The sequence below is a fragment of the Diceros bicornis genome, chromosome 16 (assembly GCF_020826845.1).
Source record: "Diceros bicornis minor isolate mBicDic1 chromosome 16, mDicBic1.mat.cur, whole genome shotgun sequence".
Taxonomy (NCBI): Eukaryota; Metazoa; Chordata; class Mammalia; order Perissodactyla; family Rhinocerotidae; genus Diceros; species Diceros bicornis.
The window spans coordinates 2,792,929-2,864,564 of NC_080755.1; the positions used below are offsets into that span (position 1 = coordinate 2,792,929).

At 46.9% G+C, this 71,636-nt stretch overlaps 2 protein-coding genes across 9 annotated transcripts; both read right to left on the minus strand.

The window, feature by feature from the left end:
• Positions 1 to 19,125: 19,125 nt before the first annotated feature.
• On the minus strand, positions 19,126 to 48,165 carry LOC131415222 (ral guanine nucleotide dissociation stimulator-like 3). 8 transcript variants are annotated; one of them, XM_058556641.1, is made up of 7 exons: positions 48,077 to 48,165; positions 32,929 to 33,048; positions 24,073 to 24,175; positions 23,016 to 23,144; positions 21,665 to 21,736; positions 20,399 to 20,580; positions 19,562 to 19,857 (listed from the first exon to the last, which is right to left on the minus strand). In XM_058556641.1, the coding sequence occupies exons 4-7, from the start codon at positions 23,049 to 23,051 to the stop codon at positions 19,827 to 19,829; spliced, it is 321 nt and encodes a 106-aa protein (XP_058412624.1). In that variant the 5' UTR covers positions 23,052 to 23,144; positions 24,073 to 24,175; positions 32,929 to 33,048; positions 48,077 to 48,165; the 3' UTR covers positions 19,562 to 19,826. The 8 variants fall into 8 exon arrangements, 6 of the variants coding, with proteins under 6 accessions (XP_058412624.1, XP_058412625.1, XP_058412622.1 ...); XM_058556642.1 differs by lacking the exon at positions 48,077 to 48,165 and adding an exon at positions 47,999 to 48,015 and having other exon boundaries at positions 23,016 to 23,140; XM_058556639.1 differs by lacking the exon at positions 48,077 to 48,165 and adding an exon at positions 47,999 to 48,015.
• Positions 24,421 to 25,648, minus strand: LOC131415224 (ral-GDS-related protein-like). The gene is made up of 2 exons (XM_058556644.1): positions 25,535 to 25,648; positions 24,421 to 24,765 (listed from the first exon to the last, which is right to left on the minus strand). The coding sequence occupies exons 1-2, from the start codon at positions 25,583 to 25,585 to the stop codon at positions 24,514 to 24,516; spliced, it is 303 nt and encodes a 100-aa protein (XP_058412627.1). The 5' UTR covers positions 25,586 to 25,648; the 3' UTR covers positions 24,421 to 24,513.
• Positions 48,166 to 71,636: the final 23,471 nt, after the last annotated feature.

Genomic DNA, 71,636 nt, shown 5'->3' on the forward strand with positions numbered 1-71,636 from the left:
GTTCTAGACAAAGCAATTAGGCAAGAAAAAGAAAGAAATAGCATCCAAATTGGAAAGGAAGAAGTAATATTATATTTGTTTACAAATATTATCTTATATGTTGAAACCCCTAAAAATTCCAGAAAAAAATTTTTAGAACTAATAAATTCTGCAGAGTAGTGGGACACAAAATCAACATGCAAAAATTAGTTGTTCTTCTATACATTAATAATAAGTAATCTGAAAAAGAAATCTAGAGACATTACATTTTTATTTACAATATCATCAAAAAGAATAAAATACTTAAGACTCAACTTATTCAAAGAGGTAAAAGTTCCAATGATGTTTTTTGCAAAAATATAAAAATATGTCCTAAAATGCATATGGACCCTCAAGGGACCCTGAATAGCCAAAACAATCTAGAAGAAGAAGAACAAAGTTAGAGAACTCATACTTCCTGATTTCAAAACTTACTACAAAGTAATCAAAACAGTGTGGTACTGGCATAAATACACACAATATACTAATGAAATAGTATAGAGAGCCCAGAAATAAACCTTTGCTTATACAGTCAAATGATTTTTGACAAGGGTGCAAAGACCATTCATTGGAGAAAGGATAAGTTTTTCAACAAATGGTGCTGGGAAAACTGGATACCCACATGCAAAAGAATGAGGTTGGATGCTTACCTTACACCATATACAAAAATTAAGTCAAAATAGATCAAAGATGTAAATGTTAGAGTTGAAGCTATAAAATCCTTAGAAGAAAACACAGGGTAAAAGCTGTGTGTCATTGAGTCCAAATGCCATTGCCACCAATGATTTCTTTAATATGACACTAAAGACATAAGCAACAAAAAAATAACAAATTGGACTTCATCAAAATGCAAAAGTTTTCTGTATCACAAGATACTATCAACAAAGTAAAAAGGCCACCCACAGAATGGTTGAGAATATTTGCAAATCACATATCGGATAAGGGCTTAATATCTAGAATATATAAAGAACTCTCACAACTCAACAATTAAAAAAACACCCAATTTAAACATGCACAAAGGACTCGAATAGACATTTCTCCAAACAAGATAAAAAATGGCCAGTACACACATGAAAAGATGCTCAACATCACTAAGAATCAGGAAAATGCAAAATAAAACCACAATGAGATACATCTTCATACCCATTAGGATAGTTACTATCACAAAATCAGAAAATAACATGTTGGCAAGAATGTTGAGAAATTGGAACCCTTGTGCTCTGATGGTGAGAATATAAAACTGTGGAAAACAGTATGGTAGTTCCTTCAAAAATTAAAAATAGAATTACCATATCATCTAGCATTTCCACTTATGGGTTCTGAAATAATAGAAAATATATTTATTGGTCTCTGCCTCTAGTTCCTGGCACAGAGCTCCTAAAACCCTTGTAATTTCCTAAATGATAAGAGCACTAGGAGCATCTCTTGTTCTAATATTTGTCTTTGACTCCATCCCTGACACAGAGCTCCTAAAACCCTTGTAATTTCCTAAGTGATAAGAACACTAGGAGAATCTTTTGTTCTATTGAGGCAACTCTGGGTGGGCTCCTGGATGGCTCCTGGATGGGGGCTGGTCACCAGACAGACCAAGCCCTGATTAGAAGCTTGGAATATTTAGCCCTACTCCTTATCCTCCAGACAGGGGAGAGGGGCTGGAAACTGAGTTAATAATTGATCATGCCTACATGAGGGAGCCTCAGTAAAAATCCCAATAGAAGGAGGTTCAGAGAGCTTCCAGGTTGCCAATGACAAGGAGTGACTGGAGAGTGGTGCACCTGGAGACGGCATAAAAGCTCTGTGCTCTTTCTCACATACCTTTCCCTATGCGCCACTTCCATCAGGCTGTTCTTGAGTTATATCCTTGTATAATAAACTGGTGATCTAGTAAATGTTTCTCTGAGTTTTGTGAGCCACTCTAGCAAATTAATCAAACCCAAGGAGGAGGTTGTGGGAAGCTCTGGTTTACAGCCAGTCAGTCAGAAGTACAGGAAACAACCTGGGCTTCTAACTAGCATATGAAGTTGAAGTGAGGTTGGGTGGGTGTGCAGTCTTATAGGACTGAGCCCTCAACCTGTGGAATCGGATGTATCTCTGTGTTGACAGCATCAAATTGAGTTGAATTATCTGACGACCAGCTGACATTCCAAGAATTGCTTGTTGGAGGTCTGGGGAACCCTCCCACATGGGAGAAAATGAATCTCAGAACACCATTTATGGGTATACACCCTAAAGAACTGAATGCAGAGGTAAAAAGACATATACATACACCCCTGTCATTAACAGTGTTATTCAAAATAGCCAGAAGCTGGAAGCAAGCCAAGTGTCCATCAACGGATGAATTGACCAAAAAAATGTGCTGGATACACACAGTGGAATACCATTCACCCTTAAAAAGGAAGGAATTCTGACACATGCTATGGCATGGATCAACCTTAAAGACTTTATGCTAAGTGAAATAAAGCCAGCCACAAAAGTAAAATAGTGTATGATTCTACTCATATAAGGTACTTAGAGTAGTCAAATTCATAGGAATAGAAAGGAAAATGGTGGTTCCCAGGGGCAAGAGGGAGAGACAACAGGGAGTTGTTGCTTAATGTGCACAGAGTTTCACTGCAAGGTAAAAATAGTTCTGTGGATGGTTGGAGGTTATAGCTACACAATAATGTGAATGTACTGAATGTCACTGAACTGTACACTTAAAAATGGTTAAAATGGTCAATTTTATGTTATGCATATTTTATGACCATTTAAAAAAATTAATTATTTCCAACAAATAAACAAACACTAGCTACATGCAATAGCATAGATAACTATCACAATCATAATGCGGCATAAAAGAAATTATATTCAAAAGGCAATATATTTTATAATTCAATTTATATAAAATCCAAAAAAGACGAGGTCTGGCTTCCAGTAATGGTGGAGTAGCTTGTTGAACTAACACTCTCACAGATAACAATGATAAAATCTGCATAAAATATTATATATATTTATAGAGAATCATTTATCTATATGTAATATACATATAATAAATGTGTATGTGTGTGTATGTATAAATCTCTTCCAAAGCAAGCAGAACTGAGACAGAGTCTTCCCTTAAGTGATGGGAATTGCACCAGGAGATATTTGCAAGCTTGAGTCTTTTGCCTCAAAGCATTCCAAAATCTGTACATGGCCCAGACAGGGGAAAAACTACAGTCTTACTTGTAATGCTACAGGACATATTTTGGGGCTGGCAGAGTAGCTGGAAAGTTAGGGGAGAAATTCTGGAAGGGAGGGACACACAAAGAGGAAAATCTCAAAATATGTATGAATGTCTCCCCCCAACACACACCAAATTGGCAGATCTTTGAACAACACACATGCACGGTAGGCCCCAGAGGGCCTTGTGTAAACAACAGTTGGAAGATGAAAGACCTGAATGAGGATTTCAGCTATGCTCACTGTAAAGGAGACAGGATTGGAGTTTCAGTCCAGCCAAGTTAACTCTCTGCTAGAAAAACAACAACACTCTTCAAAGGAATACAATAGAATCCAGAGTCTCTATAACTATCATTCATGGTTTCCAGTACACAATTTTGAAAAATCATGAGATTTGAAGAAATAGGAAAATGTAATCCATATATGAGCAAAAGCAGGCAGTAGAAGCTATCCTCAAGGTGTTGCAATTAGCAAACAAGGATAAGAGAGTAACTATTATAAAGATGATCATGGTGGTAAAGAAAAATATTCTCATAATGAATGAACAGATGTTGAAACTCAGCAGAGAAATGGAAATTACAAAAAAGTACCAAATAAGAAGATGAAATAAAAAAATACTTTTGAGTTTACCGGTAGATGAGAAACAGTAGAAGAAACATGAAGATAGAGCAATAGAAATTATCTAGCCTGAAGAAAAGAATGTAAAAATTTTGAAGAAAAATGAAGAGAGCCTTACAACCTGTGAGATGATTGAGTCTCCAGCAGAGGGGAGAGACAGAAAAATTAAATGAGGCAGAAAGGTAAATCAATAAGTAATAGCATAACTTTCAAAATTTGGTGGAAAATCTAAAATTTTAGATCCAAGAAAGTCAGGAAACCCACAAAATAAAACACAAATTAAAACCATACCTAGGCACGTGATAGTCAAGCTGCTAAAATCCAAAGATAAAGGAAAATCTTGAAAGCAGTCAAGGAACTACATATATACATGGGAAGACATTACATACAGGGAGAAATAATGTGAATGATGGATGATACATTATCAAACACAAAAGAGACAAATCAATAACAAAATGACATCCTTCAAGTGCAAAATGAAAACCCAAAAGTCAACACAGGATTCTATATTTAGCAGAACTCACTTTCATAAAGGAAGCAGAAGCCACAATAAGAGACCGCACACATATTAGATAGCTAGAATAAAAAATCAAATTGCAAATACCAAGTGCTGGTGCGGACTAGGAGCAACTAGAACTAGGAATGCAACATGATAGTTGCATTTGGAAAACAGTTTAGCAGGTTCTTATAAAGTTAAACATACATTTATTATATGACTCAGATATCCCCCTCCTAGGTATTTACTGAAACAAATTAAAAACTAATGTTTAAACAAAAACCTTTGTGTGAATCTTTATAGCCATTTTATTCATAATTGCCAAAAGCTGGAAATAAACTAAGTGTCCTTCATCAGGTGAGTCGAGAAAGAAGCTGTGGTGCATCGGGACATTAGAATAGTACTTGGCAATAAAAAGGATAAACTCTTGATTCACACAACAACATGGATGAATCTTGGAGGCATTTCTCTAAGTGAAGGAAGCCAGATGCAAAAGGCTATATGGTATATGATTCCATTTACATGACTTTCTAGAAAAGGCAGAATTACAGAGATGGAAAGTGATCAGTGGTTGCCAAGGGATGGAGTGGGGGAAGCGGTTGACTACAAAGAGACAGTATGAGAGAATTTTGGGGGTGAAAAAAACAGCTCTGTATGGTACTGTAGAGATGGATACACGACCATAAAGTTGTCAAAACCCGTAGAACTGTACACCGCAAAGAGTGAATTTTACTCTGCAAATTTTAAAAATCAATCAGGATGCTGGGGAACTCAGATGGAATGCAGCAACAAATGAATCTCACTGTATTACAAGCACCTGACATAACCACACAGAAGGGGTGGGGGTGAAAGGTCCTGACCTAAGTAACTTTGGAAGACAGTGCTTTGACGGGATACTGTAAATCTAAAGTACTGGACAAAAACACTGTACACTAGGTGATAAATGTGTTTCTCATAAGGGTATGGATTAGCAATTCTGAAACTAGTTGACACATTAGTAAATATATTGTAGATAACTGGAGTTAAGTTTCTCACTGTTGGTAAAAGAAGTTACATATAAACAAAAGGAGAATGCTAGAATAAAATCTGTGGTGCTGGATTGGAGTTGGAAGTATCAGTATAAATCCATGTCTCTTTTAATATCTCTATCCAGATAGATAGTTAGATTGATAGATAGATGGATAGATCAACAGATAGATGTGTATACCTGAGTTTCTATTCATACATACATTTCCAAGCTCTGCTGAGTGGGTCTAGAAGCAGTTACACTCTAGTATCAATGAGCACACCTAGCTCCCAGATCTGCATTTATATCATTCTCCAATAAAAAGAAGCAGGTTTTCTTGGAGAAGTGGCTAATTCTAGGGCTGGAGATGGAAAATACAAGATGAACCTGGAACACCTTGTAATGCCAGAAAGTAGGAAAGTGCTTTAAAAAAAACACAGAAAATGATGAGATGTGTCAAAAGGAATCAATCTGAAAGACTTCCCAATGGCTCAAGCTGGAAAATTGTGAGCAACAAAATAAATAATGGTAGCATTGGATTATTACCCAGAGAACAAAATAAATATCCATGAGTCTATACTGATATGAAATAGATTAAATAAGAAAGGAAGAAAGAAAGAGAAAAAAAAAAAGAATGAGAGAAAGAGAGAAAGAGAGGAAGAAGGAAGGGAGAAGTAGGGGGGGAATCTTCCTCACAGAATTCCAAATAAAAACGTGGCTGGATAGCATGAAATAGAAAATTGCCACTAGAACACCACAGTAATAATTACTGTGAGCAAGACTGACTGAAGAATGCAAAAACTGTGGGTGAAACTTAAAGAAGAAACAGTACATTTGCAGAGCCTCAAAGCATCTCCCTCCAAATACTTAAATTTTTTCTCTTAATTTCTTTAAAAGACCTATGACTATTTAAAGCAAAAATTATAACATTGTATTGTGGGATTTACAACATGGGTAGATGTAAAATTTATGACAACAATAACATAATGGACAGACATAGGTAAATGGAACTGTTCTGTAGCACGGCTTCCATATTTTACATTGATTAAACTGGTGCACTATTAAGTCTAGGTAGGCAGTGATATGTTAAAGATGCATATTGTAATCTGGACCAACCACTAAAAAATGCAAAGGTGTGTCACTTAAATGCTAATAAAGGAATTAAGAAGCAAAAAAAAGGGTTTGTACAAGAATGTTCACAGGAGATGACCTGCAAGACGAGCGCACTGTAGGGCAACCACAGAGCAGAACGCCCTCAGCCATGCCAAGGAGCAAACGCTGACACACACATGCTGGGTGAGTCTCATCAACCTCGTGTTGAGGGAGGCAAGCTGGACAGAAAACAAAACACTTGGGATGATTTCAGCCAAGATGAACCTATGATGAAAAAACCAGAGCAGTGGTTGCCTCGGGGGAAAGAAAAAATTGCCTGGGAAGGAACAGGAAGGAGTTTTCTGGGGGTGATGGAACTATTCTATTCTTAAAGGGGTGAAGGTTATATGGGCATGTTTATTTGCCAAAACTGTACAGTTGAGAGTTGTGTCTTTCAGTGTGCGTACATCTTACACCCCCCACACACAAAGGACTAAAAGAATAATAAAGTGAGGTGGGAATGGGATGGAATGTGGATGAAACAAAATTGGCTGACAGTTAGTAGTTGTTGAAGCTGGGTGACGGGCCTACTATGCTATTTTGTTTATTTTGTATATTGTTTAAATTGTTCTGTAATAAAAAACTCGTATAAGAAGACAAACTCGATATACAGTGTTTGCTGGTAAGATATCGCTTACCTTTTGGGAGGAAGGAGGGAGAAATGGATTGTTGGCGCTGGAATGAAGCTGGTGCTAGTTCTTGGTCACACAAGTGTGCTCGCTTTGTAATAATTCTTTGAGGTTTACATGGATGATTTCTGCATATATTTCTGTACTCATGTTATACATCAATAAACATTTTAAATCCTTCATATTTGCACAAAGATCCTAACTCAATATCTCAGAATAACAGCAATGTTTTGTTTTAAAGTGGAACACGTTCACTCATGACATCATCAGATGGATCTATTAATGCCCTCATCCTTGCGTGTCCCCCTGGGTCTTTCCATTTTTGCCTCAATTTGGCAAGTGGCATGGCTTTGAGTTTTTATGATGGGTATGGGCCCTTCAGGTGGGCGAGGTCCAAGGGAAGGATCTCTGCAGCGACCTTGACCACGGGAACCAGAGGGAGGATCATGGCAACCTGGAGGGATGGAGGGGATGATAGGACAGGTGGCCTTGTAAAGGCAAATTCCAGAATCCCAGGCACCCAATATTTCCATTTTAGATATAGAATTTACCCTTCAAATACTGGCCAGGAAGTTTCCAGGAGGGCTGCAAGCATCCTCAGCAATAGCCAGGCTGGTGAGCCCCACCCCTACCTGAGTGCTGGCCTCAAGGGATGTAGCCCAACCACACTGCGCATACTCTGGGGGGTGGGCAGGGCATGGAGAGTGGTCATGGTATAGAGAAGAGGCGGAATAGAGAGTGGGGTGGAGAAGCAGAGGGATGGGGACCAGGGGCGGGGGGACAAGGTAGGAGTTGGGGCCCCTAGCTGTGTATGCTGGGAGATTTTGTCTCTTAAACGCTCCCAGCTGGGAGCTTGCAGGACCGCAGGACTACAAATCCCAGGAGGCTGTGAGCATGGGGCGGTGCCTAACCCTGGGGGGAGGAACAGGGCTGTGTGCGCTTGGCCGAGGGACACACCGCCCTTGACTCAGGACTCTGGTCCTGCACCCGCTGCACGTGGACTGAATCCCAGAGGGATGCGACGGGACTAGCGGGACCAGGGAGTTAGGAGGATGTGGCGGCTGCATGGGCAGCCAAGGGCCTGCAGCGTGCAACTGGTTTTGTCCAAAATAGAAGTCGGACTCGTGCCTCTTCCACACCGCCTTCCTCCGTTGTTTGATTCCTCCTCCCACCTGCGTGCCTGTGGGTCTTTCCACAGCCCCCTACCAAGTCCAGGGCCAGGTGCTTCTCTAAAATGCTTATGGGAACTGGTTTGACATCCCAGAAACTTTCCACTTTGCCTGCTGCCCTCTGCCTTCTCCAGCCAAAGTGCCATCCTTTCATCAGCTTTTGAGAGAGATTCCCCCTTGTGGCTGGTCTTGCAAGTACAACTTAAGAGCTTTGCTGGGTGGTAACACTGGCTCTTTCTTGCCTTTTTCACAGGTGTGGAAGTTAAGGCATCTGTGAGGTTAATCACTGGTTTCCCCAGGATCCGCTAAGAGCAGAGGAGAACAACCCAATTCCCAGGCAAGTATCTAGTAGGCCATTTTCACCAACGCATTCCAGGGCAGTGGCCTCCAAAGCAGCAACCTTAAGACGAGAATAGCTTAATCATTTTGCCCTTTAGATTGATCACCTAATCTCAGCTCAGGCCTGAGTGGCCAGTCTCTCAGGGACACGAATGGCGACTCTGATCACTCAGGAAGAGACTAGTCATCCAGCTTTGGGAGAGGGATGTTCAAGGTAGACAGCACTTGGGCAGCATTTGAAACCCGTCACCTTTAACATCTCTGCTTTGGATTCTGGCAAGGTTCCCACATAAACATGCCTAGGGATAGTCAGAGGTACCATATTCTTTAAAAATTGATTAGAGTTGTGAAAGGAACAGAGCATAAAATATCTTGCTTATTTGCAAAAGATAAAATGCAAGCAAGACCTTCCTGTTAATTTTTTTCTGCTCATTCTCTTAGCTGTACTGTATGTTTGAATGCAGAAACAAAAAACTTGAATTGCCAAATTCTCTTTTCCTGAGATTGGTAAATTAACTTAAATGTCTTATTGAAACCTGTGGAGGAATGGTTAGCAGCTTTCATGATTTATGTCGTCCCTAAAAATCTGGGCGTTGATCTACATGAAAAAAACTCCCTGTTTATATTACACATCCCAATAGGTTACATTTCCGATTCCTGAATGTGGGATATTATCAAAACAACTGAAAAACCTGGTCATGGAAACTGGACCCTGTCACTTTGTCAAGAATTTGCCTCTTTATGAATTAATGACACATGAATTCTTTAACAGTTTTGTAAAGAAAGAATGAGAGTGTGTAGTGTCTCTGAATGTGGTAAGATAGGGAAGTCTTGTTAGACCACATCCTAGGGTTCTTCTCTCGTGTTCAATAGGCCCAGGTGATAGTCCGTGTAGTGAGGTGCAGCGCCGCTCCCCCAGCCCCCAGTGTTCCATCCTACTCTGGCCTGTGCCCTCTTCAGGGGGTTCTGATGACACTGGTCCACAAGTGTTGGAAGGAGACATTGTAACATGAGAATATTCATCATCTTAAAACAAGGATTAATGGAGAGGAAAGTCTCAGGGTGTGTGTGCTCTGATGCACTGCTGTTGGGGTATGGCCGCAGTGACCACTGTGCTCCCAGCAGTCCCCACAATAGCAGTCTCAGGCGTTTGATCTCCTGGCGCAACCACAGCAGCTGTTGACAGAGCTGGGAACTCATCGTGGTTCAGTGTCTTCCATCAGATTTTGTCGCTCTGACCCTCCTCTGCTTGCCCCATTCCCACGCCTATCCGCTGTGTTGATTGCTTTGTAGTTGTTTCCTAGGAGCCACTGTGTGTAACTCTATTTCACAGTGTCTTTAGGGACCCACTCTCACTACACAAGTCACTGTACAACAGCCCCTTATCCTGGTGTAGCCCATGTTTATCCTCTCCAGTGGAGCTGTGAAGAACCCTGCTTAGTCGGAGCTCCTCTCATTCTCATGCTGCTGGGGCTGCTTACGAAGCTGGGCATCTCATCTTTGGTCATCAACATTATTCTTTTCATCGATTTTCTGAAGTCAGAGACGACTTTGTTAATAATGTGACACTGATTCTAACAGACACTTTTATGTATCTTCCCCAACAGCTCTGTGAAGTAGGCCTGTGATCCCCATTTTACAGGGGGGGGACACTGAGGCTCAGAGAGGTTGAGTAGCTTCCTTCACTTCACACAGTTTCTTGGTACATTTTGAGTCTCCACCTGGAACTCCGCCTCTCAGGTGTGTGCACTTAGCTGGTGTTCCACTTTGTGCCTCTCTGCCAGCCTCTCCAAAGGCACACGCCCCATCCTGAGTCCATTTTCTGCTTGATGGCAGTCACCCTGCACAAACTGGCCCCATGCAGGGAGTGGATTAGTCGGGCATGGTCCTCCAGCTTACCCTGGGGAGGTTCTAGGTTTCTTGGGAGAGCTGGAGCAGTGGAAGATACTGACCATCACTCACCTGGAAGGTTTGTTATGTAGAAATACTCCACTGACTTTTTGCAGGTGTCATGTCTTCTTTGTCTTCATTGCTTCTCTGGGCTTTCTCTTACAGTCCGTGCTGTGCAGTAACATACAGTACAGAGACTGGGGAACATAATGTTGTTGCCCTGCACCAAACGGTCACATTACTCATTTTTCTAATTATGAAAGAGTTACATACTGTAAAAAAAGTGAAATTACCCAGATCTGTGTAGAGCAAAGTGAAACCTCCCCCATCCATCCCTTTCCCTGCAAACTCACTCCCCTACTCAGAAGGAACTATTGTTAAGAGTTTGCAGCTTATTCTTCTGGGCATTTCCTATGAATTTATAAATACACATAAAGTTTTTTTAACATAAATGACATAACTACATCATTTTGCAATTTGTTGTTTCCCAAACCATATATCATAGATGTCTCTCCTTATCAGTGCTCGCCACTCTAACTTAGTTTTTTAGAAGTTTTAGAGGTACTCCAAAGAACAGGAATACCATGATCTGTTTATCTCTTCTTTGATAGAGATGGGATTATGTCCAGTTTCACTATTATACATAATGCTACAGTAAGATCCTTGCATGGAGTTTATTACACTGCTATTCAACTGCTCAATTTTCCTTGTTTCCTCTTGGTCAGAGACTATGATATATTTTTAACAATTTTATGGGAATTATTATTGTTATTATTATTATTATTTTTTGTGTGTGAGGAAGATCAGCCCTGAGGTAACATCCATGCCAATCCTCCTCTTTTTGCTGAGAAAGACTGGCTCTGAGTTAACATCTGTTGCCAATCCTTCTCCTTTTTTTCCCCCAAAGCCCCAGTAAATAGTTGTACGTCATAGATGCACATCCTTCTAGTTGCTGTATGTGGGATGTGGCTTCAGCATGGCCGGAGAAGCGACGTGTTAGTGCATGCCGGATCTGAACCCGGGCCACCAGTAGCAGAACACTTAACCACTAAGCCACGGAGCCAGCCCTATGGGAATTATTTTATAGGGAATTTAATTTTATCACTGAATAAAGACATTTATGGGGAAACTGGACTTTAAGGTCATCCATCTCAGTATTCTGGAGAAAAATCATGAAACTTAGAAGGTATGAGGCTTGCTCCATCACAATCTAACAAGTCATGTTAACAATTTAAAGTTGAATGTTTGAATAGCCACTACTCTCTCTGTTCAGAGGAAGAATGACTTTTTCTTGTCTAGAAAACATCTGACTCCAGGGGCTCTCAGTTGTGCTTCAGAGAGGGTAAGATATTGGTGTTGTATCTGTTTCTCTTCAGCTGTAGGCTGCATCTTCTAAAGATCATAGAATTGAACATGGTCCAATAAATGTATATGATTTGGGTCAAAAATTCAAAGTAATGAACCCAAGATAGGAATCCATAACTTTGGTTCTTAATAAAGAATTTCCTTTGATATCCTCAAGTCTCTGTGATTACTGTGTATACATGAATGAAGTATCCCTCTGTCCATTTCTTAAGTTGTTTCCATTGACTTTATGGATTTAGCCTCTAATCCAGATTCTAAGTGTGAAAGAACATCTTGGTCCTTCAAAGAAAAGAAGCCATTGAAATTTGATTTTCTTTTAGCTCGCCATCCTACAAGTTTGAGGAATAAATTATCATGTAATGGTACAATGATTCTGAAATCTAATTTTTAATTAGAGGGGTGTAAGGTATGAATGAATGGTGGTTCATCCCCATGGTCAAGGGTATTGTACACGTGGACGTGTAAACAAGATTCAGGAAGCTGCTTCAGCCCTGTGACATCCCTGAGAACCACAGTGCAGGAGGATCTAGGCACACAGCCATCTGCCTAGATCTCCTGGGTTACATGTAGATCCAGGGGTCTTGAGAGTGGTGTCAGAGCAGCTAGCTTTTATCTATTTCTCCCCTTCCTTCTCTCCAGCTTATCTCAAACAGTCCTGACTATCATATTTTAAAGACCAATTATAGTTATTTACATGAGCTGCTTGTTCATTACTGCAGAGTAATAATCAGGCATACCATTAAATATCATTTAATCTACCTAATTAAATTTGTTGTACCTTTTGATTGATTAGAACACTAAAGTTAATTCAGAGTTTGATATTCACCAAATGTGTTAATCTGCTTACAACTGCCATGTGCCTCATTCCTCTTAGAAGTGTATCTTTGGCCCATCACAAGATTTTAATGAATCAAATCATCATAAATTAAGATAATGTACTGTCTTTTGGATGATCGGGAGGCATATGGGTCCATTTTGGAAATATGCCCATCTGTCTTTGCTCCCCATGGGAAGTTTCTGGTCACTAGGTCTCCAGGTGGCTTGCACAAGCCCTAGGTCTATAAAGCTTGGTGCCTCTCCTTCTAATTGAGGTAGAAATAAAAGAGGTCAGAGAGACTTATTAAAGTTTTGGTTGTATGAAGTCTTCAATGAAGACCATCCATGCATATTGTTCTGGATAGCTCTCTGTTCCTAAGACTACTAGCTACTTTAAGGGCTTGTCTGGAACTGTCAATGGTCTGATATTTTACCTTACCTGCAAACGAATAAGTTAGCTACCATGGTCTTACAGATGCTGGCAAAAGATACGAGACCCATGGGTCAGAGACACAGGACTTAATGACACAGCAATGGCAGTGGCCAGAGTATCAACATTTGCACTGGTTCACTAAATCCCACTTCCTGCAGGATGATACACAGTGGGTCAGGAGACATGCAGAGGGTTGCAAGAACTCAGAGCTTAAGGAACTCAAATCTTCAATAAGAGGCAGGAAATCTGCTGACCTTTGGTTTGGGGAAGGGTGTTATTTTTATTATACTGGGGAGTAAGCAAGCCTGCCTTTTGCTCCAGAGGAGGCCACTATTTCTATCTTCCAAGGTTGTCAGCTCTACACACATTCTTGAAAAGATAACCTGGTTTTACTGGCTTTCAAAGGTAAGCTTGAATGAGACTTCATCATCATTCCGTTCTTCTGTTACCTTTATTGAGATTGTCCAAATATGCTTTTTTCTCTGTAAAGTTCACTAACTTTATTCATACATAAGGGTTGCTTTTGGTTTTATTTATTAAGTTAAAATTTTCTTATTAGAGCAAATGAGGAAACTATTATGGGTTGGATCTGAAGGTATGCTTTTCCAGGAAAAATGTGAAAGAAGATCGGTGCTCACAGAACTTTGCCACAAGGAGTTGATATCAACTTAAATGATTTTGATTTGAATAGTGTTTTGTACAACTTTCTTCCATCTTACTTCATCCTCTCTGCTTCCTGTAACTCTCATATGGGAATGAGGCAGTTTCAGGGATTCACTGAACTCATTTACAATATTAAAATGGTTTTTTCTGTTGTTTTTTTTTTTTTATTGAGGTAAAGTTAACATACAACATTAAATTAGTTTCAGCGGTACAACACAATAATTCAGTGTTTGTATAAATGTTGAAATGATCACCACAATAAGTCCAGTTAACATATGTCCCCATACATAGTTACAAATTTTTTTCTCTTGTGATGAGGACACGGCGTACTTCAAGGTGCAGAAGAATCAATGATGATGTCATACTTTTCCATATACAACTTGATGAATTTGGACATAAGTATACACCCTTGAGACTGTCACCACCATCAAGGCCACAAACATATCCATCACCTCCCAAAGTTTTCTCTCACCTCCTTTATTACTATTATTGTGTAGTAAGAACTCTTAGTATCTACACTATTAGCAAATGTGATGTACGCAATACAGTCTCGTTAGCTGTAAGCACTATGCCATATCCTAGATCTCCAGAACTTATTTATCTTGATTACTGAAACTCTGTATCCTTTGATCATCAGCTCCCCATTTCTCCATCCCCTTAACCCCTGGCAACCACCATTCTAACCTCTGCTTGTATAAGTTTGACTATTTAAGATTCCACATATAAATGAGTATTTGCCTTTGTCTGTCTGCCTTATTTCACTTAGCATAACGTCTTCTAGGTCCATCCATGTTGTCAAAAATGGCAGGAACTCCTTCTTTTTTCAAGGTTGACTAATATTCCATTTCTTTATCCATTCATCCGTCAGTGACATTTAGGTTACTTCCATATCTTGGCTATCGTGAATTAGCTACAATGAACATTAGAGTGCAGGTATTTCTTTGAGACCCTGAGTTCAATCCTGTGGGCATATACCAGAAGTGGGATTGCTGGATCATATGCTAGTTTTCATTTTTGGAGTAAGCTCCATACTGTTTTCCATAATGGTTTTACTAGTTTACATTCCCACAAGGGTTCCTTTTCTCCACATTCTCAAAAACATTTGCCATCTTTAGTTTTTTTGATAATCGCAGTCTTAACAGGTGTGAAGTGATAGCTCATTGTGGTTTTGATTTGCATTCCCTGATGATTAGTGATGCTGAACACCTTTTCATACACCTGTTGGCCACTTGTATGTCTTCATTAGGAAAAGTCTACTCTGGTCCTTTGCCCATTTTTTAAATTGATTTATCGTCTTGTTATTGAGCCAACACGAAAAAAGAGAACAAGATTTCCAGGCATTATGGATGCTTCCCAGTTGATACAGATGGTTTTGTATTTACAGTGGTACCAAAAGATCATGTTTCATGCTTTTTCTTCAGCTTGTTATAAGACCAGCAGTAGCTGCGGCATGGCAGATAATTGGGATCTTCTGGGTTTGGAGGTTTACAACATAAATGAGTGGTAAGGAATTTTTTATTATTCCAAGGAAATTATTGAGATCATAGTCCGTGGAATTCAGGATTGATAGGTGTAGGAGGAAATTAAGGTGAGGATCGGTGATCTGGCACTACTTCTGATCATGAGGCACAGGTATCTACTGTATGAGTGTTTGAATAAAAATATTAGAGATCAGGAATTTGTGGTGGGTGAATATGTTTTCTGAATTATTTACTTTTGAACATAACCATTTGGATTATGTGAACATCTGGGATATGGGAGTAAGTCGTTAACAGGGGGTGGTTGATAATATCACTATTGATTTAACTTCTATGAACACCAAGTGGTCAATGGATTAAGCAAATGAGTAATCAGAAAACACAGAAATGGTAGGATTTGGGATTTAGTAAAGGACTGGGGACCGACTGTCCTGAGAGAGAGTGCCAGGACTTATGAGGTTGAGAGTGACAAGGACAAGAAAAGAATAGAAACACACTCAAACAAGGAGGGGGTGTTAACAGGATGGGGGAGGAGAAATGATCTGGAGTAGCCTTGAGTTTTGACCTTGAGCTTTCTGTTCTTGATGCAAATCTGCCTGATGACATCCCGGGACACAGGTCAGATCTATTCCCAGAGGATAGAGGGAGGGTGGAAGTACAAAACAGCCAGGATAATTGTCCTAAAAAGGCAGGCTTCCTTTATCATTTGTCTCAATTTCATGATTTACTTTTGTAGGGTAAGAGGAAAAGAAGGATGATAGCCACGTCTTCACAGAGGAAGCAGCATAACTGTGGGATCCAGTCCAAACCAAAGCCTGGTTTAAACATCTCCATCCCTATAAGGATGTCCAGTGACATATTCAAGAGGCTGGGTACTAGAATTCCATCCCATCCTGGCAATGAAGGGTCTCTGGGAGGACACCTTGGACCAGCCCCACCAGGTCTGCTGGCCAGAGAGACTGCAAGGACTCCAGGCCTGCAGCAATGCAGGACAACTGGTAACTCCTTTCAAGCTTGCCAAAGGGTTGCAAAACCTAGCACCTAGTCACACAGGTGAATCCCTGCCAGGTGTGCTCGCAGGTGGTCTGCACTCCAGGTCCCATGCCCACTCCTGCCGGTCTTCAGATTTGGCAGGGATGATTCCAGGAGCTGATCTGGGCATTCCACAGCTCCACTGCCAACAATTTCTGGCGACTGAGGAAGGTATCAGGAAGGAGGAAAGGGCAGTGAAGAGCACAGGAGAGAGACTGGTGATAGCACTGATGGCGGACAGACTTGCTAGTGAGGCAGAGAAAGTGAGGGGCCAAGAAGGCCGTCTTGACAGCAGATGAAATGGAGCAGGCACCTCAGTGAGGTCTCTTGGCAGCATCCCAAATGTTTTTGTGCTTTGAGCTCTTGAAACTTTGAAATATAACAATACGTTTCTTTTATTAAACTCTGCTGCGTGAAATAGAAAATATAGACAGTGGTTTCTTTCTGAGGTGAGAGGTTGAGTTGCAGGTGAGGAGAGAAAGATCTTCCTTTTTCATGCTGTTCTCTCATTTTCCTTTACTATGTACTTTATTTATTTGTACTTTCAAGTCAGCAGCGAGTTATCAACGTCACAGGATGATTCAGTTTTTCCCCATACAGTCACAGTAAAACCTACTTAAAGTGGATTATTCTTTTTGTGTAATATTCCAATAGATTCCAAAATATTATTTCCAAAGCACTTCGATGTCTATGTTCTCAAATTAGATATTTACTTCTAGGTCTCCATTTTTGTGTTCCTTCTTGCATGCTACTTCAGAGTTGCATCTAAGGAAATACCAGATTTCCCTCAGTTTTTTAGATCCATATGTGTTGGAAATTTGATTCATGAAGATGGACATGGCAGCTGGGGGATTATGCTATTATCAAGAGACCATTTTTCGGCATCAGTAATCTGACAAGAACTCACTGCTTGTTGAGATTTAATTGACTATTTGAGGAATCAAGCTTTCACTATTGGTACTTCTCTTTCTCTTTGGAGGGGAAGTATTGCCTTCATAGTCTTTCCATTACCAAACCACTTTCCTGGGTGGCTGTGCCCTGTCAGGAAGGGCCTGGGATGCCGGGAACCAGGATTCATCCTCAGCTTCTGCCTGTCCTGAGAAGGCTTCCCTGGCAGAGTCCAGCCTGTGTGTCTGGGTGACACTTGCAGCCATCAGAAAGGAGGCGATAACTCACAAGTGCCAAGCGATTCATCTGGCTCTTGTCTTACAGGGTGTTTCCAAGGGATGAGGTTCAAAATGCCACTTGGTAACCCCTTGAAAGCTCCTGGTCACGGGGTGGGTTCTCGGTGTGAGGTCAGAGCAGTGTCTATTCACCACCAGATGGGAAGCATTTCAGTATTTTAATTGCTAAGTCTGTGTTCATGCACGACCATGGATCATCTGTTCCGTGGCATTTCCTGCTGGACCACCCCACACCCCTGTCATGCCTCATCTTTCAAAGCTCCAAACAGGGTTTACAACCCATCAGGTGGTTGTAATGTAACCACAGCGCAAGACAGGGGAAAAAAACACAACCACCCAAGGGTGACACACTTTAATGGTTCGGGCCAAATTGCCCCATTTGGACAAGTTGGCAACATCAACACTGAGTATGTAAACTGGAGGACTGTCTAAGACCATGGACCTCAGAATGACACGGCCTCAGATGTCACCTGGACAGCAAGGGACAGTGTGGGGTCACTCACTGGTCAGGATTATGGTCCCTTATCCTGGGAAAGCAGAGCTCACCCGGGATCCATCAGACCAAGCCAGGGAGGAGGCTGGGAGCCTTCTAGGGAATTTCTGCCCTAAAGTGAATGGCATAAGGAAGGCAGTTGTGCTGGAAATCCTGGTTCACAGAGAGCGGTCGGTCGTGTTTATGGAATGAGGCCCAGTGGTAGACTTAAAGCTGCGTCACAGATCTTTCCCATTGGATACAAAACAGCAGGAAACAGATTTCACAGTCCTGGACATGGACCCCAGCAGGATTCAATTCTAGGTCAGTGGTGAACATGGAGGCACTAGAGGGGTATCAGGAGGGAAAGTCCTGTCTGCCTTTAGTCCATTTGCAAATCACCTTTGCGGGCCTTGTCCTCTCCACATGCATGTTTTGATCTTTTTACATTGTTTTCCCCACTTACAGCTGATGCAATTCCAGAGATTGAACTAGAAAACTACAAGTTCCTAAAATTTGGTCAAAAGAAACCTCAACAGGAGAAGCAGAAAACATTCCTTCTTCCTCCAGAATGTAGAAAGGCACCCCCTGCCTATGGCACGACCTGGTCCTGGGTAGTGCTGTTTTAAAGACATCCACATTTCAGTGGTTGTTGCTTTGCCTGTGAAAGTACCATTAACCTTTAAATCCCAGGAGAACGGGCCGGGGACCGTGTCCGCCCCTGGAGCGGCTGAATGATACTGAAATGAACTTGTTCTCGGAGTTAGGGGGAATTGGGAGTGATGTCACTAGCCAAAAAGGGGGCTGGCCTTTCTCCCTTCTCCAACATACAATAAGTTGATGACTCAGAAGAGTTCTTTTTTTTTTTTTATAATTTTATTTATTTATTTTTTTCCCCCAAAGCCCCAGTAGATAGTTGTATGTCATAGTTGCATATCCTTCTAGTTGCTGTATGTGGGACGTGGCCTCAGCATGGCCGGAGAAGCGGTGCATCGGTGTGCGCCCGGGATCCGAACCCAGGCCGGCAGCAGCGGAGCGTGCGCACTTAACCACTAAGCCACGGGGCCGGCCCAGAAGAGTTCTTGATTCAAGGAGAAATGTGAGATTCTGTGTCTCACTCACATGCCTACAGAAAGCGACAGAACCACACCACAACTCCCAAGCTGTAAAGGGAACAGGACTTTAATATAATATTCAAATATGTCATTTATTATTTACAACAAATAACCACTGTCTCTCCCCAATGGGTGAGTAGGTGCTGAGGTAGAGATGTCAGGGAGCTGGGATGGGGTCATCCCTTCTCTCTTGGGCTTCAGGGGACCCCAGGAATCAGCTTACAATGCTCCCCTTCCCATCAAATGGGAGGAGCTGACCCTGTGCATCGCAAGCATCCCAGCTGTGTCCCCGCTGCTGAGGATGGGGCTGTGATCGGCCACTGGTATGGGGTTCGGGGTTGGGGCCTGGGGGCTGAGTAGAAGAGTCGGGTTATCTTGCGTGGCCTCCCTCAGAATCATGGCCCCCCACCATGTCCCCACTGCACTGGGTGCTCCAGACCCTGTGCTCAGTGCTGTCAGCCACCAGTACCCCATTTGTCCCTGCCACGTGAGCGATCATTTAGTATTACCTATTTCACAGAGGGGGAAACGGAGTCTCAGGAAGCTGAAGAGAGTCACCCCAGTCACAGGACTGGTCAATAGTGGAGCTGGGATCCCAGTGCCAGCTATCCGACTCCCCAAGGCCACGCTTAGCCCAAAGCCTTACTGAACCCCTAGGAGTCAGTCACCCCGGCCCAGACACTCACTCACCCCTGACCTTGATGATGGCCGGTTCTTCTTGGCCTTGCGTACTCTGCAGGCCAACTAGGTCTAGCGCTCTGGCTGGCAGGACAAGGTGTAGCTACAGGACAGAGAGGCACCTGTGAGCCTACCAGGAACCACACCTCAGGGGTCCCCCCACTGCCTGCCCAGCAGCTGGAGTCTGGGTGTCCCAGAGATCACCATGTAATCAGGCTGGGGGATGAGTGGGGCACCATGGAGACAGGCTCTCTGGACTGGCCAACAGGGAGAGTCCACCCCTGCCCTCACCCAACTCCTGCCCGGCCTCACCTCTCATTCTCGTTGAGCAACTCCATGTCCTGGAACGAGGCCCCAAATGGCTCCCTCGGGCTCTAGCTTGTAATTCTTTGCAGCCTCCTGGAGCAGCAGGATCTCCCTCATGACTCGGTATTCCTGGGACCAGAGGGAAGGAGAGGATGCAGACAGGGCCTGGGTGGGGGATGCTGCAGGGGTCTTGTTGGAGGTGAGGAGTGGGGCAGGGGACCAGTCCTGGAAACCATCCTTCCCTCCAGTTCCATCCAGGATCTACCAGTTCTCAGAATGGGAATAATCAACCCCTCCTCCAGGAAGATTTCCTTGATGCCATCCTCCCCTCAACCCACCCGCCAATTGGATGGGTCTCCCACTTCTCTGGTATCAAACTCTTCCACTCAATGTAAGATACAGCGGGTGAAGCCAAGGACTGTTCTGCCCAGAAGGTCTCTGATTTCCACCTCCTTCCTCTCCCCTGCAGGGAGTGCCACAGCTGCTCCTCAGTACTCTTCTCAAGGTTGATCCCATTCCCCTGGAAGGTAGACAGCCAGAGTACATCAGACAAAGACCCCTAGCCTGACTAGCTCCCTATGCCCACCCCTTCTCATGTTGCACTACTGCCAGATCCCCAGAGGGGGCCAGGCATGCAGAGAAAACAGGACTTGGACCTAGGCTTGCCTCTGGGCTCCAGAGGAGGAGGACATGGGGGTGTAACTGAGGGACCTGGCAGCACAACTCTCTCTGATGACAGACTTGGAGGCTGAGGCTTCAGGCAGAGGGGACTGCTCAGGCACTTATGTGCTTCCTGACTTGGGGGGGGCCGACTTCTTTCTCCCTTCATGGGCAACATGGGAGTTACAGGCTGAGTCCAGCTCAGATAAAACCTCACGCAGCTCTGCCATCAGGCAACTCTGAGCTTCCCCAGCCTGGGTAACTGGAATGGGTTTCTCTGGCAGAAACTCTGTTCACTCATCGCTAAAATAGGCCTGATGCCCCAGCTGCCAGCGGTGGCTGCAAGGCTTTCATGAGAGGAGATGTGCCAAGTGCTGAGAACTCAGAGCTCAGTTCGGGGGCTCCCGCATCCCAAGGCTCAGAATCCTGGTCCTTCCTGCCTAGACCTCAGGTGCACCCACCTCGAAATAGTCACCCATCACCAGGTGCAGCATCAGCAGGTCACTGAGCAGAGTTCCAAGATAGGGGACAACACCTTGTGACATCGGGGTGTGGGTGGGATGAACCTTTGCTCTCAAGTCGACCCCATGTAGACCCTCTCCTGAAAAGTCCCCACACTCAGCCACCTGGCCCACCCCAGGGTTCCCACGAGGAGCAGCCTAGGACCCTCAGCAGCCTCCCGTCAATTCCTACTCCCTTCACACCCCAAGAACACCACACTCCTCCTCCTCACCTCCCAGGGCCGGCTTCTGGCAAATCACAGGGTGTGCAGTCCCTTGCCCTCCCCAAAACACACTCATCCTGCACCAGCTCTTCCAGGCCCTCCTCTTGGTCACTTCTACTGGGGGATTCAGACACTGTGGCACCAAGATGAAGGGCCCTCATCTTTTGATTTCAGGCCTCCAGCTGGGAGCACAGAGCCCCTCCCCCACAGGCACACTAACCTGCCGCTGCTGCTGCTTCTCCTGCACTCTCTGGGGGTTGCTCTCTGGGGGAGCAAACGTGGAGGGCCCCTCCTGCCAGGGTCGAGGACAGTGTCAGTGAGGACATACTCCCCTCACCCCATTTCTCTCCAGCACCACTGGCCTCCGACACTGGACATCTGACTTGAGTCAACTGGTACCAATGTCATTCCATCCTCCAAGGTCTTGTGATTCCAGAACAAGCCCAGCTCCAACTCTCACTCTGGGTGTGAGCTTGGGCTTGTGGCCTGGCCTCCTTGAGCCTGTTTCCTCATCTGGAAAGTGTGAGAACTCCGGCTACCACACAGGTTCTCATGAGGACTCAGTGTCACAAGACTGTCATCATTGTTCTGGCCCTCACCCCTCCAGGTGGAGTAGGCAGAAAGCTCCCACATTCCTTTCCTCCCTCTTACCTCAACACCACCCTGTGAGGCCTGCACCACACAATCACCATCCCTCCATTTCCCTGATGAGGAGACAGAGACCCAAACATAGGCAGTGTGTTGCTCAGGGGCCCACAGAAGAGAGGCCGCTTGCCCCTCTCAGTCAGAGGCCCTGTTCCAACATCCTTGCCTAACCCCCAGCCCCACCACTGACAAGAGTCCTGTCCCTTGAGCTCTCAAAGCTTGGTCCTGGGCTGAGTCATGGATGGAGAGGATGGGGTGTCTTGGGAGTCTGGTTGAGTGGCTCCTGCCTGCCCCAGTCCCGTGGAGTGTCTGGGCCCCAGGCTGGGGCAGAGGCCAAGCCAAAGCCTTCTCCTCCCCAAGGAACGCCTCAGGACATTCCCCTGCACTGAATCCTTTTTTTTTTTTTCGTGAGGAGATCAGCCTTGTGCTAACATCTGCCAATCCTCCTCTTTTTTTGCTGAGGAAGACTGGCCCTGGGCTAACATCCATGCCCATCTTCCTCCACTTTATATGGGACGTTGCCACATCATAGGTCGACAAGCGGTGCGTCGGTGCGCACCCGGGATCCGAACCGGCGAACCCTGAGCCGCCGCAGCGGAGTGCGCGCACTTAACCGCTTGCGCCACAGGGACGGCCCCTGAACTCTTTCTTTATCCACTCAAGAACTGGACCTCCAAGGTGCCACCTCTGATCAACAGAGAAGGGGATGACAGGACATTTTGATTCCCCGTTTACATGAAGCTCCTAAGGTCCTTTCAGCAGGATCCACTAAGAATCCATCAGTTGCCTAGACGCTTCTCATAAGCCACTGGGGGCATATGTCATTGCCAACCAGGCACTCAGGTTAGACTCCTGTGGTTGATTCAAGTGAAGTGACTGCTCTAGGGGTCCAGTGGGGAGTCCCAGAATGCACACACATCTCTCACCTGAGGATGAGCAGCCTGTTTTTCCACCTGGGCCATGGGAATCCTCTGCCACGCACATCCCTGGGGCAGGCAGGATGCAGCCCCTTGGAGATGTGGTGAAGATAGAAGGAGCAGCAGGGTCCTGGCTTCCTGAGGATAGGTTTAGGCTGAGGGCTAAACCCACCCCAACCACCCAACAGCCTGGAAGAAGCTACATCCAGCAGGATGGACATACATGGAAGCCAGAGACCTGTTGATGGCGCCAGCTCGGCAACTCCTCCTGGAACAGCCCAGCCAACACCATTGTGTCTCATGACCAGGGCCTCCCGCCCACAAATGGCACCCCACCTGCCCATGGGCAGAACAGATCCCTCTGCTTGTTAATCTGGATGAGATAGACGGGAATGTTTCAGAGAAAGTTCAAGGGAGAAACTATCAAAACCACAGCCTGCCCAGTGCCCCTCCTCCGCACCCCTCCTCTCTTTCCAGACCCCCAGCCTCCACTCTACCTTGATCATCAGGTCTCTGCTCAAGGACTTGTCTTGACTATTGAGTTCCTTAAGATTTTCAGAGCTCTCTCTCAGGGGAGGGGAAAGAACGAGGGATAAATTTAGGAATAATGTGAGGGGTCTGAATGCAAATCCCTTTTCTTTGCAAACCCAAGAGATTCAAACTGCCTGAAGGAGTGTTCTCACTGGGCTCCTCTGAGCGCTAAGGTCTCATGGTACTGGGAGGGGGCTCTCCTGTTGGTCACTGGGGTCTCCACTCCCCAGTTCTACAGAACAGCTCTGTTTTGACTGCTTTGAGTTTCAACTGGGCATGGGGTTCTGTTGCTATAAACACTTGAAAATTTCCAATTTGGCTCAACTTAGTACCTGACACTTAGGGAAGCCGAGTCCTAAAGCAGAACTGGTGCATTAAGGACCCCGGAAGGTTTAGAGACCCCCTGCCGAGGCCCAGGCCCTGTCCCCAGCATTTGCTGCCTCCCAGGAGTTCCCAGCTGACTGAGGGGCCAATGGCAGACATACAAGAGATCCCCCATCCACCCTGGTCCTCCTATGGAGAGAGGCCTACCCACCGGGAAACTTCCCCCGTGTGTTCTTCAGGTGGCTTGTGAAGGTTTTCTGCAGAGCAGAGTTGACAGTGCAGGACGAGAAGAAGTTCTTCAGGATCTCGAACTCCTGGGGAAGGGAAGAGAATGAGCTGTGAGGTGGGGCACTGTAGCCCAGCTTGCTCTAGCTTCAGTACCCTTCTATTTAAATCTCCCCTCCTGGATGAGACAGATGCTCAGGGAGTCCCAGAAGGGCACATTTAGGACCCAAAGAGTAACACTCACAGGGAGCAGGATTTTAGCTCAACCCAGGGAAGGAGCCAGGTAGGAAGTGAGCATCCTCTCACTGGGACCTGGAGTTAAAGTCAGCGGGCCCCTGGCAGGAAGGTCCTAGGGACTGTGCAGGGGCTTAGACCACACACTGCAATCCTGGGAGCTGATAAATGTGGAGAGGCAGTTCCCAAGGCTTCAGAGAGGGGCTCCACTGGGCCTCCCACAGCACACCTGGGCCACCTGGATCCAGCGCTCCACCACCCTCACCCTGTCCTGGGCTGTCTTGCTCGGGTCCCCGAGGCAGGGGATGATGACGAAGCTGGCCACCCTTCTGACGTGGTCGACGGTGGCCTGGAAGTTGGGTGTCTGGTGCTCATTGCCGGGCTTGTTCCTCTTGCCCCAGGTGGAGCCCAGACACGGAGAGGACACCACCTTCTGGAAGAGCTCCTGGAGAACAGGGGGAGTGTCACCGAGCCCTGCCACACCCCAGGTCTGTGCCTACAGCCCCCAAAGTCCCACACAGGAGTCACAGTTTAGAGCTGGAGCTCAGAAAGCTCAGGATGTGGCCTGAGCCTTGTGACAGTCCCTGGCTTTTCTTCTCTGTCCACTGAGGACACCCAGCACAGGATGACCCAGGACCCAATACTGGCAGGGAAGGGAGAGGGGCATTTGAACCCAGCCCGTGCTGGCTAACTCCAAGCTCCAGATGGTGGCTCAACTAGGCTCATCCCAAGGGGGCATCTTCCAATACCCTGATCCCCCCTCTGGTCCCACTCCACATTCTGATGCACATCCCCGCGTGGCAGCTACACCCACAGGCCTTGTCTGTCTCCCTTGTAGTGGAGTACACATCAGGCGTCTAATAAGTCCTGAGGCTGTTGAGACTCCTGAGCAGACGGTTGGGCCACCAGGGTCCAGGCTGTACACAGTGAGCCCTTCCCTGCACAGATGGGCCAGGGCCCACCCAGCTTTCCATCTCTTCTACCTCATGGAGTTGGCACAGTCACTCTGTGCAACAGGTCCTCTTAATGTCCACCTCCACGGTCTGCAGGTGGACAGCAAAGGCTTGGGTGTTCAGAAAGTTGCCCAGGTCTTATGATTGGTAAAGGGTGGAGCCTGGATTTGGGCCCAGATCATAGGAGTCTGGATCAGGTCTGGGGCAACGATAGCAGAGGGAAGGCCTGCCCCACACCACCCTGAAAGCCCAGCTGCTCACCGCATCCATCATGGTAAACTGCTCCACCACCAGCTTAGGAGGGAAGGCCATGAGATTAAGCTTCTCACGCTCCTTAAGAGCCACAGGTGGAGATGGACTTCTCACTAGAAATGATGGTCCAGGTGACTCTAGCTAAGCAGCTCCTACTCCTGCTGGAGCCCATGTTGGCCCTTGCTCCACCTCCAACACTGCTGGTGGAGGGGACACTGGCTCCAGTGCTAGAGGGGGTGGTGTCAACGGAGCTGGAGCCAGCTCTACCTCCACCACTGCCCACTGCTCTTCTTCTGCCGCTGGCTGGAGCTCAGCAGCTGACGCTGGAGTGGGATAAAAACAAAGATTCACCCACATAGCTGACTTTCCATGTGACCTTCTAAACACAAGAAAGATCCCACTCCCTTCCAGGAATACCCAGCCTGCAGTCCCCCTTACCATCTGGCTCTGCCTCAGTGGCCTCCAGAAGCTCACACCGGACAAGGGTAAGAGGGTCACGGCAGCTCATCTCCTAGCCAGGCAAGGTGACATTCATGTACATCCCCTTTAGCTTCAAAAAGGGACAGCCTGAGTCTGGTCCCTCCCTAGATCTAGTCCAACCTCATCATCTCAAGCTCCTGAGTGTGGAGACCCTCTGCTCCTGCTCTCATCTCAGAGCAGCACTGGAAAGTGTGGGTGGCCTCATGTACCTGCCCCTTGTCTAGTGAGTTTGTGGAGTTGAAACCATTGGGCAGTTACTCGACAACCTAATGAGTGGAGTTCTGCAAAGACTGCCTGGGAACTGGGCCAGAAGAAATCAGGGGCTGCCTGCACACTGCCACTGGGGCCAACCACCAAGAGAATATCTGTTCCTCAGTTCAGGCACAGAGGGGCATCTCTGCAAAGAACTCTGGTCAGGGAGGGAAGGAGATGAATCCTCTAGTGCTCGGTAACAATATGAGTAGAGGTGCTCACCTTCTCATGCTGCCAGGCATGGCCTGAAGTATGAACATGACCTAGCTGTTAGGTTTCCGACACCTAACAACCAGCACCTGCTCAGGAATGACCCGCCCCTTATGTCCTGCCTTCTCTCCTCCTCACAGACACATGCACACACACACACACACACAAAGAGGGGCAAGGGGTGTGGGGCTGATCAGGTGGGATCACAGCTGTGCCCTGGCCTGCACTAGCCTCCCCTGGGCTGCCCCGTGTTACCTTTCACAGCCTCCTGCCAGATGCCCAGAGGCGTCAAGAATTAAGGCTGAGCCAACATCGCCAACTACCAAAAAGATTCTCTTTCTGGGATTTTTTGAGCCCAGATCCTCCAAAAGTTGGGAAACAACAACAAAACATCTTTGCCTGTTGACTGTCTCCAATCAAGTGAGGTGGATGGGGCAATGTGGGTGCCTGGTTACCAGAGTTCTAAGATCTGTTGAGGTCTATGACCCCACGTCATCTCTTGAACTGTACACAATGAGACCACATAGCCCTACCCACAGGTCCCTGGAAACCTAACTAGGGACCTAGTTTTGAGGAGACAGAGATGAATGCAGACCTCCTTTTCCTTACTATTTCTTCATCCTGGGATAGTCCCTGTGCCTCTCAGGTCCTCCCCAGTCTCTAAACCTGCACCATGGGAATCAAGCTAGAATCTACTTCCTAGGGACATCACCCGGTGTATATGAGATAATATCTATTACCCCTGTGGGCTGGTGTCACATGTACCTAAGGCACAAACTTAGAGATGGAAGAATAACAAGGAGGGGTGGGATGTAGTACAGAACACCACTCAAAACAGGCCTGGGCTCCAAGAATGTGATATTGGGACAGTCACTTCCAACTTGGCCTCATTTTCAGGTCAACACCATGAGGGGGTTGCAACTAATGGAAATTCAGATATTGCCATCTGTGGCATAAAACCATTCAATTGTTTCCTGTTTTATGGAGAATGAGACCGAAGTGCCTCATCTTGGCCTATGAGGTGGGCAGCCTCCACAGTGGTACCCAGTAAGCCCCACCCATGTTATACACTTCCCCGTGGAACCACAAAGAGGTTAGTAACTGGCTTCTGAACATAATAAGAGCCAAAGTGATGGGATGTCTTGTCTAAATTTTAACTAAAAATGTCTCTCACTTCCTCTTACTCCCTCTCTCATGTGCCATCTCTCTCTCTCTCACTCTGTCAAATCCCTGGAAGTGAGGAATCAAATACCGGTGTATTGGGGCTGCCCAATGTGGAGGCACATTGAAGAGAGAAGCAAGGGAGTGCCTGGGCCAACAGACAGAAAGGAACTCAGGCTCTCAATACAAAATGAATTCTGAAGGCTGAGAGTGAACTTGTGGGCCAGTCCTCCCCTAGTCGAGCCTCAGTTGAGGCCACAGCCCCAATCTGTTAAACTCACTGAGACAGAGGCACCCAGCTAAAACATGCCTGATTGCTGACCCACACAAATTGTGAGATTGTCAACATTTGTTGTTTTGAAATGCAAGGTTAGGGGCAATGAAGTCAGAGAGGGAAAGGTAACAAACACAGCCTACCAGGCCCTGGCCCTACCTTCCACCCTAGCTCCTGTTCTCTTCTCCCAGCCTCCCTCCAGTTGCATTGGCCACCTTTCTAACCTCCTCTGGCCAAACTCACTTCTGCCTGTGAGACTCAGGACCAGTGGTGCCATCTCCCTGACACACTGCTCCCAGACTTGTGCAAGGCTGACTCCCTCTTGTCATTCCGGTCCCAGAAAATGTCACCCTAGAGAGGTCTTTCAGACCCTCCTACCCAGTGACGCCCAGCCCTCCCTCACAGCCCCCTGATGTGTTTCTCTACAGCACTTGCTCTTTTCTTTCTCATGTCTTTGCTTTTGTCCATTTCCCCTCTAGACTGTGAGCTCCCGGCAGGCAGGGACCACTTGGTCATTTTCATCCTGCACTTCAGCCCACCAGGGCACCTGGCACAGGGTGAGTGCTCAGGACACAGCTGCTGAATGAGTATATGGGTAGATCTTGCACCCCGCCCCCTGCTTTTGACCAACTTTCATTGTGGAGATGAACACTAGTAATAGGAGGTACAAGTTGTTTCTGAGGCAGGGGGACAGCCAGAAAGACCTCTGGTTGACTCTTCGCTGCTCCAGGAGCTCAAGAATAGTTCAGTGGACACCAAGTAAATTCCAGGATTACAGCAGAATGACTTGATATATATATATATTATGTAATGGTTACCAAAATAAGTTTAGTTAACATCAATCACCAAACAGAAAAAAAGATTGTTTCCTGATGATGAGGCTTTTTAGGATCTACTCTCTTAGCAAGTTTCAAATATACCACACAGCAATGTTAACTTAGTGCTGTATATCAAGTATACCTCAATACAACTGAAAAAAAATAAAAGCAAAAACTCACTGGCCACCACTGACACAAGAGGCTGCCCGCCCCCTCGTGGCCAGAACTAGCACTGCTGCCCAGGCCGGAACTCCAAACAGAAAGGAATCTTTCTTCAGGTGTCCTCAAGGCAGATGCTCTCCAGGGTCCCAGGGGTAAAGCAGCAGGACCTGTCAGCTTCGAGGGAGTGGGAGGAATCTCGGGAGCCTACCGTGCACCTCTCTTGCTTTTCCCCACCAGGTGTCCTCTTCACTCCTAAGGCATCCTAACTGCAGCCATGACAATGATTTCCCCTACTTCCAGATGAGGACCGCAAGGGTCCAACAAGGATTAGTCTTCTCCCTGGACTCTGGACTTGGTGTCCAGTGCTCTGGCATCTTCTTCCTTATCCTCAGTTCTCATCCACCCAAGCCCCCTAGCCTCGTCAGTTCTAAAGGATCTCCAGGGGCTGGAAATCATTTTCTCAGGGTTTCAGAGCACAGTAGGTCATCAACAGAGAACCTAGTCCAACAGACATGTAGTGAGTGCATGGAACACTTGGAGTCACTCGCTGGATGCACTCCACTTTATACAGGAGGACCCTCACTGAGATCTTCTCTCCTGTTCCCAATGCCTACACAAAGGGAGGATGGGCTCATCACAGTTTTGGGTGCCCACAGAGGTGGACTGCAGGACCCCAGTCCTGTGATCCCCAGGCTGGGCCAGGGATGGATCTGGAACAGGTAGACACCTAGGAACCTTAGGGATTCCTCTTCCCATCTCTGGGCCCCTGTGCACGAATCTAGGAGAACGGATGCTACTGCCCCGTGGGAGAGCTGCCTCCAACCTCTCTCCCTCCTGCCTCTTGTCACATCCCCGGTGTCAGCTCTTTCTTGACTGCACCTCAGTGTTCTCCATATGAGAAGTCAAGTATGACGGAGTGTGCCTGTGCAGGTGTGATGATGAGGAGAGGAAAATGACCCCATATGGAAAAGGGTGCGCAGCAATCCTCTAGGATCTTAAAGCCACTCATTGCCAAAGGAAACCTGAGGGAAGAGGTGGAGCCTTGGCCAAGTAAGCTGGAGCTCTCTCTAGTCTTCAGGACTCTGATGACCTCCTGTGGTCTGGGACAGTACCTGCCTCTTTCTAGGCCAGTTTCCCAACTGCACAGTGAGGGGTAAGATGTGCAACAGCACAAGCATGTGCTCGGCCAGGACAAGTCATCAGGCCCCATAGATACATTAAGTATGTTTTAATGTGTATTGAAGTGTATTGAAGACATTAATATTGCTGTGCAATCATCACCACGATCCATCTTCAGAACACTTCTCATTTTACAAAACTGAAACTCTATACCCATTCATGAATAATCCCCCATTCCCCCTCCTCCCACCCACTGGCAAACACCATTCTACTTTCTGTCTCTCTGAATCTGGTGATTTCAGGAAGCTCTAGAAGGGAAATCACACAAGGTTGTATTTTTGTGACTAGCTTATTTCATTTAGAGTAATATCTTGAAGGTTCATCCATGGTGTGCCGTATATTAGACTTTCCTTCATTTTTCAAGGATGAATAATATACCATTGTATGTATATAGCACATTTTGCTCATCCATACATCCCTGGACAGATACCATAGCAAGGCCCACAACCAAGCCCAAAATAAAATGGGGCCCCAGCCAGATTTTTCTCAACAGTACCCTGGAGACTACTTTTTTAAGCCATATCCCATATGATATTTACTAAGGATTTAATCTTGGGCCGAGAGTTGCTTTTCAGAAACTCCATTTCTCTTCCTTAAGCAAGTTTCAACTACTTTGAACCAATGAGACAACAAGACGGCTTGCAAGACTCAAACTGCAACTGCATAAGTGACTGGAGGATGAACTGGGGGACCAAGAACTCCCCTGCCAATCATGTTAAGGACACCGTCTTTTGAACGTGGGATGTGTGACAGAACATGAAAATCTGTGCTTGCACAAAATAAGTGACTGGAGGATGAACTGGGGGACCAAGAACTCCCCTGCCAATCATGTTAAGGACACCATCTTTTGAACGTGGGATGTGTGACAGAACATGAAAATCTGTGCTTGCACAAAATGCCTAGGACTGCTCCCAAACTTACTGCACCCGCTCCTTTGCCCTTTTCAAGCCCTTTTCAACAGCCCATTGGGGAGAAAGATTTAACCTTCGTCTCTTTGCTGGCCAACCTCGTAATAAAGCTTTTTCCCCTTCTACAAGAGCGGGTATCCTGTTTGGCTAATGGGTGCATTGGGCTGTAAGCCCTTCCTTGATTACAATACTTGTGTGGCTTCCATGTTTTAGCTATTATGAATAATGATGCCATGAACATGAGTGTTGAAATATGTCTTTGAGAACATGCTTTCAACTCCTTGGTGGGGTATACACCCAGAATAGGAATTGCTGGGTCCTATATAATTATATTTTTAATTTTTTTTAGGAATTGTTATACTGATTTCTAAAGCAACGATATATTCCCACCACAATACACAAGGGTTCCAACTTCTCCACATCTTGGCCAACAGTGGTTCTATTCTTTTTCTTCTTCTTTTTTTTTTCTTTTTGATAGATGCCATCCTAATGAATGTGAGGTGGTCTCTCACTGTGTATCTGATTTGCATTTCCCTAATGATTACTGATGATGAGCATCTTTTCATATGCTTATTGGTTATTTGCATATCTTCTTTGAGCAAATGTCTACTCATATACTTTGTTCAAATTTGATTTGAGTTGTTTGTTTTTTGTTGTTGAATTTAGGAGTTCTCTAACTATTCTGGATATTAAGCCTTTGTCAGATACATGGTTTGCAAATATGGTCGCCCATCCTATGGGTTGTGCTTTTACTCTGTTGATAATGGCTTTTGAGGCACAAAACTTTTTAATATCCATGAAGTCCAGCATATGTATTTTCCTATTTTATTGGCTGCTCTTGGGTGTCAGAACCATGAAATCATTACCAAATCCTATCTTGTCAAGTTTTGCCTTATGTTTTCTTCTAAGGGTATTATAGCATTAGCTCTTACACTTAGGTATTTGATTCACTGGGAATCAAGTTATGTATACAGTGTTAGGTAAATGTCCAAGTTGATTCCTTTGCATGTAGATATCCACTATTTCCAGCACAACTTGTTGAAAAGACTTTTCCCCATTTAATAATCTTGGCACCCTTGTCAAACATCATTTGATCACATGGGTGAGGGTTAATTTCTGGGCTCTCAATTCTGTTTCCATTGCTCAATATGGCTGTCTTTATGCCATGACAATGCTGTTTTGATACTGTAGATTTATAGTAAGTTTTCAATCAGGAAGAATCAGTCCTCCAACTTAGTATCTCCTTTCAAGATTATTTTTGGTATCTGGGCTTATTTGAGATTCCATAAGAATCTTAGGATGGGTTTTTTTCTATTTCAGCACAAAATGCCCTTGGGATTTTGATAAGGACTGCACTGCATTTGTTGATCTCTTTGGATAATGTTGATACCGTCACAATAAGGAGTGTTCCAATCCACGGTGATCGGATGTCTTTCATTTCTAATAGTGCCGGATGGCTGTTCAGGTGGGGGGGGGGCCCTCCTCGAGGTAGTCGTGAAGAAACCCACAGTTCCTCCTCACTGTGCCTTCCCCATTTCCTTAGAACCCATCAACAGTCAACAGAGGTCAAAATGCATGTAAAATGCACGCAGGAAGTTTTCAAAGATTGGATGTGCATGGAGCACACATTTCTTCCACTCCTCTCCATTAGCAAGAACCACGGACTGAAGCAGCAGACCCTAACACATGGAGACTGCAGACTCACCCAGCAGACCCCAACAAACGGGGACTGTGGACTAACTAAGGGCCAGGGACTCGGGTTCCTGGCAGAACCATCTGGCAGCTCAAGCTGAACCACTAAGCCTTTGCCTGGCACTGCTGACTAACCAAGTGCTAAGACTGATGCTCTCTTAGAGCATCCTGTCAGTCTAGACTGACCCACTGACCCTGGACTGGAAAGCCAGGTAGATCAGGAGGTCAAGGCAAACAGAGTGGATCTCAGATCCAAGAGAAACTTACCCACAGCCCTCAGAAACAGTGAAAAAGATGGAGAACTCAAAGGTTTTGCTGGTACCAATGACTGTTTCTCATCCTCGAAGCCATCAGGCGTCTCCTTTGGATCCCACTGCTGCCACCAAACTGGTACAAAACAAAATAAAATTCAGTAAATTTTAAACATCTTATTGGCTTTATTCAACAGTTCATGAATCAGGCAGCATCCAGTCTAGCAGAGAGAAAGGACCTCCAAGGAGTTCTACAAAATGAAGGAATTTATAGGCAGAAGGGAGCAAGAACAAGGAAGTTACACTAGATAAAAAAGCGGGTTGGTTACTGCAAGGTTACTTTCCTTTAGAGGATGGCAGGGTTCTATCAGGAAGATGACCTACCTGCCGCGCATGAGGTGATTCCTGATTGACTGGTTTAAGATTCTATTCCTGGGAGGGCCAAAAGTCTAATTAAGTCTCGACTTGTTTATGTGAGGCATAGCCTAAGCGGCTCCATTTGGGTCTGGTGTCTTGTTTTAAACACATGACTTCTGCTGGTCCCTGCTTTCCCCAGTTACCCCCCGGCTGTCCCTTCACTGACCATTGTTGGTCACACACCCACTGCACCTGCCTCCAGTCCTTCCCCTTCAACACCGTAATCTCACACACAGCTCCTCCCGACACTATCATGACGTCTCCCACCACACGTCGCCTATACTTTCCACACTGCCATCAAGATGCTTCACAAACACCACCACCATTTATGTCCAATGGGCTGAGAGGCCTGCCCGTGCACTGGAATCAGGAGCCGCAGGGTCTGTCACTTGGCCTCCAATCACCTATTGTACCCCAGCTGAAGGGCTTACCCTGCGGAGACACTCAGTTTTACCCAACTCAATCGCACAACATCTTTGCCCCAGGCTTCCTTCAAAATGCTCCACCCACTTTCTGCCCCAACTGCTCCTTGAGGAGTCATTTTGGGGTAGCCTTCGAGACCACCTTGGTGATTTTGTGCTCAGGCCCAAACAGATCTTGGCCGACAAACACTTTAACCATACCCCCTGAAATCATATAGCATAGGTAACTAGTGAATGGGTGCAAATTACTGGTTTTACTTCCAAAGGCCGTAATGAATATTTCACACCAGGAACATCCACTTTTGGGTTTTACTGTAGGCTGATATCACAAGGCTCTCACACAGTGAGGCTCTCTCTTCCCCAGCCCTCTGAGCAGATTTCTCCAAGCTATATTCTGCAATACATCATTGTTTCTATCTCAGCCTGCTTCCCTCAGGTTGCAGGTCCCCTGAGGTTCCTGCCCTGACTGGCTACCACCAACCCATAGAGACACTGTCAGTCCTATAGGACTGGGTGTTCAGTTCTACTAGGACTGACTGACTGGACTGGACACAGGTGCGGTGGCCCTACCCACGCAAAATCAGGTAACTGAGGCAACCAAGAAGTATCAAAAACCGTAACCCAACATCGACAACAACTCCATAAGACCCTATCCTAGCCCTTGTGGAACAGTCTCATGAGTCTCTTGCCTAAATGGTTTTAGAGAATGGCCTGGCCCTAGATTGTCTATACCAACCAACGAAGGAGGGGTTTTTGCCTTTCTTAGAACCACTTGCTGAATGTACATCAACACACAAGTTCAAACCTACCTCCACCAGATGGCCCAAGAGGTTAAAATATTGCGTAATGTTACCTAAATCTTTTAAAAGATACCCAAGGCCCCCGAGATCACTGACCTATTTTCATGGCTGGTCTTTCCAAGTTGGCGACAATGGAAACAGACTGGATTTTAGACTGTTGCTTGTACAATTTTAGGATCTGTTACTATAGCCATCATCGGATATTTACTCTCTTGGCTACAATGTGCCCTATCCCTAATAACTCTATTAATTACCCTTATTAACTATCCCAACCAACTTTAAATTAACTAAATTAAAATTAATCAATACCCTGATTAATTTAAATAATTCAAAATTTTTATGGAGAATCTACTTAACACAGAATACACTGTTGTAAGCATTTAAAGTATACAGTTCAGTGCCATTTAGTACAATGATTATGTCGTGTGGTTATCACCACTAACTAATTCCAGAACATTTTCAACACCCCCAAACAAACCCATACTCATTCACACTATTTTCTCCTAACCCAAGCCCATGAAAACAACTCATCTGTTTTCTCTCCCTATTGATTTGCCTATTCTGGACAGTTCATTCAAATGGCATCATGCTATCTGTGGCCTTTGTGGACGACTTCAGTGAGCACACATGTTTCAAGGTTCATCCATGGCCGAGCATGTAGCAGTAGCTTATTCCTTTTTATGGCTCCATAATGTCCTATATTATGAATAGGGCACATTTGGTTTATGCAGTCATAACTGGATAGAAATTTGGGTTTGTTCCACTTTTGGACCACTGTGAATAATGTTGCTTTGAATATCCATGGAAAAGTTTTTCTTTGAACATATGTTTCCAATGGTCTTTTGGACATACCAACCTTGTGACTCTCCTGGTCCATGGTAATTCTAGGTTTAAGATTTTTAAAAATGGCAAACTGTTTTCTGCAGTGGATGCATCAAATTACTTTCCCACCAGTAATGTATGTGGGTTTCCCATTCTCCATATCTTTACTAACACTTGTTACTTTCCATTATGTGGAGTATAGCCTTCATTTTGAGTGTGAAATAGTATCACACTATGCTTTGAATTTGCATTTTCTTAATGATTTATGATACTGAGCATCTATCTAGTGCTTATTGGCCATCTGTGTTTCACCTGGAGACATGTCCATTGCAGCTAGTTACCCATTTTCATTGGGTAACCAATGAAAATGGTTTCATTTCAAATTTCTTTGAATGAAGTTTCATTTCAAACTTCTTTGTTTTTTATAATTGAGTTCTAAGAGATCTACCCCAGGTAGATTCCATGGCTCCAGGCTCCCCGGGGGCTACTAGGAACTCAGGCCCGTGGCTTAGCACACCACCTGCCAGTTCCAGCAGCCATAGACAGCTCTCATGGAACCAGGCTTCTGACAGGCTTCTGCAGAACCAAGCCCCCAGCCCACCCAGGTGCTTGCTGACTCAGGCGGCCCCAGGCAGCTCCCATGGCACCAGGCACTGGCAGGTTCCCATGAACCCAGTCTTCCATCTTGACCCAGCGCCTGCTGGCTCCTGCAATCTCAGGTAGCTCCTGTGGCCCCAGGCTACCAGGAATCCAGACTTCTGGCCCACACCAGCACAAACTGTCTCTCATGGCACAGGCTTCTGGCAGGCTCCCGTGAGCCAAGACTCTCAGATCATCCCAGCTCTGGCCAACTCTCATGGCCCTGGATGACTCCTGTGGTCACAGGCTCTCAATGAGGACCTGCCAAACCAGGGTCCAGTGGGGTTACTCGTGAACTCAGGGTCCCAGCTGTGCCCAGGGCCAGACACAATACCGTGGACCCAAGCTTTCCACTCACCCCAGTACCAGGCTGCTCAAGGACTCCAGCAACAAGCCTGCCCCTGGACACCACCAGATGGCCTACCCAGGACCCCTAGATGGGCTGAATGTGAAGGCTTTGGTTTACTAAAGCCAGTCTGTAATAAGTGGAAGAAATGCCTACTTCCTCAAATTTGCAGACACCAATGGAAGGTCACAAGGATCATGAATAATCAAAGATCCATGACACCACCAAAGAAAAAGAATAAAACTCCAATGACCGACAAAGAAATGGAGATATATGAACTATGTGACAAAGACTTCAGAACAATGCTCTTTGAGAAATTCATAAAACTCTAAGGAAACAAAGATAGACTACTAAATAAAATAAGGAAATAGTGCATGAACAAGTGAGAAGTTCAACATAGAAACAGAAATCGTTAAGGAAAAATAAACAGAAATCCTAGAGTTGAAGAACACAATGACTGAACTGAAGAATTCAATAGAGACCTTCTAAATCAGATTCAACCATGTACAAGAAATAATTAGTGCACTAGAAGATGTGTCATCTGAAATCATCGAGTCAAAGGAGCAAAAAGAAAAAAAAGGAACAGATAAGATTGGGGAAAGGCAGTGTGAATTATGGGATACCTTGAAAAGAAATAGATAAGCATTATTAAAATACCAGAGGAGAAGACAGGGAGAAAGGAAAAGAAAGTTGACTTAAAAAAGTAGCAGCTGACACCCTCCCAAATCTGGGGAGAGATGTAGACATCCAAGGTCCTGAAGCCGATCAGTCACCCTAAAATTTCAAACTAAAACATTCTTCTCCAAGACACATTGTAACAAAACTATCTAAACTCAAAAAAAGGATCAAACAACATGATCAAGTTCAACATGATGCAAATCAATGAATGTGATGCACCACATTGATAGAATGAAAGATAAAAATCCTAAAATAATCTCTCAAATCAGAAAAAGCAGTTTGACAAATTCAACCCCCCTTCATGATAAAAACTCTCAAGAAAGGGTTACAGAAGGAACATACCTGAACATAATAAAAGGTTTACATGACAAACCCACAGCTAACATCATATTGAACAGTGAAAGGTTGAAAGCTTTCTTGCTAAGACAAAGAACAAGACAAGGGAGCCCAGTCTCAACACCACTCTTCAACATACTGCTGCAAGTCTTAACCAGAGACATTTGGCCAGAGAAAGAAATATAAAGCATCTAAATTGGAAATGAAGAAACAAAGTGGTCTCTGTTTGCAGATATGATTTTATGTAGAGAAATACTTAAAGACTCCTCCCCAAACTGTTAGGACTAATAAACAAATTCACTCAAGCTGCAGGAGACAAAATCAACATATAGAAATCTCTTGCCTTTCTCTACACTAACAATGAACTATTTAAAAATGATATAAAGGGCCGGCCCCGTGGCTTAGCAGTAAAGTGTGCGAGCTCCACTGCTGGCGGCCGGGGTTCGGATCCTGGGCGCGCACTGACGCACCACGTCTCCGGCCATGCTGAGGCCGAGTCCCACATACAGCAACTAGAAGGACGTGGAGCTATGACATACAACTATCTACTGGGGCTTTGGGGGAACAAATAAATAAATAAAAATTATTAAAAAAAATGATATAAAGAAAAAAATCCTATTTACAATGCCATCAAAAATAGTAAAATACTCATGAATAAATTTAACCAAGAAGGTGAAAGATCTAGAAACTAACAACTATAAGACACAGAGGAAAGAAATCAAAGACACAAAGAAATGAAAAGATATCTTATGCTCATGGATCAGAAGAATTAGTATTGTTAAAATGTTCATGCTATTCAATGCCATCTCAAGATTCTCTGCAATTCCTATTAAAATTCCCATGGCATTTTTCAGAGAAATAGAACAGATAATCCTAATATTCATGTGGATCCACAAAAGACCTCCAATAACCAAAGGAACCCCGAGAAAGAAAAAGCTGAAGGCATCACAATTTCTGATTTCAAATTTTATTACAAATCTATAGTAATAAAAACAGTATGATACAGGTATAAAATGAGACATCTAGACCAATAGAACAGAATCAAGGACCCAGAAATAAAACCACACACATACAGTTTGCTAACAGTTGACAAGTCAGCTAAGAAGACTCCATGGGGAATGGATAGTTTCTACAACAAATGCTGTTGGGAAAACTGGATAACCACATGCAGAAAACTGAAATTGGACCCCTATTTTACACCACTCTAAAAATGATCCCAAATTGAATTAAAGACTTAAAGGTAAGACACCAAATATAAAACAACTAGAAGAAAATATAGAGAAAAAAGCCCCATGAAACTGGTCTTGACATCGAGTTTTTTGGATATAATATCAAAAGTGCAAGCAACAAATGCAAAACTTAACAAGTGGGATGACATCAATCTAAAAAGCTTCTGCATAGCAAATGAAAAAATCGGCAAACTAAAGGGGTTAATATCCACAGTATATAAGAAACTCTTACAACTCAACAGCAAAGAAACCAACAAAACAATATGAAAATGGTCAAAGGACCTGAATAGATACTTTTCCAAAGAAGACATAAAAATGGTCAACAGGTACATGAAAAGATGCTCGTAATCACTCATCATCAGGGAAATGAAATCAAAACTACAATGAGATATCACCTCACACCTGCTAGAATGGTTATTCTCAAAGAGACAACAGACAACAAGTGTTGGCGAGGCTGTATAGAAGAGAGAACCCTGTGCACTGATGGTATGAATGTAAATTGCTACAGTCACTATGGAAAAAATATGGAATTTTCTCAAAAAAATAAAAATAGAAATATATATAAATGAGCAATTCCACTTCTGCTTGTATATCCAAAGGAAATGAAGTCACTATTCTGAAGAGATATCTGCACCCCCATGTTCATTTCAACATTATTCACAAACAGAGAACATGGACACAATCCAGGTGTCCCTCAATGGATAAATAGATAAAGAAAATGTGAGATATATGTATACATGTAATATATAATGGGATATTATTCAGCCATGCAGGAGAATGAAATCCTGCATTTTGAGATACCATGGATGGACCTTGAGGCATTGCGCTAAGTGATATAAGTCAGACGGAGAAAGACAAATACTATATATTCTCACTCATATGTGAAACCGAAAAAAGCCCAACTCAAAGGAATAGAGACAAGAATGGGTTTCCCAGGGTCCCGGGGTTAGGGGAAATGGGGAGATGTGAGTCAAATTGCACAAATTTCTAGCTGTAAAATGAACAAGTTTTGGGGATCTAATGTACAGCATGGTGATCATAATTAACAATACTATATTATAGACTTGAAATTTGTTAAGAGAGTAGATCTTGAAAGTGATCACTAGAAAAAACAAGTTAATTATGTGAGGGAATGGAGGTGTTAACTCAGGGTATTGTGGTAATCCTTTCACAAATCACCATCTTGAACACCTAAAACTTACATATGTTATATGTCACTAATATTTAAAGAAATCTAAAAAAAAAATCTCTCAACAAAGTAAAACCCAGGACCAGATGACTGCACTGGTGAATTCTACCAAAACATTTAAAGAAGTATTAAAAACAAGATTTCTTACACTCTGTCAAATATTGAAAAAGAGGGAACACTTCCAAGCTCACTTTACGAGGCCAGCATTACCCTGATACCAACACTAGACAAGGACACTAAAAGAAAATAAAATTACAGACCATTATCCCTGATGAACATAGATGCAAAAATCCTCAACAAAATACTAGCCAATTAAAAATGAATTCAATAGCATATTAAAAGAGTTATACACTACCACCAAGTGAAATTTATTCCTGGTATACAAAAATCGATCAATGTAATAAGCCACATCCAGAAAATGAAGGGGAAAAAAATGACCAACTCAATTGATGCAGAAAACCAATTGGCAAAATTCAACGCCCTTTCATGATAAAACACTCAACAAACTAGGAATAGAAGGAAAGTGCCTCAACATAACATAAGCCATATATGAAAAACACACAGCAAACATATTACTGAATGATGGAAGACTGAAAGCTTTTCCTCTAAGATCAGGAACAAGGCAAGGATGCTCACTTGCACCACTTCTATTCAACACAGTATTGAAAGTTCAAGCCAGAACCATGAGGCAATAAAAATAAATAAATAAATAAAAGGCATCTAAATTGGAAAGAAATAAGTAAAATGGTCTCTGTTTGAAGATGATATCATGTCGTATGTAGAAAAATCCAAAAGACTCCACAAAAAAGCCGTTTGATCTAACAAATGAATTCAGAAAAGTAGCAGGATACAAAGTCAACACACAAAAATCGGCAGCATTTCTATACACGAACCATGAGCTCTCTGGAAAGGAAATTACAAAAACAATTCATTTATAATAGTATCAGAAAGAATAACATGCTTAGGAATTAACTTAACCAAGGAGGTGAAAGGCTTACACCATAAAAACTACAAAACATTTCAGAAAGAAATTAAAGAAGACGTTCATAAATGGACACACATCCCATGTTCATGGATTGGAAGGCTTACTATTGTTAAAGTGTCAGTATTACCCAAAGCAATCTACAGATTCAATGTATTCCCTATCCAAATCCTAATGATATTTTTTGCAGAAATAGAAAAACCCGTCCTAAAATTCACATGGAATCTCAAGGGACTCAGAACAGCCAACAACAATCTTGCAAAAGAAGAACAAAACTGGAGGACTCACACTTCCTGATTTCAAAACTTACTACAAAGCTACAGTAATCAATAGTATGGTATTGTCATAAAGACAAACATAGAGATCAATGGCATAGAATAGCAAGCCCAGAAACAAACCCTCACATATATGGTCAAGTGATTTTTGACAAGGGTGCCAAGACCATGGAATGGAGAAAGGTTTCTTTTCAACAAATGGTGCTGGGAAAACTGGATATCCCCATGCAAAATCTTGAAGCTGGACCCCATCCAACACTAGATACAAAAATTAACTCAAAATGGATCAAGGACATAAATGTAAGACCTCAAACAAGAAAATTCTTAGAAGAAAACATGAGATTAAATCTTCATGACACCAGACTTGGCAATGATTTCTTGGATATGACACCAAAGGCACAGGTAACAAAAGAAAAACAATGGAAAAATTGAACTCCATGAAAATTTTATAAGTTGGTACATCAAGAGGCACCCACAGAGTGGGACAAAATATTCGCAAATCATATTTCTGACAAGAGACTGGTATCCAGAATATACAGAGAAGTCCTAAATTAAACAAATAAAAAACAAGCCAATTCAAAAATGGGCATGGATTTGAAGACTCCGTTGCGAAAGAAGACTTAGAAATGGCATATAAGCACATGAAAAGATGCTCAACACCACTAATCATTAGGGAAATGCACATCAAAACCACAATGAGACACCACCTCACACCCACTAAGTTGAGTGCTATCGAAAAGACAAAACAGCAAGTGTTGGCCAAGATGCGGCAAAATGGGAACACTTGTACACTGTTGATAGGAATGTAAAATGGTGCAGCTGCTATGGAAAACAGTGTGGATGTTCCTCCAAAAAATTGAACATAGAATTATCATGTGATCCAGCAATTCCACTTCTGCATATACACCCAAAAGACTTGAAAGCAGAGCCTTGAAGAGATATTTGTACACCCATGTTCATAGCAGTATTATTTACAATAGCTAAAACGTGGAAGCAACCCAAGTGTTTATTGACACATGAGTGGATACACAAAATGTAGTATATCCATACAATGGAATATTATTCAGTCTTAAAAAGGAAGCAAATTCTCCAATATGCTATACATGGATTAACCTTGGAGACATTATGCTAACTGAAATAAGCCAGTCACAAAAAGACAAATACTGTATGAACTGAGAGTAGTCAAATCATAGAGAGAGTAAGTAGAATGGTGGCTGCCAAGGGCTGGGGGAGGGGAGAAGGGAGGGTTATTGTTTAATAGGTATAGAGTTTCAGATTTACAAGAGTTATGTGGATGAATAGTGGTGGTGACTGTACAACTGTGGAAATGTATTTAACGCCATTGAAGTATACACTTAAAAATGGTTAAGATGAAACACTTTTTGTTATGTATATTTTGACTCAATATACAAAAAGGAAAAAAAAAGAAATGAGCTATCAAGTCACAAAAAGACATAGTGGACACTTAAATACATACTGCTAAGTGAAAGAAGCCAACCGGAAAAGGCTATATACACTGTTCCATAGTTTTCATATATTCCAATTACACGACATTCCAGAAAAGGCAAAACTAGAGAAACAGTATAAAGATCAGTGTTGCCAGGAGTTGGGGGGCAAGGGACGAAGAGGTAAAGCACAGGGATTTTAGGGCAATCCAACTCTTCCGTAGGATACTGTCATGGTGGATACATGAGATTATGCATTTGTCAAAATCCAAGTACATGACAGCAAGACAATGAACTTTAATGTAAACTACGGACTTGGTTATGAACGCTCTATGAGCATCAGCTCCTCACTTGTAAGGAATGGACTGCACTAACACAGGTGGTCAAGCAAGATGTTAACCGTAGGGGAAACTGTGGGGGAGGAGGGAGAAATGCTCTGCACTCTCTGCTGAATTTCTCTGTCCATCTAAAACTTTCCTAAAAAACAATCTATTAATTAAAAAATAATCAATGGAAGGTAGGGAGTGGGTAGAAATATAGACGAAACAGGAATATCAGAATATTAATAAATGTTGAAGCTGGGTAATAGAAACATGGGGGGCTATCACACTTTTCTGTTTAATTTGTGTATGTTCAAGGTTTTCCACAATAAAACATTTTTAAAGCTCCAGATTAAATCTAGATTATATGTACAAGGAATCAAAGAATGTGAAGAAAACAGATATTTTTGAAGCAAGTACACTGAGGGAACGTGCAATCACACTGGATAGAGAGTGAACGTCCTGGTTCTACCAGGAAAGTTCAGAGCTCAGTGAGCAAGGCAGGTGACAGCACAGTCAGGGAAGTGACAGATAATGATCACAGAAAAATGTTTGCCCTCACTAATCACAGAAATGCCAACCATGGGCCCTGACAGAACTGCCCCAGGATTTATAATGTCATGACACCCAGAATTAGAGCGGGCTCAGGGACAGAGCACCACGTCCTGTGAGAATACCAACCAGCATCGGCTTTCTGGAGGGCAAATCTCCCTAACCCTGGAACCTGCAGGCCACTGGCTCGGCTGCTCTGTTGTATGGAATCTGTCCAAAAACAAAGGGATTGGGTACAGATGATGGACTGAATAAACACATGTAGAGCCCCTTTGACATAGAATCCCTTAAAAATGACCCAAAGATTCCTTCATTGATGAACAAATTCATAATAGCCTTGGGAACCATCAAGAGAGCCGACATTTTGATGAAAACATCAAAGAGAGTCAACAGTTGGTGATCGGAGATCCCAGTGGGGAGCTCCATGTGAGCCATGAAGACCAAGCCACAGTGTCCTCTCTCCCTCTCCCTCCTCCCCCTGCCGTTCACCTAACACCTTCTGCATCGCCCCTCCACTCCCAACCACTGCCCACCTCACGCTCCAGGAATACAGGAGCAGAGGCACAGGGCGCCCTTTCCACGACCACATCTGTCCTCTTGCTCTCTGCCCGTCACCAGGCAGCGGAGCTCTCTTGACATTAGTACAGCCATGTTTGGCCGCTCCATTGACCTACAGCCACCAGCACAAAAAGAAATAAAAAAGCTGCTTTCTGCATGGTGGGAACTGGCCCTTCTCCCATGGAGATGGTTGCAATGTGTAAAAAATTCAAGGCCCCTCAAGCGCCGCAGCCTGGGGCAGACTGGCCATCTGAGCTGGGCTGGGAGGATAAGCAGGGTAAACAATGCACGTACACAACTACTGGGCTGGGACAATAGCCAGAGGGTGGGGCTCAGTGCTAGTACGCCACTGATAACCATTTGTGCATGGGAACATTGAATGCTCTCTCTGTAAACTCTGTAACTGCTTATATAAACTGCTGGAGACTGAGACACGGTGAGCGTTCCACCTGTGGAAGAGACGCCTTGCCCAGGACTGTGATTCCCGCCCAGCAGTGTCAATTGACAGGACTCTCCCAGCAGTGGGGCATGGATGTTGTGAGTAATTGATTTATTGTGAAGTAATTGATCTGATGTGTTCTCTTTTCAGTCAACCTGGTGTTTCTCTTTCTGGTTGATTTGTGTCATTTCACTTCAGTCGATCTGGTGTTTCCTTATCCGATAGATCTGATGTTTTTCCCTCTTATTATATGACCTATTCAAATGTGCTGCTATCTCAGCCGATGGGGATGTTTTCCCTTTCCAGTCGAGCTGGTGTTTTTTCCCTCTTATTATTTGACCTATTCAGATCTGTTTGCGGACTATCACCTTTACCATCCTCTCTATAATAAAATATACCTTCAGTCCATTTGTTTGGAGTGGAAAGTTTCTTTTACCTCTCCAATCGAATCCCCAAACCTCTCATAACAGGAGCCCAGCCCGGCACCTCTTCAGGGCCCAGCAGACTCCTCCTCCCTATCTGGTCCTACCTGCAGCACAGACACCTTGTAGCTAATCTCCGCCTTACAAACAAAACTCTCCCTTGGACCCATGCTCCCTTTTGGTTATTGTCCACTTTCCCAACTCCCCTTCATGGCTAAACCTCTTAAATAAAGTGCCTCATACCTACTGCCCTCCCATGGCTTCCCTTCCCCCACTCTAGACCCAGCTTTATTCTCACCCTCTCAAGGAGACTGAGGTCACCAGTGATCCCATGTGGCCGAGTCCAGCCATCTTTTCTCCATTCTGATCAGAGCTGTATCCCATCCAGCTGAGCACCCTTCCTTTCTGCAATACCCTTTCCCCTCATGGTTCCTGCAACTTCATGCTCCACCATTTCAGGCCCCTTTCCTGGACCCTCTTCAGCTACACCTCTGCAAACACTGCCTGCTCCTAGGCTGGGCCCAGGGCCCTTCCACAGCTACAGTGTCTCCAGGAAACCTCATTCAATTCCACGTTTTTAAATATCTCTGACCTCATCCCGACTCTGCTGACACACCAATGCAACTTTAAGAGGTTAGGTGCTAGCTCCCCAGCATCAGTACCTAAGGACTATCTCAGACTCGATTCGTCTCAAAATTTCACTGTCATATGAGTTCCAAAATAGCATCAAATCTTTCCAAAAGGAGGAAAAATTTGGATACAATAAACAGTTGTGAACAAAGTAACCAATAAAACGTATACTTACATCCAATCCTGGTTGCTTGATGGGGAAAATAAGAACACAGAACTAAGATCAGATATTCTCAAGCCGGGGACCGGAAGGTGATGAGTTGGGAGTGTAAAACACAGGAACTGATCAACTCTAAGCATTTACAGAAAGAGAGGCAGAAATGGTTGTTCCTAAAAGCTGAAAGACACCCACTAAAGGAATAGAAAAATCATGAGAAAACCTAACAAATTAAAAATTAAATTAAATGGTAGACTCACATTCCAATTTATCAATAATCACAATTGTAAATAGATCAAATTGCTCTATAAAAACATGAAGGTTCTCAAGTTGAGTTAAAATATTGTTATAAAATAAAGGGATATAATATGGTTGAAAATAAGGAGATAAAGAAATAAGACTTTAAATGGGACAAAAAGGGGTTCTCTGTGTTGATAACTGTCAGGGACACTTATGCACCTAACAATATGGTCTTGAAACATAAAGCAAAACTGGACAAACAAGAAGACACAGGCACCCCAAGGGAGGTGCCTTCCCTTTCCACAGGGAAACCTACCTTACCTCTCTTAAAAAGCCACAGGTCAAGTGATACAGTAAGTTAGGAAACAGATCTGCTGACAAACACAAAAAAGCTAGATCTAGCCTCAGCCCCAGGGACAACGTAAGCATCTAGTGGAGAGCGAACATTCTCCTCAAACCACGATGAAACAGTCACCACAATGGACTGTGTGCTAAGCCACAATGAAATCTCTAAAGAGTCCAAAAAGCAGAAATCTATAAGTGACTATATTACTGGAACTTAAAGCAATAAAAGTAAAAAATAATCACAAAATATTGGCTCCCCTCCCCCAACATAGCCACTTGAAAATCTGTCCACACCCTTCTAAATCTCTCAGGTTAAAGAGGGAATCCAGACAGACAGGAGAAACTCTTTAGAAATGAACAGCAATGAGAGCAGCATGAGGCAAATCCATGACGTGGGGACAAGGGGACAGAAGAAGGGACACAGCCTCCACTGCAGGTATCAGGGAATATCACCTGTACAGCAAGCTGAGCACTTCCCTCCAAGAGCCAGAACAACACCACAATAAAACCAATGACAGCAGAATGAAGGGAGAATTCACCAGACAGGAACAACAACATAGACCTGAGCAATGGAGTCAAGGGCTGGCTGTCTGGAAAGACCTGTAACAGTGAGAAACCTTGGTCAGTCTGACCAAGAAGAACAGACAAAGGCACCAAGAGGAACAGACAAAGGCACCAAATTGTACCATCAGGTACGAGAAACTACAGAAACAGCTTTAACGTGATAGGAGAACATAGTGGATAACTCTGACCAGGACATCAGTGGTCCTCAACTGGAGCTGTCCTTCCCATAGGATGCATCTGGAAACATGCGGGATGGGTTTTGTTTCTTGTTTTGGGTTGTCCTACTGGTTGTTGCCCTGGGGGTCCCGGAGATCCTGAATAACCTGTCACATAGACCCGTTTCCCTCTTGAAGTGTTACTGACATCTGGGAAGACAAGCACTGATCCAGATTAAATGAGCAATGTGGTAGGAAAATGTTTTCCATGGATGTATAACAGGGAAAAGATGGTACCCTCAATATGTAAGGAATATCGAGAAACCAATGTTTACAACTACTAAACTGTAAGAGAGCAGGAAAATCAGAAACATAGCAAAGAAACACACCAAAAATATATCCAACCTATTTGTACAGGTGGAGAAATATGTAGGTAAAGCACAGGAAACAGTGGAGGAGATTACACACCAAATTTTACTACCGACAAGGAATAAAAGTTGGGAGGTAGGTGAGAAATAGGAGTTTTTACCACTTCTTAGCTTATGTATTTCTCTAGTGTTTTAATTTTTACAAAAGAGAATGTATTCTACTCAAAAAGATGTTTCAAATTTTAAAGAAATTATTAAAATGTTCAAAATGACTTCAGTTCAAGGATATTCATTAAAACATGTATGGAAAGCACCTCCCCATAATGTTAAGAGTCTCCTATAACTTTTCCAATAGTTTACTATGTCGATTTTATTTCACATTTAGATCCTAACTCATTGGAATTTACATTTGTGTGAGGGATGCAACAGAAGCTGATTTTCTCCTGTTCAAGTGGAAAACCAACTATCCAGGCACCATTCATTGAGTAGGTCTGGCTTTCCCAGCTGACCTGCAATGCCTCCTTCCCCACCTGCTAAACCCTGACAACTACCGGTGCCTCTTGAGCACCCTAGAGCGAGCGGGGTGAGCTCTGCAGCCTGGGCTCCCTGTGTGCAAGGGGCGGCTACCAGCAGAGCCTTCTCCCAAGACAGCAGCAGGCATGCTGCACACAGAGGTGCTCAGGGGCCGTCTGCTGTGGAGCAGGAAACTCCTCATGAGGAGCAGGCAGTGGGGGAGCCCTGAGCCCCAGGACTGACCTCGGCTGGGGGCAGCAGGCTGCTCAGTTAGGGAGCCCCTCCCTTCAGCTCGTCCAGCTCCTCCTGCAGCGTGTGCACCTGGCTGTCGGCAGCTGCCCCTCTTCAGCTCGCTGTCCTTCTCCACCTGCTCCTGCAGGCGGCACCCGTGCTCCTGTTCCCCCGGGACCAGAAGCAGTAGGAGTGCAGCGAGTCCAGGAGTTCTTAGGCCCCAGCGCTGACAGGATGACCCCGCTCAGGGACCTGGGGCCGGTGTTGCTGTGTTCATCCTGCACATCTTCCACGGCTGGCTCCGAGGTGACATCTGTTGGAGGGTGAAGGGGCTCTGGGAGAGTTTCTGAGGCATCATTGTGAATGATGAACGTGGGGGCTCTGGGCCAAGCTCTCATCAGGCCCAAGGCTGGCCCCACTGTAGGTGGGCTCCACATCTCTCTTCAGCCTCTTTCGGTCAACAGCCTCTCGAGGGACAGATGGCCTCTCTTGAGTGTGTGCTGAGGAGAAACTGTAAGAAGGATGCCAGCCAATAAATCTGCATGCCTCAGATCCTGAGGGATAAAGTCACCCACGGAAATGCCACTCTTATCCAGCAGGCCCTGGCTGGGAAGAGGCGGTCTCATCGCCAGCATCTACAGCAGACCTGTTTGCATCTCCCTGGCTGCCTCACGCTGTGGAGACCACACTGTCTCCTGGAGTTCCTTCCAGAGACTCTTTGCCCGCTCCTGACTGGTGGCTTCCTGGGTGGCATTGGGTTCGGGTTTGCCCTGCAGAAGGGCTCGCTTCAATTTGCGGGACCCTTCCTGGGCCCTCAGGTTTTCCCTCGAGGATGAGGATGAACCTGAAGCTCCTTTCCCATCTGCTTCACTGGCATGTTCCTCTTGTCCCTGGCGGCTATCTTGGTCTCATTTCTTCTGGGGCGGCAGTGGCCTTCAGCTCCTCCTTCTCAGTCAGGTGGAAGATGGAGGGCAAGGCCGTGGGCTTTAACATGTAGTACTGACCCTCCAGCCTGTTCAAGAGTTTTTTTTGGTGAAATGTTCACTACAGATGAAAGAATACTTAATAGGGTCCAGTCATCCCTGTGAACAACTTTTAGCAACTGGACAAGACGTTTTGAGTCCTTTATGTGGAGCCTGCAAGGATACATGAAAAAGTAATTAAAAAGAAAGAATTAAATGTCTCCCCCTAAAATAATCAATTATAAAAGCAAAACAAGTGTTTTTGGGAACACCCACACTTAGGAATTTTGCCCATTTAAAACTTTAGTAAAGTTTTAAGGAACACCTCTGCTTGCAAGTTATTACTGGAATAGAAAGATGAAAGACCCACTGTCTACCTTAAGGAGCTGACCATCTGTAGGGCAGAGAAGGAAGGAAGGTGAAGACCTTCTCCCAGGTTGTGGTAAGTGCCCTGTAGGAACAAAGATGCTCGGGCAGAGAGCACAGGATGGCACCAAGACAACACGAAAGGCTTCAGGAAGCCTCAGAAATAGTTCCTAGAAGCTCATGGCTGTCCAACCCTCCTGCTGTCCCTGGGATGCAGGACTTTGGGTGCTAAAATGGGGAGGATTGGTCCCCCTATTTCAAAGCCAGGCCAGGTGTCGGCCAGCAGAGCCTCCCAGGCACTCAGCAGGGCGCCTGGCCCCAGCTCTACTCAAGCAGCCGAGGATGCAGGACTGCCGCCAAGAGGAGGTCAGCCCCAAGAGCTGTGGTTCTGTGTTCCTCCTGTCCTTCCACTACCAGGAGGAAAACTGCTTCCTGTACCAAGCAACCAGCCCCTGAAATGTACTGACCAAGACACTTCATAATCTTTTCTCCTCATTAAGGTAAAATCTCTATTTAGAGAAAACTATGCACATGGGGAGGAAGGGGGTCTCTCTCGAGGCTTTCTTCTCCTCCTGAGTTCATCTAACCCTCATGAGGCCGAGTGGATACTAGGTCCTCAGGGAGTTCCAAGCAACCTGACCTTCTAACATTTCTCAATGCTTTGTGACAAGTTACAAAAGGACCCCCACTTCCTTTGCCCCCATACCACGTTAAACAATGACACATGCCAAGAGCAACCTTCTCTGTAGTGTTTTGCATCATTCTCAAAAACAGTAACAAAACTTTTGGGACACAGACTCTGAAGGAAACTGTCAAGAAAGCATGTTCTCTGACTTCTGAAACAAGCTCACATTACTAGTTCTTTGGATGGATTGTAACAACTTCCGACTTAAAACAAACCACTGTTAACTTTGAATAAGACTAAAGACAACAAGTGGCATTCAGGTCTTTAAATATTCAATAACAACCTGCAACATGAAACAAAAGGATCTGCCAGGAGGTTTTCAAAGTAGAATGTCTTCAGTGCACTGTTCTGGGACCTCCATTGCAGAGTCTGCAGGAAAGGACTCACTCAACTGGCTGAATTCCAGAAGCCCTCATGAAGGGAGCCAGGCCAAAGGGAAGGCAAACCCCTCATCTTGCTGTGGGATCCCAAGGAAGAAGTGAAGAGAGGAGCCCCTTCCCTGAGTCCCCAGGGTAAGCCTCCCAGTGAGGAGTGGGTTGCAACCTCCTCCACCCAGGATGCTGTCACATGCAGAATCTGCAGAGTCAGACGCCTCTCCAGGACTCACCTCCAGTGCAGAGCCACCTTTCCCTGCACTGCCAGGACCCTTCTAGCAACAGAGCATCTGAGAGGTGTGTCAATTTGGAGGTAGAAGCTGCATTTGCTCAGCCACATTCCTGATCTCAGAGATCAAGGCAGGCTCCCTGCCATCAAAAGAGCAGAAAAGTCATGGCAAATGCAAGAAGATAGTGACCTAAGAAAGAGTGTTTCCAGAATACCCTGTTTCTTGACATTGTTGGCCCCAGCCTGAATCAGTGGAGAGCAGAGTGGCCAGGGGGTGGGGGTGACAGTGTGGTGGAGGCCATAAGGTGGGTGCCAGTGGCCATGGGATGGCCGCAGTGGCCCGAGGTGCCCAGAGCAGAGACAGTGGCACAGACCAAGGCCACATAGCGCCCGGCGCTCACTCACCTTCTGGACCGGCCCCGAGGCCCCAAGCACAGAGTGCTGCCTGCCTTGGGCTGGAACACCAGGGGTCTGACTGGGCGGCAGCAGCTGGTTACCTGTGGAATGAGATGGCTGTTTCTCCTCGTTGCCCAGTGGTGGGAGCAGTTCGTGGCAGTGCAGTGATCACCATCCCGGGCCTCAGGCTGTCATGCTGCCAGGCTCCGGCCCCCTCTTCTCCGCCCCACAGTGGGACTGCCACAAGAGTAGGGCTCAAAGCGACACTGTGCAGCAAGTGGGAGCTGGTCCCCACGCCCCGCAGGATGGCAAGATGGCGGCGCGTGCCCATCTGTCCTCCGTAAAGCAAGATGGCCACATCTGTGGGCCTAGGCAAACTGCTGCCTGATGCACCCACCCTGGGGTAGCGCTGCCAAAACGCGTCTGTTCCGCTGCCCTGATGGGTCGCTGCTGCGGTGTTCATAGCAAATGACCCAGACCGAGGGGGGAGGGAGAATGTGGCCGGCCCTCCGAGAGGGGCCCCGCCGGACGCCAAGGTGGCGACCGATGCACTTCCGCCCACACTTCTGGCCCTGCCCACGTTGCTCACCTGGATTGGCCCCAGTGGTTGAGCATCACATTCTGCTCATTCTCCTGGGCAGCGGGGAGAGGGACGCGGGTAGGGGCACCTGCACCGGTCAGCATGGAAGACTGTGCTCGCCTGGACTCTTAGCCGCTGGGACTGGCTGGCATGGTTTGGGGCGGGGCCGTCGGGGGGAGCAGCTCCTCAGGTGGAGCGGGTGGGGGCAGCTCCCATAGTGAGACCGGTGCGTCTGACAACCAGGTCCCTGCGGGTCTGGACGCTCTTTCCATCCGCCCTCGGTGCTCTGGCGCTGGCCTGACAAGCCCATGGCTGTTGGGGCAGGAGGGGCAGCAGGGAGTCAGGGAGGGGAGGGGCGTGCTGGGCGGGGCTGGGGCAATGGTTCTTGGGAGGCTTTTTCCTTCCCCACCAGGATTGAGAAGTCCCTTCTCTGGAACTGGCTTCGGATCCAACCACACAATCCCTGTCTGTGTGCAGAACTCTTGCCCTGGTCTCACGCCTGGCAAAGATTTCTTGCTTTGACCAAACTTTAGTCAGGCTCCTGAACCTTCTTGTAGGCCTGTCTGTACACTTCCTTGTAAAATCCAGTTTTAGCAAGAACCTTGCTAATTCAGTTTAACCAGAACACCCACCCGTATGTCTGATCACCATCGAGATCTGCTCAGGCTCCTCCTCCTCCTCCACCATCCCTCAGGTGGTGTCTGATCACTCTGGCCTCTCTTTGGTAAGAATCCTGTTAGGTCAGGTTAGCCAGAAACCCCAACACTTGTTTTTTCTCTTAGTAATTTTCCATCCTGTGACCCCCACCATGCTGCCTGGCCATGAATTCCCACTTGCCCATGCTGCATTCAGAGTAGAGTCCAATCTCATTTCTCCCCCGCTGTGAATCCCATCACGGTGGTCCCTACGTATCACAGTGGTTCTGAATAAAATATGCCTTACCATCTTTGACAGGTGTCATTAAATAATTTTTCTTTAAAACCTCCAACCACAACAAAAACCCAGACCAGGCTCCTTTCCTTGCTCCCTCAAGCCATTTCAGAGCTACTTCAGATTCTGGCCCTGCTCTCCTCAGAGACCTCTATTATGCGAGTCATAAGACTTTTCCTAACTTTGGTGCGTGTGTGGAGGGGGGCACACACCAACATCAGTCTCTCCATGGGAACCCCAGCACTTGCCAGTGAGCAGTCATATTTTGAAAGGAATCTCTTTCTCTGAGTGGTAGGTCTCAACAGTGGACTCAAAATATTCAGTGAACCATGTTGTAAACAGATGTGCTGTCACATCCTTGTTGTTCAATTTGAGCATTGACTTTAACTTCAAGTCAGCAGATGCATTATGTCTAACAAGAGAGTGAGCCTGTACAAAGGCCCTAGGATGTGGATCGGAGGGAGAGGGGAGAGAACAGGATCAGTTAGAGGACCAGAGGTCAGAATGTGAGACAGGATTTGGAGAAGGAGCCAGAGCAGTCAGTAACAGCACAGCAGCCAGGTCAATGCCCCGCACACCATATCTGGGAGTCAGGACCATCTCCTAATTGCAGTCAGTGGCGGAGCCCCATTTCTGGTTGGATCTCTTGGGGGACAAGAAGGCAGTGTCTTACCACATCTGTCTGTCCACGTCTACCAGACCCTGGCCAGGGAGTGTGAAGAGCTGATGCAGAAGTACCTGCACCTGCTGCAGATCATGGAGACGAGAAGACAGTAGCCAAGCAGCTACGGCAGCAGATCGAGGATGGGGAGATCAATATCGAGTGGCTGAAGGCAGAGGTGACTGCTGGCTAGGGGTGCAGAGGAGGCTGGCCAGGGGGCCCAGGGCACAGACCAAACACCTCACACTCTGGGCTCCTGCAAGATCGGGGGGGCACATGATGGGCAGGGGGACCAGCTTCCAGCCACAGCTATGCCAGCCTAGAAACTTAAATTTAGTGATGCTGGCAGAGTGGGAAGGGCCTTAGCCAGATCTGAGTTCAGATCCTACCTCTGCCACTTGACGGTTGCAACCTAGAGTACATCCCCCCATCATCTGTGCCTCAATTCCTTCATCTATAAAGCAGCCTTTTTATACTTGCCTGACAAAGTTGTGAGGATTGAGTGAGGTTATTTATGGGCGAGTTTTTAATTACTCTGCTGATGACCACATTGACTAAGCATTCCCACATTATCAGCTGAAGTGTCCGGGGACACAGAGTTACTGGTGAGTCATCATAGTGTGGGCTGCTGGCTAAGTTCTAAGCAGTCGTTCCCTCTGCCTGTCATAAGAGCTCCTACAGGGGCTTGCCGGGCATCAGTCTGGAGGCCACGCTGTTCCTAGGTTAAGGCTTCTAGAACTTCACTACTCAAAATGTGGTCCATGAAGCAAGAGCATGTTAGAAATGCAGAATCTCAGGCCCTGCACAGACCTCCAGAATCAGAATCTGCACTTTCACAACATCCCAGTCGATTGCCATTTACATTAAAGCTTGGGAGGCGCTGGCTCTCTGTCCCTTAGATGCCCCTCACCAGCTGTCTACCCCAGCGCCGAATGATGTGATTGCCTCTCCCCCCCTCATCTCACCAGTGCGCATCAGATGCTCAGAGCAATTTGGCCACATCACATAAGGACCGTGGACTCTGAGCTGAGGATGGGAAAATGGAAACAGATTCTAACCAGGGTTGGCTGCATGATTTGTAGGGCCTGAGGCAAGGGAAAAATGCAAGGCCTTGGGTGGAGTCGGGGAAGTCGACCTCCCCTTCTCACAGCCCACCAACCCACCCATGGCAGACAGGCAACCCCCCAATATCAACCTTCAACCTCCTCTAAACTCTGTGCCATGATACACTTGGTACCTAGATGAGGGGTGGGCAAGATGCCCCTGCTGAGTCACCCACCTAGTGCCCAGGCATTGTCTCCTTGCCTTGCCCTGAGACAGGATCGGGTGTTCACTGCACCCGCCATTTCTGCACCTACCCCAAGGCCCCTGCAGAGGGTGGAGGGTGACTCACTGTGGAATGTGAGTCTTCCTGGCTGACTCCACCCATTTGCTCCCAGACAGAGGATAGAGGAGGTCATGGGTTCTGGGGGTGCCGGCATGTGAGGAGCAAGCAGCTGAGACACCATCCCAGGGAGGCAACAGTAGGCAGGAACACATGAGGGCTGAGGCTCCAAGCCCCTGGGGTGTGCTCCATTGTTCCATCAGATGTTTCTCATGAAAACAAATTCAAAGAGAAATAATAACTTCAAGGTTGCAACTGCAGAACTTGAAGCCCCAAGCATGGGGCCTTCTGAGCACAGGACTCCATCACACGCCCTTGAAGCCAGCTCTGCCTAGAATGTTCAACGCTCTGAAGTTGCTAATTCCACCTTATGGTGCCGCTGCCAAGCTCTGAACTAATGATCACATCAGCTTGAAACTTGAGCTTGAACAAAAGTTTCAGATTCCACACACCTCCTCTACACTGCAGCAGGCACTGTCAGAGATGCTTTCTTAGTCAGTCCCCATAACCATCCTCATAGGTTGGAACGAGGAAGCAGGCTCAGAGAACTCAAGGCACCTGACCAAGCTCACACAGCTGGGAGGTGGCAGAGCCAGGACTAGAACTCAGGTCTGTGTGTCTGCTTGCCAGTCTTGCCACTCTACTTGTGGGTCCTGGGATCGGGGCTTGTCCCATGTCTAAACCATCTAGATCATTCTGAGATCTATCCTAGCCCTACACATAGCCCTGAAACCAAGCTGAGTCCTTGCTAAGGACGAAGGAATAGGTCTAAGGACCAGTACCAGGTTACTGGCTTCATGATCAAGGGGGTCATTCACTCACTCACTCATTCTCTAACTGCCTAAAATCTGCTGACCACTGCCTCATCCTCTTCCCCAGGCTCCTCTTACCCCATCACTCGGGGCTCCAGCCAGTGTCCCTGGTCATGAGCTGTGCACACCTTGGCCTTTGCATATGCTGGGGCTTCTGTATGGAGTGCCCCTTCCACCCCCACGCTTCCCTGCCTGGTGGAATCCTACCAAGCTCAAATGCCTCCTCCTGGGGACTCTCATCCCAGAATGTGCTCCATGACCCCTCCTGCCACAGCTTTCCCACCCTCAGCATGCCATGGCAGAGCCGGCTCCTCAGGTGTCTGTCCCTCACCTGGTCTGGTGGGACTTCCTTGAAGGCAGGGGTGTCCTTTATCACTCTGTCCCTTCTGCCTCGCACATAGTAGGTACTCTGTAAGGACTTGATGAATGAATGGACATCAGGTTCTGTGGGAGGCAGCAAAGACATGGAAGCTTCTAGCCTTAAGGTCTGATTGTGGTAGAGTGTGATGGGCACCATAATATAGTTTGCAGTGTGAACCCAGGTAGAAAACGAGTCATTTTATGGCCAAAGAAGGTATGGGTTCATATCGCATATGGCCTTGAAAGTTTTCGGGGGTTGGTAGGCCAGAGAAGGGGTGGGTGCAAAGGGCAGGGCCCTCTCTGGTGCTGGAGAGCACAAAACTGGTCAGTTTTGGTGAAAGTGTGTGTGTGTGTGTTTGTGTCAGCGTGGCAGCAGAGGCCTTTGTGGTGAGAATTAGGAGCAACGTTTCCAACTGAGTATATTACTCTCCAGGGAAAACGATATTTTAAAGTAAGGCTTTTTTTGTGTGTGTGTGAGGAAGATAAGCCCTGAGCTAACATTCATGCCAATCTTCCTCTTTTTGCTGAGGAAGACCGGCTGTGAGCTAACATATATTGCCAGTCCTCCTTTTTCTCCCTAAAGCCCCAGTACATAAGTGTATATCACAGTTGCACATCCATCTAGTTGTCGTATGTGGGACGCCGCCTCATCATGGCTGGACGAACGGTGCGTCAGTGCGCACCCGGGATCCGAACCCGGGCCACCAGTAGCGCAGCGGGTGCACTTAACCACTAAGCCATGTAGCCGGCCCCTAAGTAAGACTTTGCAAGATCAGCTTGGTAAACCTTTCTGGCTGTAGTCTTTCTCTCTCTCTCTCTCTCTCACTCCCTCACTCTCTCACTCTCACTCTCTCTCTCTCTCTCACACACACAAACACACACACACACACACACACACGCACACCCTGCAGAGCAGAGGGCACTTGTATGTTCTGGAGGGGCTCCAGGAAGTTGAAACAGAGCCCATTTCCCAAGAAGTAGGCCATCAGGTAGGCAGGAGGTGCTGAGGAGCCAAGTAAGTGATGAATGATGCCCGTGACAAAGACAGAGGGTCATAGAATGTCAGAGCTGGGAGGGATCTGAGAACTGAGAGGTCCACAGAAGAGGAAAGGACTTATCCAAGGTCACTCCAAGGTCACTTCCAGCGCTGGAATCCAGGCTTAACTTTGGGTCTCCTGGCTGTAGATCCGTGGCCTGTGCCTGCCACACACGTTATTCCTTCCTTGCTGGGGAGACGGGCCATATAAAATGTGCATATTCAGGAAACACTGTGTCACCTGATAGCCAGAAAACTCCCTCAAGCCCCATCCCACGTATTCCTGAGGATTCTCAGGGTCTTCCATTTTCCTGGCCACATCTGGCTTCCAATTCTGCTCTCCTGGCTTCTTGTATCACTTCTCACAGTGCCAGTCTCCACTCAGTCTTGACTGCTCCTTGCCCCCTTGTGGTCGCTCCATGTGTCCGTCAGGTGGAACTAGATTCTGCTGCAATTACAAACAGCCCCCAAGTCTCAGAGGCTTAAAACAACAAAGAATGCTTTCTCTCTCACACTGTGTGTCCATTGTGTGTTCTGCTCCACAAAATTCTCACTCAGAGTCAGGGACACAGGCTGACGGGGCTCCCACCATCAGGAAATTCACCAGTCCCAGGGCAGGGGAAGGAATGTGGCAAATGATGCCTGACAACTCTGCTCAAGTTTTATTGGACACAGCGAGTCACATGACCGCACCCGACTTCAGGGCCCTGGGCAGTACAGTCCTGCCCTGACCCAGGAGGAGAACCAGAGTATCCAGGAAAGCCCTAATGACACCCAGCTGGCTCCTCCTTCACTCCCCAAGCCCTCAACATGGGCCAAGTATGGACCAGACTTTCTGAAAGGCTTAGATGCACTCGAGGGGGTTTCCAGTACTGAAACAGAAAACAGCTGAAAGCTGAATAGAAGACATCCTTGCCCTCCTGTCACTCAGCCTTTCCTGCTACAGGGATTTCTTGCTGACCTCCTCTCCTCACGCTGGCCTCTCTCCACACTCTCCCAACTGCCATTTTGGTGGTGGTGCGGGGGTGTTCATAATCCCTTTATCTGCCAAGACCCTCGCCTTACATCCAGTGATGTGCTGGAGCTGGCTCACACCAACTTGCAAGTCGGTTGTGAAATTTTCAAGAATCTTGCAAGCTTGTTATTCACTCTTTGGTAGCTTAAAATGGGCCAAGGTAGGAATGTTTACAGCATGGAAATTGGCCAGTGCTACCAGTCAGAGTTTTTCTTTCAGAGAGCTGGTCATTAATCCTTTACCAATATACCCTTGTCTACACCTTTTTTCAGGATCAGCTAAATACTTTGCTGGGCCCAGTGCAAATTGAAAATGCAGGGCTCTTAAGAATTTCAAGGCAACAACAGCAGAGCCTTAAACCAGGCATTAGACCCTTCTTAGCAGGCTGTGCACAGGTCAGACATCGAGGACACTGGCCCTGTCTCTACTCCCTCTATACCCTCTACACTCAGAGCCCCCACCAGCAGCCAACTCTCCCTAGAGGTAACGGGAGATCACACCCAAACAAAAGCAAAGTTATTAAGCAAAACTGTCCAGCTCTGCTCAGTCTCTTCTCTCCCATCTAAAGAGTCCTCTTGGGCTTCATCTTTTGTAACCAAAAAGCTACAAGGACCATCTAAAACAAAGGGAACATCCTCTTCTGAGAAGAATCCTTCCCTCCTCTAGAATCCTCAGTTTGGCACCATTTCATTGTTTTAATAGTTATTTTTCTCCCATTTATGATTGGAAGTAAGTTGGGACGGCTCAGGCAGCCCAAAGGGAAGGGTAGGAATTTAGAGGTGGTCATGGTATTTTCCTGGCTTGGGAGCACTCAGAATCCTGGAAGGCTGACTCTGCAAGAAACTGCACAGATCTTCAGTTCAGGGTTTGTAGTAAAACTGTAGCCTTGGGATCATGTTTACAAACCAACTTTGACATGGAGAGGGCCACCTTGACCCTCCCCAGGCAGCCTCTCTGCAGGGCCCACTCCATGCCTTGAGTCCTGTTTCCCATGTTCCTCCTGCCATCCCCACCCCTGCTGCCCTGAACTCAACACCCTGTTGTATTCTGCATCTTTGTTCACATCATCCCTTCTGCTCCAATTCCTTCTATACTCTAGCACACATGTTGAGTTTCTTTTATTTTTTTTTGTGAGGAAGGTCAGCCCTGAGCTAACATCCATGCCAATCTTCCACTTTTTGCTGAGAAAGACTGGCCATGGGATAATATCTGTGCCCATTTTCCTCCACTTTTATATGGGACACAACCACAGCATGGCATGACAAGCGGTGCATCAGTTTGGATCCCGGGCCACCAGCAGCGGAGCTCATGCACTTAACTACCACAGCACGGGGCCAGCCCAATTGGGCTCCTGTTTTGTCCTTCAAAACCTCTGAGTAGCACTTGTGGATTCCATGGTGAGACCCTCCCACTGCATTAGGGGCCCACCTCTGTTCTGGCCTCACCTTGTTGGAGTATAAGTTACCTCTGTGGGTTTCTGACCCTTTTCTTAGGCTGGAAACTCCTCCAGTGAAGGGATCTGACTTATCCCCCTCTGGCTGTCTCACCCATGCCCAGCATGGTGCCACCACACGAACTCCATCAGGACATGCTGACAGGATTGGCACAAAGGGAGACAGAGATGGGCATCTCTTAGGCTTGGAAGAGGCCAGAGGGAATGGAGAAGGAAGGAGAGAGAACTGAGTTGTGTGGCAGCTGTTTGAAAAACAGGAAGTACAGAGATCTTTAGCAAAACCTTGACTGCTAACAAAAGAGAGAAAACCATGGACTAATTCCTCCATCAATGACTGCACTGACTAAATGCATTCTGGATTAAAGACACTGTCTCCAGAGAGGGGACTGTGGTGGGGCAGGAGCGAACGAGCAGTGCCGCCGAGGGATGCGGCAAATGAGGGTTTGCCTCTGATGGGCCAAGAAGGCCAGACTGTGGGATGGCAAGTGGGCAGGGCTCAGCTGAGACGCCAGACATTGAGCCAGGTTGGGTAGCCAGAGCTGGACTCTAGCCAGCGAGTTGGGATAATAAGCCGAATTCCCAACTCTCCGTGGTCATCATTGACAAGGGTCAACTGAGCAGGCCTTGGACGTCAGCCAAGCCAACCTGGATCCAAAGCAAATGCATCCTCAGAAGGAACCTTCAGGATAAGAGAAAGGCTGTCTCTGTGATCTCAGAGGGGCTGGGGTTCCTGCGACCATCCTGACATTGGCTCCTAGCAGGGGTGGGCCGTGGCCCAAGGCTTCTGCAAGGTCTCCAAGCTCACAGCTCTCCAGAGCATTGCCCACCCAGCCCAATCCTTAAATCAGACTCCCAGACTGCCAGTGTTGCCTGTGCAGGCAGCAGAGCATCTGACCTGACTGCATCTGGTTTTTGCTCTGGTCCCAGGGGAGTAGATGTCCTGTAGATGCCTCTGAGAAGAGCGCCATCAGTTTTACGTACAGACTACATTTACCCACACACCCACACCCACACGCATACCCCACAATCCTAAAGAGAAAAGGCTACCACGTGCAAATCCCAGAACTGGCAAAGAGAGCAGACTGGCATGGGGGTGATGACATCAGGGCAGTGAGGGTGCTGACTGGGCATCCACGTGTCTCTGAGCTCTCCATGAGCCTGTGTGTGAGTCCCTTAGCTCTTTAGAGTTCAGATCCAAGAACAGCCATTATTTCATGTGCCTAGGTTCTCAGAGAATGGAAAAAATAGAAAAGCTTGCATTGACACTGAATATTTCTCCATTAGATATTTTCAGCCGCTCTTCAAGCACAGGCTGGTGTAGTTTTAGCAACCCGGAAGTGGAGAGTGGCTAACTGTCCCATTTTGCTTTCAAAGTGCTCCATTCCGTCAATTGTCAGAGCCCATTCATCCTGTGCTTCAGCAAGTGGCCTTGAGGGGACAAAGCCACATGCCCTGGAAAGGGAGGGGAGCTGGCTCTGTGGCATGTTTGTGATTTCCTGAGCTACTATCTTTGGACGTGTGCCACACAGCTCAAGGGTGTCTCTGTGCCCACTAAGCACGTTCCACCCCTGCTCTTGTTGTACTGAGAGAGTGAGACCCCAAGGTGGGGGTTTGCCCTCAGGGCACAAACTGCTGGGAGAGGAGACAGCCCCGTGGCAGCTCACAGAAGAGGAAAGCACCAGGGGACTCCAACACCCAAAGTGCTGGGTCATCATAGAGGGAGGGAGCAGAGAGCACACGTGGAGAATGGGACTAGGGAGGGGCATCTGATGTGGCAGAGAAAGACAGAGACCACTGCAGGGATATGAGGACAGGCTCCTACGCTGGGGCTGCCCTACTCCCGGGGGCTTCACTCTTTCTCTCTGGGTCTGTTTTCCTGTCTACAAATGGGGTGCACGACAGAGTCCCTTTGGCTTCCCCTCTGTCGTTCAGCTCAAACACCAGACACATTGGGGTGGTTCCCAGGTCTCCAGGGTGGTAGGAGCTGAGGGTGATGAACAAGAACAGAGGAGGAACAGTTGGGAGGGGAGGGGGCTGCAGGAAGTCTCTCTGGTATCCTTACAGCTCATCCTGAGGGAGGAGACTCGGGCTGTGTTCTGGAGCTGGCTGGCTGGGGAGCATGGGCGGGGAAGAGGGTGCTGGGAGGGGAGCCACGGCAAATGTGGCTGCCAGGGGTGCTCAGAGGCCCATTACCCAACCTGGTGCTAAGCTGCCACTGAGAAGGCATGATACCCAGGGATCTTTAGGTGGTGACAGGGCATGTGCTTGGGAGAATCTGGGTGTTTTTGCTTTTCTAAGTTGTCCCCACAAAAGGGGGTAGTCGAGAGGTAGTCTTTACTGAGCAACTTCTCTGTACCAGGCCCTCAAATTGTCCCATTACTTACAGGAGTGACGTCATTTCACCTTCATATTTTACAGGAAAGACCTGAGGTTCAGAGATATTAGGCATCTTGCTGGAGGTCACACAGCTGAGAAGCAGGATAAGGTGGATTTGAGCCTGATCTGTGTGGGTCTCAAGCCCTAGCTCTTTTCACATCATCAGTGGCATTTCCTCTGAATTCTCCAGAGCCCTGAGTTCCTCTAAGATCCCTTGGGGTCACCGCAGCAGGTGGACACTGAGGGTGCCAGGAAGGCTGGCAGCGAGAGCAGCTCCCGTCCTCTGCCAGCTTCTGGGGCGTGTGATCCATGTTTAGAAAAGTCTATGTTTGGTTTAGTGCTCTGCTGTCACCATCTTGAAATTTTGTCATTTTTTAAGAAGGGGTCCTGCATATTTTCTCTGCACTGGGCCACAAGTTACATAGTCCATCCCGCTGATGGTGTTTTCACATAAGGTGTCACTTGAGAAAGGCTGCTCGAGTCCCACCGGTGGTGGCAGCCCCTGCCCTCTCCCTAGTCCCCTCAGCTCTGCTGGACTTGTGGGCGAGGTCTTGGAGGGGCAGGAACTCCGTGGCCGGAGCTTACCCTGTGGTTCCTCTGTCAGTGAGGCCATCGTGTGTTTGCACCAGATCTTGACCAAGGCCTGAAGACCTGCATCTCCAGCTGGCCCTCTGGGATCTGGGTGAGGAGGCAGCCCTGGTAGAGGTCCCCAGCCCCACCTGCACCAAAATCCACCTGAGAAGTCCCTCTCCAGGGCCCACTCCTCCAGGCTGGCAGCTCTTCCATCCTCCCGGGGTGTAAAACACACCTTAAAACACACAGAATCCCTCAGAGGGAGCAGAAGAGGAAAGACAAGTTGGCAAAAGCTGTTTTTCTAGGAGGAAGTGATATATTTTTAGTTCCTTATCTACTTTTCCCTTTTAAAAATTATATATATGGACCCATTTGAGAAAATTTGACAATCTAGAGAATCAGAAAATGTTCAAAGCTATACCAACCATAGTTCTCCTTCCCAAAGATAACCACTGTAAACACTTTGTTGTGTTTTCTTCAAATTTTTTTCTATGCACAGACCTTGGGATGTTCCCCCCGCTTTATTTACATAATATCACATATATGAATGTTGAATTTGAATCTTGATGTGTTTGTTTTTTTACTTAACATTATAGCACAAGTGTTTTCTCATGCTGAAAGTATGCTTTTTGATGGCTGTATGATTCTCCAGTACCTGTGAGCATGCCATCATCCATGCAGCCATCTCCCATCATTGGCTCTTAAAGTTGTTGCAAATTTTTGTTACTAGAAACACTCATCTCTGCAACTGAAATGTTCATATGAGAGAGCGTCTCCTTGGGACAGGTTTCCAAAAGTAGAATGACTGAAACAAAAGGTAGAAGCACGGTCAAGGCTCCCACTCCTTCCACCCTGCGTCACTGCTCTCTGAGCTGACTGCAACGCCCTGACGGCCCCGAGGACTGCACAGTAGGACCACCTGCATCGCGCCTCTCCCACACTGAGTGTGACATTTTCTTGTTCACTTCCTTAAGTCAGAGAGCCCCGCTTTTCCCCCAAGGTCACAATGGGAAGAGGCCCTAGAAAGACGAGGTCTGCACTTCCTGTAGTTGCGTGGGTGATGGTGCCGTCCCATGGGTAGTGGAATGCCCTGTGTAAGCTCCCACTTAGAGTTTATTGCAAAGGAGGCATGTTTTTCTTTAATGGAGTTTATAAGCAGAGGTTTCAGTGGACCCATCCCTGCCAATCAAGTACTGAAGGGCAGGTTTGGGGAGACTGGCTGGGCTTTCGGGAGCTGGAAGGCAGGGTATTGTGTTTCCAAGAGGTTGGGACAGAGCAGGCCAGCAGCAGACCCAAGTTGCTGAGCCTGGGGAGGTGTGGAAGGACAGGGACAAATGGATAAAGGGACAGACAGCTGAAGGGACGTGACTCGGGAGGGCATGTCTTGTGGAGGGAAGCCCTGGAATGGAGGACTCAGGAGACCTGGTTCCAGGCCAGCTACTGACTCACCTTATGACCTCGGATGAGTCACTTCTGTCACTGGTGGGGCACACTGGGAGGGAGGCCTCTTGGGGGAGCCAGGGCTGAGGGGGATGTGGAGCTGCAATTCAGTGACCACAGAGGCCTCAGCTGAACCCCCAAAACTCCGGAGCTGGGTAGCCCTTCAGACCCTTCAGGCGACAAGGCACACCACAGCACCCACAACAGCCCTCTCCGACCTTCCAATACACAGGTGTCAGACAAGATGGGGCCCCATCTCTATAAAGATCTGTGACTCTGATGGTGTCCTGATGCCTGGGGCCAACTATCTGGCCCTGGATAGGGCAGTGGTGCCAGAGTCATCCTCAAAGGCAAGGGTGTCTCTGGGTGGGAGCTCTGAACTAGGTCTTAACCTCTGTGAGTGGGGTTGGGTGACCAAGGGCTTGTGGAGCCACTCCTCGTGCAGACCCATTAGACATCCTGCTGCCCATGGTCAATTTCTATCAGGAGTTGGTCTCCAGCTACCAGTACAGCCTGCAGATCCTGGCCCACTGCAAGCAGAACAGTGACTTTGACAAGCGGCTGAAGCACTATGAGGCCAAACTGACTGCAAGGAGAGAGTTCTGGAGATCTTCCTCACTGACCCCATGTTCCAGCTGACACCTAGCCCTGTCCTTGAGGGCACATGCCTTGGGAGCCTTCTGGGGGTCCATGGCAGTGAGGGCCCCAGCTGGGAACAAGCCACAGCTGGGGGCACCATGGAGCCATGGCCGGGAGAGCCCAGACCCTAACAGGCCCCAGCTCTGAGCTGCCTGGAGAATGGGGTTAGGGCCAGCCCTTGACCCAGCAGACCGCAGGGTTGTCCAGCTCCGCAGAGCATGCAGTGTGGGAAGGTGAGCGGGAGCTCCTGGTACTGAGCCCACCTCCAGGCCCTTTCTCCTGCTGGCTTAGAGCATCAAGATCTGGGCTCTTGCCCCAAACAAGACCCTGGAAGATCCTCCACATTAGAGTTGAGATCAGAAGTGCTGTGGGTGTCCGTCCTCATCCCTGCTCATGGGAGTGCTGGTTGCTGAGAGAACCATTCTCCGTCCACTTGGTCACTCTCTCTCCCTCTCTACATTGCTGTTTTCTCTCTGACTTACTTCATCACTGTCTCTCTCCTTGCCTCTGTCCCTGTCCCCCTGCCTCTCCCTACCGCAGATTCCCAGGCACATTCTGACACTGCATGAGCTCCTGGCCCACTTTTCACGAGCACATAGAGCCAACAGACTGGACGATGCCAGGGCTAAACTGGGGGAGCTGTCTGGGTGAGCCCGGCTCCGGGGTGCCCCCATCAGTGGAAAGGCCAGGGCTAAGGATGCTCCCCAGCAGGAGTTTCCTGAGCCCCAGATGCTAAAATATCATGTTCAGGTTAGGATCCCAAGCGGTGGTGGTTGGGGCACCCCCAGCTTGCCCCACCTGGAAGCAGGGTCTCCGGAGCAATCTGAGGAGTTCACAGCTCAAGCTCAGGGGGCAGTTGGTGGGATGGTGTGGGTGGTGTGCTGTCCCTGGCACAGATGGGGTTTGAGGAAGGGCCCTGGGCACTCACGTGGGCCCATCTGCCAGAACAGGGATCCGCCCAGGGACTCGCAGACACTCTGCCAACTTCCCCTGTTCTCCAGTGTCAGTGTCTCACAACCTGTGGTATAGGAGCCCCAGAGGGGGTCCTGGCTGATGGGCCTTCATGTGCCCAAGGGTGCAGTCACAGCAGGCAGTGTCATGGATGGACAAACGCCTGACTTTTCCAGTGTCAGAGGCCCCAGCCCTCTGGTCAAGGCCCCTCCGCTGCCCCTCATTCAGTCTCCAAAGCCCAGGGGGATCCTTCCTCTGCCAGGGCAGAAGCAGAGGGACCAGGGAGGAGGCGCCTACAACAGCCCAGGCAGCAGTTGACGGTGGCCTGCACCAGGTGGTGGCAGTGGAGGTGAGGAGGAGGTTCAGATTCGGGGTGTGTTTTGAAGATGGAACCAACAGGAGTTTCTGATGCATTAGATGTGGGGAGAGAGAAGATGGGAGGCAAGAGTGATTCGACAGTTTTTGGCTGAGCAAGCAGAAGGTTGGAGTTGCTGCTAACCAAGATGGAAAAACTGGCAGGATGGGCAGGTGTGGAGGGGAAATCTTTCTTGCTTCACTGGATCTTGACTGGGGGCATGTTGAGCTTGAGATGGACAACAGTGGTGGAGGGGACAAGATGGAGGAGGGCGTTTGAGTCTGAAGTGTAAGGGAGTGAGCCATTCAGGAGCCATCAGCTCGAGATGGTATTTAAAGTCACAAGACTGGTGAGATCACCAAGGGAGTAGGTTTAGGCAGGAACGAGGTGCGTACCAAGAGCTGAGCCCTGGGGTCTGCACCTTATGGAGGCTAAGAGATGATGAGCAGCCTTGTACTCAACGATGGGCTGCCAGAATCTGCAAAGGAGGGTCGGTCTGCAGCATGTAGGATCCAGTACCCAGCCCTGCCAAACACTCAGTGCCCTAAATGGCTTCCCGAGCCCAGCAAAAGGCAGCCAGTAGGGCCACGTCTCCCAGCTGGGCAGAGGGAGGACCAGGCTGGACTAGGGCAGGGCACAGGCCGCGGAGTGGGGGTTCATTCGGGGAGCAGATGTAATCAGAGTGTGTTTGTAGACTAACAAAAACCATTGTGGGGTGGAGACCCCAGTCCTCTCATGACCCAAGGAGCCAAATCCTGCACACTTCCCCAAGGAGAAGACTTGGGACTCCAACGAGGCTCCTCATCCCTGTGGCATGCCCTGTACCGGTGCGGGCCATAGCAAGGAAGGCACATGAGTGCCAAGGCATTTATCCTAAGATCCCGATCCCCTTTCCCGAAGCCTACTCATCTGATCACCTGATCCCCTGCATCTGGCCTGAACACACCCCTAGTGGCACAGAGGAGGGTTTTCCTATAGCCCTGACAGCAGCCCTTTCATCCTCCTCTCTCTCTCCCTTGGGGGACTGAGGAAAGCTCCCAGCCCTGCAGGAAGCCATCAGATAACAAACCCTCCCTGGCTGTGCTCAGAAACACTCCTGCCCTGGGGCTGACTCTCTCCTACCTCTGGCCTTTGTCCCGCTTTTTCTCCTGAACCTCATCTCTTGGGCTCACTGTAACCCAGGTTGTCAATTCCAGCTGCCCCGGTAGACTGCGGCCCTGGGAACTCCTCCCCAGCTGCGTGGACGGTGTGGCTTTCAGCACAAAACCCAGCCGGGGCTGGCAGGGGTCCTGAGCAGCTGCAGCTGGCACTTGTCTAACAGTGAAACTAGTGTTGCTACTGTGGGATCGCCCCCTTGTTTGTAGCAAATACAGCCCTCCTCAGCAAAATCTCCACCATCGTCAAAAGAAATGGTTCTGTTTACCTTTGCTAACTTCCAAAAATGAATCCCTATCCAGGGAACTAGCATATCCTTGAATGGTGCCTCCCTGTGCCCCGACCCTTCCAGAAGAGGGCTAGGGACTGGGCTGCTGAGAAGAGCATTGCTGGGAGGGAGGGACTGAGGATTCTAAGGAAGAGACTCCATCTCCATGCCACAGTCTGATAGCCAGAAAACAACGGGTAATAATAGTTGGATAATAACACCTTTGCAACCAGTGATACTAGCAACAGTGATCACGGCCCTTTACTCAAGCACCTGCCGTGTGTGCTGGGCCTGAGGTCAGCACGTGAAATGCATTCTTTTCCATCCTCACTCCGACATTCTACAGGTGAGCAAACTGAGGGTCAGAGGGGCCCAGTAATTGGCTCATCGCTGAGCTCGTTAATCACCGATCCAGCTCGACCAGTGTCATCTCTCTTTGCTGGGAGGGTTAAATTGGACAGTGTCTACTAGAGAACTTTGGAAGCCATGCATATTAAGCAGCCCTCTTGGTGATCTGGTCGTGGTTGTAGAATTTGAGGCATCAGCAGACAAATAAGACATTTGTGCTTTTCTTGGAGTAAGTGGGGTACTTTCTCCAGATGCTCATCCCCACAAAATTACTATCTTCCTAAGACTCCTGAAAACCCACCAAGGCTCTTAACAAAGTTGGCAACTCACAGGCCTCTTTTCCAACGAATGCTATTTGTTTGTGTGTGAGGAAGATCAGCCCTGAGCTAACATCCACGCTAATCCTTTTGTTTTTTTTTTTTGGCTGAGGAAGACCGGCTCTGAGCTAACATCTATTGCCAATCCTCCTCCTTTTTTTCCCCAAAGCCCCAGTAGATAGTTGTGTGTCATAGTTGCACATCCTTCTAGTTGCTGTATGTGGGACGTGGCCTCAGCATGGCCGGAGAAGCAGCGTGTCGGTGCGCGCCCGGGATCCGAACCCGGGCCGCCAGTAACGGAGCGTACACACTTAACCGCTAAGCCACGGGGCCGGCCCCACCACCAATGCTATTTTTAAAAAGCAGTTAAATGGCGCCACCTCCTGGAGGAGGGGTGTTGCGGCAGTCAGAACAGGACAAATAGGAGAGTTGTCCTTATTCTCACATTAAGGGACAAGGTGTGTCTTGCTCCCACCAAACATGCTGGAGCCTACGGGAGTCAGACTTTCATTGAGCCAGCTGGATTGCCAGGTGCTCCAAAACTAAGCCATTCCAGGACCTGAACATTAAGGAAGCAGCTATATAACATGCATTGGGGGAGGGGTGGAGACAGTAAATGCAAAGGCCCTGAGGAAGGATGGGTGGGTGGAGTTCTATGGATGGAGATAAGGCCAGTAGTGGTGTGGGGGGCAGAGTAATGAAGAAAGGTTGTTTCCTATACTCCTGTCCTCCCAGTTTTGCCGTCTCAGTTCCACGTGGTTCAAACTTTTAAATCAGACCTGCTTTCTAGCTGTTAATCTCCATTTCCATTTCCAACACCTGTCTCCTTGGGCTATGAGAAGGATGATGTGATACCATGCCCATAGAGTGCCCGGCAGAGCGGGCATTCAATATGCATGCTCTCTCCCCCTTTGTGACCACAGGCTCCACCTGAGAATCCTGGGTGCCGGGCCTTCTTCCTAGGTCTGGCCAGACGCCCGGCATTCCCTTCTCCCTGAGAGACGGGGGCAGCCTGTCTCTGACATTTTCTGTCCTGACAGGATAATGTACAATGAAGTAAACAAGACAAAGAGCATCCAGGAAAACATAGCCATGGAGGGCATGATTGTCGAAGGCTGTGAGACCCTCCTGGACACCAGCCAGACTTTTGTGAGATGGGGCATGGCACCCTGCCTCCCCCAAATCTCAAGGTAGACCCCAGCAGTGGTGGCACTTGGGGACACCACCAGTTCGTTTGGCTACTATGTGCCAAAACCTGCCAGCATGATTGTGGAGTATTCCAGGGCTGCTGGAAGAATGTGACAGCTGTATGTAGATGTCGGTATCTGCACACATGGATGCAGATATTACTGGTTTTCACAGTTCCCTTCTCTCCAGATGTACACGATTCTTCCCAGATGCCCTTGATGTGTCTTTGGATGTCATAGTAAACACTGACATGTCCTTTTGGGGAGAGAGGAGTGGAGGAGAAGGACAGATACTGATTGGCCTGGTGAATCACAAGCATGTTCAGCATCCGAGGGGAAGTCATGTGGGTCAGTCCCTCTGTCCCTTGCTCATCATCCTTAGCCCCTTGTGGGAGGCCGTGATCACAGCGGTTCTCACGGGTAGGAGGTTGCCTTCACCCTCAGCCTCCACTCTCCTTGGGAGCGGTGTTTGTGAGGCACAACCCTGTGAGGGGGCAGCTAGAGGCTGTGACTGAGGGGACTGACTTCCAACTCAGAGACGTTAGTGCCGCAAGGAGTTTGAGGGTCACCTCTTCAGATTCCACTTGCTGTGGGACCCTCAGCTTCTGCTTGCATGCCCCCGAGGTGACCTGCACCTCAGATGGGCCTCCTGAGTTCCTTCTATCCAGCCCTGGGACTCTCGGAGCAGATGAAAAGCTCGCCAGCACTTCCTGTGGCCTGTGCAGCTGCCTTTGGCCCCTGCTGCCCTTAGCAAGGGTATCATCGACTTGGAGTTTTGTCCCGAGCCCCTCTGTGTGGCCCCCTGTAACTTTTCCCTAAGCCGACGCTGTGATCTGCTGGGCCCAGAGCCAGCCTCCCTGTGTCCTGGCTCCAGCTGAGCTGCAATGGGCCAAAGCTGGAAAAGGCCCAAAGAATGACCTCTCCTGGGGTGGGTAGTGTCACCACAGTCCAGGAATCTGCTCCATTGCCCTGAGCCTAAGAATTTCCTTCCCACCTGAGGGGCTGGGGTACACGTGAAGACCAGAGAATGGGGCCCAGCAAGGTTCCAGGCAGTGACAGATGTGGACAGGAGGCAGAGTGGTGGCCCAGAGCAGGCCTAGGGAGATGGAGCGTCAGGGAGGGCTTCCTGAGGAGGCATCACTGGAGTCGAGTCATGAAGGGTAAGTAGGCATGCACAGGGTGGATGACATGAAGGAAGGCCCTTCCAGGCCAAGGAGCATCACTCAGGAGCCACAGGTAACTTGCCCTGGAACTAGAGTGGGAGCAGAGAGGGGAGGCGATGGTAAGGAAGGAGAAGTGCTGGAGCAGCCTGCTGGCGGGCCTTGAAGGCTTGAGTCCCGAGGACAGTGAGGAGCTGGCAGAGTAAGTGGGGAAAGGAGGCCTGGAGCACGTCTTAGGGGAGCTGGGATGGCAAATGGGTTCATCACTGCCCCCTGCTCTGCCCGGGAGTGGCTTCCGTGTGCAACTTGTTGAGGACTGGTGGGCTCTCTGGGCTCTGCAGCCCAGCATGTCGTGACTGATTGGTGATGTCTGCTGTGGCTGTGTGTGGCAGCAGGTGTCCTGTGTCTCTTGCTCATCCCTCTGGGCCAGAGCCAGCTCCACACTTGTCCAGCCTCCTGCCTTCCCCAGACTCAGCCCTAAAGAGGTACAGCCTTTTAGATACAGGATACAACCTTCCTTAGAGAGGGAGTACAAACAATACACTAGTTGGCCTAAATTCAGCCACCAATTAAGAAAGCCTTCAGGTGCAACAATATACTTATCTTAATTTCAATCTCAGAAACTAACTCCTAATCTAATACTGCATTAATCTATTAATTCATAGAAGTAGTACTGTTACTATGAGGAACAAGAATTATTTCTCCTTGCATAATCTTAGAACAGATAGATAATCACCGAAAGTTAACAATAAAATAAATTCAACCCAATAATTATTTATTACATTAACTGTTAACCCAACACAGGTAGGCATTCAAGCAAAGATTTAAAAAAGTGAAAGAAACTCGGCAAACACAACCCCCACCTGTTTACCAAAAGCATCTCCTCTGGCATTTCTGGTGTTACAGGCACTGCTTGCCCAGTGACACGGTGTAAAGGCCACAGTGACTGGACCCTGCAAAGGCAGCATCATCATTTGTTGTCTAAATGAGGACTTGTATGAACGGCCACTCAAGGGTTTTACTCTCTCTTACTTTTAATCAGTGAAATTGACCTTTCCCTGAAGAGGCGGGAATGACAAAGACGAGAAGACCCTATGGAGCTCCAATTAATTAAAAAAAATCAAAGGTAAGCCAAATCAAGGGCTAACAAAACTTAAAGGGACTAACAATTTTGGTTGGGGTGACCTCAGAGAATAAAATAACCTCTGAGTGATTAAAATCTAGACCAGCTAGTCAAAATATTTTATCACTTATTGATCCAAAATATTGATCAACAGAACAAGTTACCCTCGGGAAAACAGCACAGTCCTATTTTACTGTCCATATCCACTATAGGGTGTATGACCGCGATGTTGGATCAGGAGATCCCAGTGGTGTAGCCGCCATTAATCGCTCATTTGTTAAACGATTCAAGCCCTACATGATCTGAGTTCAGACCAGAGTAATCCAGTCAGTTTCTAGCTATTCCATATTTCTCCCAGTACGAAAGGGCAAGAGAAACAAGGCATACTTTACAAAAGCACATTCAAACTAATAGGTGACATAATCTTAATCTAATATATATATGTATATAGACCTGCCTATAAACAGGGTTTGTTAGGGCGGCTGATTAATTGCATAAAAAGTAAACCTTTATAC

Excerpts from the sequence above, each read along its gene's own strand:
- LOC131415222 (XM_058556641.1), bottom strand. The coding sequence starts at position 23,051 with ATGGCCCAGGTGGAAAAACAGGCTGCTCATCCTCAG. Across the intron at positions 20,581-21,664 it reads AGAAGCAGCAGCAGCGGCAG|GGGAATGGGATCAACCTTGA; the intron begins GTTAGTGTGCCT and ends TCTACCTTCCAG. Across the intron at positions 19,858-20,398 it reads GAGACCCATCCAATTGGCGG|CTACACCTTGTCCTGCCAGC; the intron begins GTGGGTTGAGGG and ends TCTGTCCTGTAG.
- LOC131415224 (XM_058556644.1), bottom strand. The coding sequence starts at position 25,585 with ATGGCCTTCCCTCCTAAGCTGGTGGTGGAGCAGTTTACCATGATGGAT. Across the intron at positions 24,766-25,534 it reads AGTTTACCATGATGGATGCG|GAGCTCTTCCAGAAGGTGGT; the intron begins GTGAGCAGCTGG and ends CCTGTTCTCCAG.